Source organism: Mauremys reevesii, linkage group 6 (genome assembly GCF_016161935.1).
Source record: "Mauremys reevesii isolate NIE-2019 linkage group 6, ASM1616193v1, whole genome shotgun sequence".
In the NCBI taxonomy this organism is placed as follows: domain Eukaryota; kingdom Metazoa; phylum Chordata; order Testudines; family Geoemydidae; genus Mauremys; species Mauremys reevesii.
The window spans coordinates 112,236,519-112,308,607 of record NC_052628.1 but is presented as its reverse complement, the minus strand read 5'-3'; positions in this window follow the sequence as shown (position 1 = coordinate 112,308,607).

Below are 72,089 nucleotides of genomic sequence, written 5' to 3'. Positions count from 1 at the left end.
AAAGCTATCAGATTGGTTTGACACGATTTGTTCTTTACAAATCCATGCTGGCTATTCCCTATCACCTTACCAAACACCTTACCAAACACCTTCTCAGTGTTTGCAGATGATTTCCTTAATTACTTGCTCCATTATCTTCCCTGGCACAGAAGTTAAACTAACTGGTCTGTAGTTTCCTGGGTTGTTTTTATTTCCCTTTTGTCTGAGTGTCTGTTCACTAGCCTTTTCACTGATACATCCTGACCAGCGTCTGACTGTTCTCGACCCCCTCCTCTCACCGCTGTCTGCCATGGGCACCTTTTTAATTAGTCCAGGTCTTTTGATCTTTTAGGGTCTCCTTTGATCCTAGGCTTAACTTTAAGAAGAGTAAAACATCCTAGCTTGGATGGAGCCAGCTAGGTAAGTTCTCCCCACAATTAATGGTCCAGTCCTTGCTGTTTTAATTCCCTTGAAGCTCGGTTACCTGAGAAATACTGGGTTATTGTTTTACCTTTCCTGCTTGGCCCGGCAACAACCCTGTTACAGCCCCGTCTGATTTAACTGTATGCATTCAGCGAGGCAGCAATACACAAATTGAACAGGGAAACAGCCACACATCATATTCATAAGAAATAATACAGATAGTTTCCCAGGTTGTCACAATTGGACCGAATTTTTGTTTCTCTCCCCCTGTAAAGCTGGTTGTCTTAATGACGTAAGTCCAAGGTGAAGGGAGCAATAAATAGCGTAGCACTAATACGTTTTTAGAACTTTCCAAAACTGACATGTAGATTTTCTATGAATCCAAATGTAGCAATTCATTTGACTCCTGCTAGTTAGACAAAGACCTAAGTCTGTGACCGTGTGCTCCTATCTGTATTGTTTCATCCCTCCTCTTTATCTACCAGCTGTTTCTACTGTTTTTTTTTTCCTCTACTGGCCATATCTTGCCCTAAGGTACACTGTCAACTCTTTGGGCCCAGGAACTGTCTTTTTATGTGTTTGCACTAGGCCAAGCACAATGGGCTCCCGATTTTGGTTAGTGCTATTGGAATATAAATGTCCACCAGGTTTAGAAATGAAGGCTTTACAATAAATCACTGCAACAAGATTCTTGTGGGAGACCTTTTTGACTAAATGTTTTATGCTGGGACCGAAACTTTTCATGAAAATATACCTGTTTCAATGACACTTTTATTTACGGTTTCCCAGGCCCAGAAAGGCATCTTGGCAGGAGGGGAGAAAAAGCAAGAGCCATCCCAGAATACCCCATAGCGTGGTAGTTAGGGCATTCACCTTGGAAATAAGAGAGCTGAGTTCAAGTTATGCTTGGTTCAGAGCAAGAACATCAATCCCAAATGAGTGCTACCAGGCTCCAGAGTCTTTCTCTCTGGTCCAATAAATATTTGTGTATTTATACAATGTGGAATAGCTCTAGCAGAAGAGGTTGAGAGAGACTGGCTCTAGGTCTACCACGTCCCAGATGAGTGCCCAAATCACTGGGCTATTGGCTATTCCGGGGTGGTCTTCCTCTCCCCCTTCCCTCCAGAATGCTTGTGTTCTGGCCAGCCCTAGAGTCCTGGTTCTCTAATATATAAAGTGCCCATTTAATTTTAACTCTGTCCCTGGTCCAAGACTGAATATAATAAATCCATAACCACAGTCCAGTAATCCTCATTATTACTTAATTCAGGCTCCTGTAGAATTCGGAGGGATGGAAGAAATTTAATAGTTTTGGTTTATATAAACATATTTGCACTCTGAAATCCCCTCAGCAGGGAGCCTCAGATGATGTGAATTGCGGGCAGGGTGCAGGTGAAGTGCTCAGTGGTTTAAAATAAATTCAGTTAACTTCATTTCTGCATTCTACATAACCTGCATGGTGTCCGGTATCCTGCATCTGAAGAAGTGAGGTTTTTTACCCATGAAAGCGTATGCCCAAATAAATATATTAGTCTTTAAGGTGCCACCAGACTCCTTGTTGTTTTTACATAACCTGTGCTCTGAACCTGGCTAATGCTTTTGTTCCAGGTATGAAACATTAGAGCTCTACAAAAGCCCTACCTGCTCTGGAATCCAGTTATTTAAGAGCCACCCCCCTCCGTCTCTTTGTGATGGTGGAATTCCACCTGGGTGTCTGACCTATGGGAACCTGGGGCTTGATTCTGCAAAGCCACAGCAGATCATCCTGTGGTGCACACCCTAGAATTTGCTCTCCTGACTGGCTGTCAGAGCCAGAGTTTCATGAGGTTCAGCTCATGCTGCATGGCTTTTTGTTCCATCGGGCTTTTTGACTTACGTTGTTTTGTTTTGATGCCTTGGGTTAGGTGAACTTTCATGAAAGGATGAAAATGGCGTTACTTTAACTATTCAGTGTTTAATAATACTGCACAGTGCCTCTGTACTTTTTATAGGCTTTAAATGGTCATAAATACATATTTTGTAATTAGCACTTTTGTTGAAATAGTTGATGGATGCAAATTACCCTTCATGAAACTTGAATGCAGCTAGAGCAATGTGTAACGTTAGGGACAGGAAAAATACCAGTGCACTCTATTTCAAAGGAGAGAACTAAATTAAGTGACTTTTATATTCATGCAAGATAGGGCATAGGTGAAAACCAAATAAGTGTTTTATTTGGTTTTATATATATATATATTTGGTATATATCAGTTTCTATTCCCATGATTGTCATTCATTTTAGAACTGTAAAAATATACTGTAGCTATAGCACTTACTTAGTATTCTTAGTCTATTGTAACCTATTCTTTATTTTTGTGCTAGAAAGTTATTGATTCTTTATTTGCTATGCAGACAGTACAGTACTCTGCTGGTCTGTGGCATGAAATAAATCAATTTGTCACCCACAAAAAGGAAACCAATGTAAATCTCTGGCGGTTTTACTAGTTGGTTTACTTTCATCCCCACTAATTATGCATTAACTATGATCTGTAAAACCAGACTTAATGGTAAGAAAGCATAATAATTTACCAAAGCACTAACTGGATAGTGCAGGTTAAATTTTGGCTCAAGATGTAGTAATTATTTAAAAAAAAAAACAAAACTCTGAGTACAGGGACTAGATTAGATGATCTCTTTAGGTCCCTTCCAGTCCTACATTTCTCTGATTCTATGATTATGATTGGGGAAAAAAATCCAGTGAAGCACTTTGTAAAAAAAAACACTTAAATGCTCCCTGCTAATGTTTGTATCCTAAACACTGCAGCATTGTGCTGGAACATGACAACCGTCAAGTGAAATTGACTAGGGTATTTTCTGCCCCCAAACTGAGAGAAATGCAAAAAAGGAAGCAAACCGTGTGGAAAGTGAAAAGTCAGTTGGGTCCAATCCTGCAAGCACTCCTTGAGTGGAAGTCAATGGAAACACTGCACCAACAGTTCCCAGTCCCATTGCTAATGATGACCCATGGCGGGATGTCTGACACTGACAGGGGCAGGGCTTATATTTTAAAAATTGTACTAATGTTGGGGCTAAGTGGAAAGGAATTTCTGAGCTAATTAGAGCAGAAATCGGATTCCTGTTATGTGACCCTGATGCACTAAGTACCACCTAAAATGCCTGGTTTAGAGAGACTGCATAACTGACACAGGGTCACCCAGAGGATTCAGGGGGCCTGGGGTCTTTGGCAGCAGGGGTCCCCCCGCCGTCGAATTGCCGCTGAAGACCTGGCACTTTGGCGGTGGGTCCCGGGACGAAAGGACCCCCCCGCTGTGGGTCTTTGGGGCACTTCAGCGGCGGGTCCAGGAGCGGAAGGACCCCCCCCATCGCCAAATTGCCGCCGAAGACCCAGAGCAGAAGAAGCTCCGGGGACCCGGGACCCGCAAGAATTTTTGGGGCCCCAGGCCCTGCAAGAATTTTCCGGGGCTCCCGGAGCAAGTGAAGGACCCCGCTCCAGTGGCCCCAAAAAACTCTCATGGGGGCCCCTGCGGCAAATTGCCCCACATGCCCCCCCGGGGTGGCCCTGAACTGACAAGTGATGAAGCTGAAAACATGTGGTGCCAGGTCGTCCCTAAGGACTACGAAAGGGTCCTAGCCAGCAGAGAAATGATGCTGTGGAGAGCAGCAGCTGGGAACATATTTCAAACTGAAGAAGTGTCACACCAGAAAAACAACTGACTTGTTTCAGTAGCTCAATCTCCCACTATGGCGATTGCCAGATGCTTCAAAGGAAAATATAAAACCCACATATTGTACCTATGGGTGTAATACCAGATTTGGGGTGAAGCAGCGAGATGGATAACCTAGCCCAGTGAAAATGAGCGAGTGAGTGAGGGTAGGGAGAGTGAGTGACCGAGGGAGGGGGGATGGAGTTAGAGGGGGTGGGGCATCAGAGAAGGGGCAGGACAGGGTGGGGCCTTGGAGGAGAGGCAGGGCAGTGGGCGGGGCTAGGCAGTTTGGTTTTGTGCGAGTAGAAATTTGGCAACCCTAGTCTGCTCAGTTTAGCAATTCTCAATGGCAGCATCTCCCTGCAGTGGGGGCCATATAAGTTTGCTAGACAGTGCTCCCCATCCAGCTTTCCTCCTCCCCACCACCTGAAAAGCAGGTTTTGACCCAAGTGTGCAAGTAATGGGAGCATGACTTCACTGTGCCAATGTCTCAGGCTTATGCAAACATATTGATTCTCCATGGAAGGTCGGAGAGCTATTGGTTTGGGGAGACCGCGGGTTCTGCCTACTCTGCAAATGGGGTGTGTGGGTAGGAACCAGTTCACTGAGACACAACGGGCTGAATTGATTAGCCTAGTGTTATTTCTGCATGATTGTCCTGCACTGGGCACTGCTGTGGCTTCATGTGGACAATATGTCTGGCTTAAATGGAGGGCATTAAGGCCCTAATCCCACAAAGCACCTCAGCTCATGCCTAACTCCCAGCATATGAGTAGCCCCATTAATCAAGGGAGCTACTGACATGCCTTAAGTAAAGCACATGTTGAAGTGCTTTGCTGGATTGAAGCCAAATGCAAGTGAGAGGAGTCAGGATCAATAGCACAGCAAAATATCAGGGGGGGAAATGACATTTTCCACAGGCATTATCTGGTTGGTTTAGCTTGACTTAAAATTTTCTGGGATGCATCTCTCTCCCTGCCACAACAAACAAACACCTCCGTAAAACAATAGAATGGAATGGAGACATGGTACTTACTTGGTACTGTAGTTCACATACAGTGTACAACATTCTTGGCCCAGGGCTATGGGATCCCAAGATAATTAAAATCTTGATAGCAAGAAAGAAGAGGATCCTTTTTTTAAGCAATGTAAAGAGTTTGCTTCTGGATCTAGGTATTTGATGTTATTCATTTATCCATCAATTACACACACTGATTAGGACAAACATCAATCTGCAGCGTTACCCAATTTAATGCACAAGGAAAGGCTATATTAACTCTCGTCTCAATTGCTCCTATAAAGGCTAGGAGACTAGCCCTTTTTGTTGGCACTGCCATTGCTTCTCTTCCATTTGTCTGTTACTGTTTTAAAAATAGACGGATGAAGCCTATTTCCTTCTATTCTAGTTTCAACAATCTGATTTTATTCATATTATCCATTATAACATCTAGCTCCTAGTGCTTTTCATTAGTAGATCTCAAAGCACTTTAAACAGCAGGTCTGTATCATTATCCCCATTTTACAGATGGAGAAACTCAGGCACAGAGCAAGGCAGTCCCTTGCCTGAGGTCATCCAGCAGGCCAGTGATTGAGCTGGAAACTGAACCTTTGTATCCTGAATCCCAGTCACTGTCCTATCCACTAAGCCACATTCCTTCCTTGTCATCAGATCTCAGCAAGTCGCATTAAAGTTGACTTAGCCTAGTACTCGGCATATAACAGACTGTGTTAATTCCTCACAAATAATAGGGAATTGTTGAATTTTGTGAACTGGCAAGGTAGTTCATAAATACCTTATTTTTTTTAAAAAAGGGTGGATGATGCAACAGCACGTGTCATTGACTTATTTTTGATGACAGTTTTTAATAATGGCATCTATAATGTATTAGTAAATGTTCTATTGCAGGGGTGGGCAAACTTTTTGGGCCAAGGGCTACATCTGGGTGGGGAAATTGTATGCAGAACCGGGGCAGAGGGTTGGGGTGCGGGAGGGAGTGGGGGGGTATGCTGGACGGGGCTCAGGGCAAGGGATTGGGGCAGAGAAGGGATGCGGTGTGCAGGCAGGGGGCTCAGGGTAGGGGGTTGAGGTGAAGGACGGGTGTGGTGTGCAGGCGGGAGCTCAGGGCAGGAGGTTGGGGTGCAGGAGGGGTGTGGAGTACAGGAGGGAGCTCAGGGCAGGGGGCTGGGGTGCAGGAGGGAGCTCAGGGCAGGGGGCTGGGGTGCAGGAGGGAGCTCAGGGCAGGAGGTTGGGGTGCAGGAGGGATGTGGAGTGCAGGCAGGGGGCTCAGGGCAGGGGGTTGGGGTGCAGGAGGGGTGTGGAGTGCAGGAAGGAGCTCAGGGCAGGGGGCTGGGGTGCAGGAGGGGTGTGGAGTGCAGGAGGGAGTTCAGGGCAGGGGGTTGGGGTGCAGGAGGGGTGTGGAGTGCAGGAAGGAGCTCAGGGCAGGGGGTTGGGGTGCACAGGAGTGCGGCAGGGGGCTCAGGGCAGGGGGTTGGGGTGCACAGGGGTGTAAGAGGGGGCTCAAGGCAGAGGGTTAGGGTGCGGGAGGGGGCTTAGGGCAGGGAGTTGGGGGGTGAGGTGCAGGAGGGGTTCGGGCTCCGGGGTGGTAGCTCCCAGCATGCCTGCCCTGTTCCTGGCCCCGCGCTGCTCCAGGAAGCGCTGTGGTCCCTGGGGGAGGGGGGGGCGAAGGGCTCCGCGTGCTCTGCCCTTGCTGCGCCTCCTGGTACCTCCCCTGAAGCTCCCATTGGCTGCGGTTCCCCGTTCCCGGCCAATGGAGCTGTGGGGGGTGGTGCCTGGAGGCAAGGGCAACGAACGGAGCCCTCTGCCCCTCCCCCCACCTGAGAGCGGCAGCACCACAGGGGCAACCCCGCGGGCTGGATCCAAAGCCCTGAGGGGCCGGATCCGGCCCACAGGCTGTAGTTTTCCCACCCCGTTTTATTGTGTATATTGTAGAATTGAGGACGCCTGAGTAACATGGCAATTTGCTTTCAAAAAGCAAATGTCAGTGTTGGAATGACTACTGTGGTTGTGATAGCTAAATGACTGTTGTTTCAAGCGATCTCTGGTTATTCAGTTGCACATGCATCCATGTCTAATACGAGTTACATGCGTGCATAGACAACAAGAGAAAGATGGTTCTGGGGGTAAGTCACTGGGCCGGGCACTGGAGACCGGGCTCAATTCCCAGCTCTGCCACAAATTACCTGTGCGACCTTAGGTCAGTCACTTAATATCTCTGTGTCTCAATTTCCTATCTGTAAAGTGGAGGTGATACTTTTCTTCCACCCTTTGTCTTGTCTGTTAGAAGGTAAGCTCTCTTGGGGCCAAGATGAACCATGCATATGTACAGTAACTAGATGTAGGACGGAGGGGTCAGCTTCTTACTGTAATTAATGCAAATTAAATAATATTTTTTTTTTTTTAAAAAAAGAAGGGGACGGACAACTAGTGACCAAGAAGATGAGCTTTCTGAAATAGTGTGAGGGAATAAAAAACAGGCAGAATTTGCTAAAGCAATCTCTGAAGTTGAGTTGATTTCAATTTTCTCCGCAGACTGTTAGTTGGGCTGACATGACACCACTCCATGTCCAAACTCCTTCCCCTGTAGCAATGTGCAGGACTCCTAGTGAGAACACCATGAATCATCAAACAAACAAACAAAAAACCCCAACCCACCAATGACAAGTGTCTCCTGCAGTGCTGCCAATATCTGTTCAAAGAGAATCTTAATACACTGCCTCAAAGAAAAGCCATGAAACTTAAATGGATACTGAGTCACCGAATCACACAGACTTGGAACAAACACATCAGAAAGTGGATCTGAGGATTGATTTGCTGTGGCTCCCAGCACACATTCCATCAGATGTAGGAGTCAAGCTGAACCCATGATATTGATGGTTTTCAGATATTATTTCACCCCTTCCTAGAGGGCTTTTCCATTACTCCATGACAGTGCAGAGACAAGGGTTGTGCATGATTTAAAAAAAACAGAATGATCTGAGTACTATCATTAATATGGAAGTTAGCGGCCTGGAAATTACTGCATGTTTGTCGTAGGATGTTTATTTGACAAAGAACAGTGCATTAAAACAGTCATCACTGTCCGCTCCAAAGACGTTGAAGAAACTGTCTTTTGTAACTTACTCCAAGTAGTGAATGGTTGTTCGCGGTAGATTTACTGCATCAGTAAGTAGTGCTACTATAAATGATCATCATTTCTATACATCTGTGACATGTTATCTTTTATTCTTCAAACAACAAACATAACATGAAGAATTCACAGAGGCATATTGGGGTTCAAATAACCATCTTCATTAATTATATATAATATGCAGTGCCCTACCTACATATACACACTGCTGCTCCGACAGGGTTCTGGTGGCTTCTTAAACATAGAAGAGAGCGAAGGCCACTAGAAGGGTCACAAACTATTTAAAGGGATACACTACAATTCCTATACTCTCCACACGGGTTTTCCTCTTAGGCTATGTCTATACTGGTGGGTAGTGTAGGACATACCCTTACGTTGCTCAGGAGGGGTGAATATCCCACCCACCAAGCGACGTAAGTTACGCCAGTATACGAGCTCATGTGCCCAGTGCTATATTGATGGGAGAGCGTCTCCCATTGGCATAGCTTCTGCTGCTTGTGGCGGTGTTTTTTTAATGCTGCTGGGAGAGCTCGCTCCAGTCTTTACCACGTGCGCTGCAATGCTGAATGTATAGACATGGCCCCAGCTAGCATTTTATAAGATCTGGATGACTTTACAGGGCATGAAGTCTTGACCAGTGACGACAAAAGCCATTTTCCCCCTAGTAGAAATTATTTAATAAAAGTTTTTTTCATTTGTGCTACATTTGGTCTGAGCTTTGAAAGGTTGTGGCCAGCCCCAAACCATTTGGATTCTTCTCCAAGCTCTTCACTTACACTTCCTGGAATCTTACAGCTGGCTGAGCTACTACTCTCTGTCCAATTCAAATGATGACTCCGGAATTTGGTACCAATTAATTTAAGATTAAAATTCTATCAGGGATCTGCACTCTAATAATGATTATACTTTAATTTTAAACAAAAAAAGCTCCTCCAGATGCCCCTGGGAGCAGATGTGGCTTTTAATTAGTGCTCTGTGAAGGCTCGGACTCTACGCCACTCGAAATGAGTCCGTTTCTGAATGCAAACTGATCCTATGAATGTGTGAAACTTTAATCAGAGTTGGACATGACAGTTTTTGGTGTGTTAGTCCAATACCAGGAAAAAATGCTAACAAGCTTATTGAAATGGTTGAAACAGCCTTCTGAAGCTTTTTCTAATCCATAAGACTATATTGTGCCTATGATCCAAACCCACAACTCCTGCTAATATAAATATGGCACGCTAGATACATATCACCTCTCCATGTATACTAAACACTGCAATTGGATTTTTCAAAAGCTTTCTAAGATGGCCTAGCTCTGCTCCTGTTGAAATCAATGGGTGTTTAACCATTGAACACAATGAGCGCAGTTTAGGCCAGTGCTGAATATTTCTGAATATCCTTGTCCTACAAGTGATTTAAGGTAACATGAATTTAAGGCTATCCAGTACTTTTTTTCAAAATAACAATATAAAAACACCCCAAAATACTATTTTGTTTGTGCTTCATTTTATCTTTTCTGAACATAGTGAGTGCCCCTAATATATGCAGTTCAACTGGAAACCAATATTATGCTCAAATATGTGCGTTGTCAGGTCAGACTGTGGTGCCAAAACATTAATTCAGAATGTATATTGTGAGCAGCGGCTTTCAAACAGTGGGGTTGCTTTTATTTTTATTGCAGTTTGGGATCAGGCTCCCACTGTGGTAGGCATTGCAGGTAATTTTTTTTAATGTATTTAAAAGTTCGAGTTCCAAAAGTGACATAGGTGGTTAATCAATGAGATTTAGGGCCAGATTTTTAAAAGGTATTTAGCTCCGAATGCCATGTGAGTCTTAGGCTACAAAGTACCAAAGCCAGATGGACTTAAGTGTTTATGTCATTTAGGCACTTCTGAAAGTTGTATCTTGTATGTACACATGTTAAGAGAGATTTCCTTCCCCCAAAGAGCTCACAGTCTAAATAGATTAGATAGAGAAAGGTTGGGAAAAGGAAGCAGTGGTGATGTTATCCCCGTTTTACAGATGGACAGCTGAGGCACAGAGATATTAAGTGACTTGCCCAAGGACACACATGAGTCTGTGGCAGAGCCAGGAATTTAAATCAAATCTCCTGAATCTCAGCTATCTGCTTTAACCCCTGACCACTCTTCCTTTCTTTAGGGTCAGATGGCACTACACCACTGAAGCAACCACTGAGGACAAAGGTTATCCATGGTGCGTAACAAAGCGCGGAGGTTTGCATTTATTTTTTTACTCAACACTTAATTTGCAATCGCTATGACAGAATGTTCATTCACCTTCACTTTCAAAGCACCTGTTCTTTGGCACTTGAGGTTTGCCTGACGATTCTTGTCTGGTTTACACTGTTTTAAAGAATCCCCCGTTTTAAAGTAAGTTTCACATATGTAGCATTTGGCCCAGTGGCACGGTGCTCTGTTGTATAAGGGGCTTCTGGGTTCTTGCCTGTTATATGGTTAGTCTGGACAGGGTTATGGAATAAGTGGTGTAAAGAAGGCTGCTGTGATTGTAAGCTTTTTGGGGTAGGAATTGTCGTCTTGTTCATATCTTGGGCTGTTAGGCACTACTGCAATCGAGATGATCTATAATATGGGGAGAGTGTCTCTTCTCTCTCCCCATCTGGCTGGAGTGGAAAAGGCCTCCTGTAGCTCTTAACCAGTAGTCGCAGCTGATTTAGTCAGGTTTTGAGTTGGGACTTTTGGCAATAAAGTAAACCCTGAAAAAAACAATGTTCAGTCCCCTGTAGTTGGAACTTTATTTGCCCTTCCCCCGTTAGTCAGGCTGTTCACCTGCTTTCAACCTGGTGGGGTTTCCTGGGGTTCTTCCAGGTACTTGTGTATATTTGGCATATCAAATTAATCTATCTGCTCAGTATACCACTAGAGAGATGACTGTTGCTATCACTTAAATTCTGAAATAAATTAGCCTGTTTTAAATTCCCATCCAACTGGGGTGCTAGTTTGTGTATTCATAATACTCCATCTTGCATATTGTGATGCTTTACATGTGCTCCTCTGCCTGTTAGATTTTCCTGGCTGTCTTGTAATGAAAAATACATGTATATGCACACTTTTTTACTCCGGTTATTTTCTTGTTCATTTTAATAAAATATTTATTTGTCCCTTAATGAATAAAAATCTGTTACTGAACCATGCTGGAAGGTCTCAGGTGTATATTGTTAGCCAGTATTGTACATCTTTATATTCATAAAATCATTGTGACACAATTTCCAGGTAGAAGAGAGAAACTGAAAAAAATAATCAGGGTGTATAACTGTTAATAGCAGATAGTTTCTCCAATTCATTATGTGCCACATCCACAGCCAATATATGTTGGCATAGCTCCTCTGACTGATGTACATCAGCTGATTGCCTGGCCCTATTTTTTCTCAATCAGTATTTTTAATTAGTATTGAAGACGTGCCTGGCATTTATATCACAGACTCTCTTCCTCAAAACCCTAGACTGTATGATTTTTCCAGTCTTCATTGCTCTCTATTGGCTAGAGAGTCGAAGGACTTAGTAATACCATCATCTGTAATGAAGGCGTAAAGGGTTATGGAAGCAAATTGAAACAAAACTGCTAAATTTCTCTGCCTGCTATAATACATGAAATCAAGTCTGTCTTAAACTTGAGCTGTTTATTAAAACAAGTAGCTGCAAGTACAGACAAGCAGACTTGCACACAGCTTGAGCTCCAGATTTGTCTCTATTTACCAGGACTGCACCCACTCTGGAACTCAGTATGACACCTAGAGACATCTAGTGGCTGTATAGCACACAGTGAGTGAAAATATCTTTATGCTGCCCTCTTTCCTACTCATTGTAGTCCTTTGCATTCCAGCCTATGGACTACTGTTAGTTCCCCCTTCTATCTCCTCCTTATAAGGTCCCTCTGTCTGGCTCCCTACTTCAAATTGTGTCTGTAGTAATTTGCAAACTTTTAAGTGCAATTTTGAATGTCAGTTTCCTTTTTGTGATGCAAGTGTCAGTCCAGTGGTAACAGGAACTTCTGGAATTAGAGAATTGTCTCACCCTTCCACAAATTAACACCAGATGGCTGTGCTCTGGTGAGTAAAAATGGTTACATTTACCAGATACTATGCAAGGGACTTTTTAATCAGCTGCTGGCATCACGAGGGTGTTATGCTCTTATTGTTACATTACTGGAGATAATAATGGACTACTTTATAGGTCTGAGTTTTATGAATGATCAGTTTATTAGTAACTGAGCCCTTCTAAATCTCATTGATGGTATGGGAGTGGACATTGCCTTCCTCTGGTATCACATGGTTCTCTCTTGTTCTTCTGTGAAGAGCATTAACTTTCCCGTACACAGAAGCTTTTCTTCAGTGTGAAATCCACTGTAATCTTTTTCTCCTTTTTTTCCACCATGAGGTGGAATAGCTGGATGCACTCCATTACCAACTTGTTAAAGGATGAGTCTCCTCAAAATAGCAATTAATGGGGCTCCATATTTATTGTCTGTCTGGAATTTCCAGCTCAGTTTGCAAGAACTACAACAATTTTCTTTTTCAATAGCTAACACTGCAATCTCATGCTGGGATCTGAGAGTCAAGCTGAGCTCTTTCCTTCTTGTGCATAAGTGCTAGTACTAAAAGCACTGTTGTACAAATTGTGTCCTGAGTTTCCCTTTTGCAATTCCATCAAACTCTTTCGTACGTTCCTAGAAAGGTAGTAGGGGGACAGGGTACTTTGTGAAAGCACTGATGTCAAGTGGCAATTTTTTAAAAGGAAGTGTAACCTATGCCCACTCAGTGTGGTGATCTGTCCCCATCTAGTGGTGGCAAATTGGACAAGTGGTGGCGCATATGTCTTCCCACAGTGGCAGGCATGAACACGTTTAGCATAAGTTAGTATTGCTCTAAGCAGCTTTAAGATGACCCACTGGCCATCTGTTTTGTATTGTCTCAGAATATTCCATCATGCCATGATAAATACCTGCAACAGAAAGAGTGATTGTGGCTCACAGCCTCAGGCTGTGACAAGGATAATGAACTGGCAAATGGAGATGCCAGATGACCACTCTGTTAGCATTATCACCTCATGTGTTTCTGCTAGTAGCAAATCCTGTGCATTTTTGAAACTTTCTGGGTCGTTTGGATTTATCTTCTTTTCACCCATATGTGTCTTAGGCCTAGGGTGACCAGACAGCAAGTGTGAAAAATTGGGACAGGGGGTGGGGGATAATAGGAGCCTATATAAGAAAAAGACCCCAAAATCGGGACTGTCCCTATAAAATAGGGACATCTGCTCACCCTACTTAGGCCTTATCTACACACTAACCCTGGTGTAGACACAGCAAGGTTGATGGAAGAATTCTTCCATCAACCTAGCTATTGCCTCCCAGAGAGGTGGATTAACTATATAGATGGAAAACCCCTTCCATCGGTGTAGGAAGCGTTTACACTACAGTGCTATCACTGCAGCAACTGTAGCTGCGCCACTGTAGCAGCTGAAGTGTAGACATACTCTAAGAGAAATGACAGTCGGTTCAAACGGGCAGGTTTTCTGGGCCTTGGGCATCTTTATGCTTGTAGGGTTGGGTATCTGACCAATCAGAGTCCAGATGTTGCTCACTGCTAAGATGTACAGGAACTTCTGGGTGAGGGTTTGTGTAACAATCAAATAAATGATCATTTGGTCACTTTGACTATTTTGATGCAGTCTTTCGAATGCTTTTCCCACTAGTTAAATGTGTTCAACAGCAGCTGTTGTTTGTTATGACAGATGTTGCTTCATGTACCTGCCAATATGAAGTTGGGGCTTCAGGAATACTGGTACCTTGTGTACGGTTCTGTGCAGGTACTAACCTCTCTCATAAGAGTGCATAAGCTGCTATCATATAGTCCATATCCTGTTTTTTCACTCCTTACTTGTTCGTACCAAGATCAGTCTGTGGTCTCACATTTTGTTAGTGCAACGTTCTGATATCTGACCTATTAAAGAAGTAGCACTTGTCTCCATGTGTATAATAGCTGTGCTGTCTCTAGCCACCTTCGCTGAAAACATGGCATTCTCTTCAAGGACACAATCCAAAGCCCAATGAAGTCAATCAGGCCCCAAAGGAACACTTTAGGCTTTCCTCCAACTCCACAGTATGTTCAAAGCCTTCCCCCTTTTGGAGCTCTCTCTCACTTCTCCTGAACCTGAAAGACTTCCATTAACCACAATGGGTCTGAAATAGATCCCTTCTCTGAAACCTGCATAGGCCCTCTGCTGAGGCTGTGATCCCTTTAACTGAAGCTACAGTCAAATATTCAGGCACATCTAAAGGGCACAAGAGTCAAATAAAATACTTTGCAGTGTTTTTTTAAGTGTAAGGGAAACAATAAAAAAAATTCACACGATTATTTTATTAATGTAGTAAATTGCATTCACACGAGCCCTCTAGAGCTCTCCAAAGAAAATGGAAAACATTCTTTTCCCTTTTGCTGGCAGATAACTTTTAATTTTTTATGACCAGGCATTGAGATCGATATCAGTAGGCTTTATCTCTCTTACTTTGCATGTTGGAAAGATACAAAGCCAAGATATAAACTGCGCCTATGAAATTGCATCTGTGTCGGCAGTTTGTTTTATATGTTTCTGTAATTTTATTAGAATCACTTATATATTTCCAACATGATTCCATACACACAGTCTGTAATATGAGCTATTTAAATTGAAGCAGTTTGCTGTATAAACGTATTTATCAGGGATAAACTGCCAGTTGGCGTGTACTTTAGGGAAAAAATAGCTACAAACAAGATACATATTTCCTCCTTTCACTCTGGTTTTTTTACGAATGTTATTTTTTTTAATTGGCACCATTGTTCAGCAAAAAAGCCCTTATGATTTTATATAGTACTCTAACTGCTCTCAACACCGTCGTCAAGAATAGAAGTAAGAGTAAGATCTGTGTTTTGGTGCAACGGGCCGTACACCTGGAGATAAAAGCAGGTGTAGAAAGCACCCCGAGGAAGCTATTTGCCGTGCATGTTACATTCTTACTTACAAGACTCACCTTTTCAAGTGGTACTTTGGATATGTCTGCACTGCCCAGAAGTTCGGACTATCAGGGTGTGAATAGCAGTGAGTACTGAAGTGCTGCTCTGTAACTCCCCCATGTGGACACTGTGAGGATTCAAACTGAAAGGTTCCTACTTTGCATAAAGTAGTCCTGTTGGGAGTGGAGCTAGGCTGCATATTCTTGAGCAAATACTTTATCCATTAATTGTTTACATATATACAAATGTAGAGCACTCTTGTAACATGTGGAGCTTCTTGTGGAATTGGAGCCTAACACCTATAAAAGAAGAAATCAATTAGAATGGTCTGAAAATTCTATGTGGATCCAATGGCTTGGAGACATCATCTGGAGCATATGTTGGTGTATACAGCCACTATTCCAGCTGAAATGGCTGCTCTGGAGAGGAGTTACTGTAGCCACTGCACTCACTAAAAGTGAATGGGACTTAGGATCCTAAGTGCCTAAGTCATGTGGTGCTCTTTAATTTTGCCCATAGCTCAATGAATATTAAGAGTATCTAAGGTATTATAACTAGTGACTGGTGTTTTTCTTTAATTATCAGTTGACTCATTTCTCCAGTATAGTCCTCCTTTTCCAATTACATTTTTCTCAACACACATTGATACTACAATCCCATTTCTGCTGGATTAAAGTAAATTCTGTGAATATAGTTGTAATGGAACAGTAATGCATATTTAATGCATATTTGAGAATGTTAGGGAAAAACACTTTCTCTTACCTATTTGAGTCTGAATTTTGTAGACCTTGGGAATATTGCAGACTCAGAGCATTGTAATATAAAAAAGACATGCCAGTGCAGCAGAGAGCAATTCCAGTACACTATTTATTTTTTTCCACTTTCCTGGCGGAAATTAGTTTTGTCAATATAATTTCAATTAGGCGAAATAAAGGAAGAAATGATTTCTAAGCAGGTGGTTGTCACAAAATACAGTGTGCAACTGAGAATTACCTTATGGGTACATGCTAAGTATTATCCCTGTAATTTCTCTCATTTTTACACCCACACCCACCTACACATTCTCCTTCTAGAAAACATCTTTTTTTAAAAAATCTCAAGATAATATAACAAAATGAAAATAAGTAGAAGGGAAAAATTGGAAATAAAACCATTTTCCTGTAATACTGTTTCCTGATGAATAGATTGTTTATTTCTGATTCATGCTCTGGGTTTTAAAAAATGTGTTCTACCTATTTAAAGCTAAATATGCAAAGAAAGACGTCCCTTTTGATTTGTTGTTTCTTTGGATTTGCTCAAGTTTTCCACAAGGCCTCCAAGCGATCCATCTTACCTTCACATGGGCATATCATACCCCTGTGGAAGGAGCTCTCTGTTTTCCTGTGGCAGTTTCTACACACTTTGGTGCAGTTACTTGTAGAAGTAAGATTTATTAGTTAGGGCCTTATTTAGGGTCTGAGCCCAAGGGGTTCCATATATACAGTCTAGCAGACAGGACACTGGAGCTGGGACTTTGGTTCTTTTACTGGTTCTGCCACTGACCGGCCATGTAACCTTCAGCAAGTCACTTCACCCCTCTGATTCTCTGTCTCTCTTGTCTCATGAGATAGTTCCTGCTGCCCAAAGGCTAGAATCTCTTACTATGTGTTTGTACAACACCTATCACATTAGAAGCTTGATCTCAGCTGACATTTCTAGGTGCCACTGTTATAAATAATTATATTTGTGTCATACAAAATAGACAAATTAATTAAAAACATAAAATATTCTTTCAAGGCATTACAGTGTAACATGGTTTTATTTCTTAAAATCCAGAACCACAAAAACCAAAAACAGAGAGAGAGAAAGCAGGTTGCTCCCTAAGGCAGCAAGGCATAATTCACCCTACCTTCCTCTAGGCTGCCTCTTTGCAGACTGACTTCTGAAGACCCCAATCACATGCTTCCCTGCAGAGCCCTCTAACTTGCAAGTGAGACCAGGAAATACCCTTGAAACGTAAAGTGATAGCTTGTAATTTTAACACAGTTTTCACTATACCACCATAATAGTCTCTTAGGAGCAGGAACTTTGTAAGCTACTTGGTTAAGATTTTCAAAAATGACTTTGGCTGCCTCAGTTCCTAGATGCCTTTCCTGAGACGTCTGAAGGGGCCTGATTCTCAGCACTGTCTGAAAAATAAGGTCCCTTTAAGGCAGTGGTGTCCGCGGGCGCCATGGTGCCCGCCGGGGCATTAATGTGTGCCCACCTAATGCCCAGCAGGGGACCTGCCGGGGACAGAGAAATCTGGGGCTGCAGGCGCTGGTGTTCTTGGTCCCCGGCAGGTGCGGGACCCACCTAGTGCCCAGCAGAGAAGAGAATCTGGGGCCCCTGCGCCTGCTGGGGACAGAGCACTCCAGGGCTGCGGGCACCGGTGTTCTCTGTCCTCGCGGCTTTTCTCCGGCTTCTCTCTGGATTCATATATTATGTAATATTAAATATGTTTTTTTGTATTATTTAATGTACAAATACAAAATAAGCTTTGAAAAACTGTTGGCACCCGCCACGCTTTTCTGAAAACATGAATGTGCTACTGGTCACAAAAAGGTTGGGGACCACTGCTTTAAGGTGCCATAGGTAGGACATCCAAAATCACTACTTACTTTTTGAAAATCTTGGCCCTTGGTTGCTTTTTTGTTCAGTATATCCCTAAGCGTACTGCTGTTGCTCTAAGACATAATCTTTTATATTTTTAAACAACATTATTTCAGGAATATTTGAACAGGAAGGCGTCAACTTGCTCCCAGGTTATATTCACACTTTACTGCACTAATGCATTGAAACGCAGGTGCTAGAGCTTTCACCCACAAAGCTGTGTGTACAAGTGTTACAGTAGCAAAGTATGCACACATAAAACAGGGCATAAGCACAATCCCCCCCCCCCCCTCTCTCTCTCTCTCACACACACACACACACCCACACACACACACACACACACACACACACACACACACACACACACACACACACACACACACACACACTGCCAGCAACTGGACTAAGAGTTAAGTGGGACTAGGGTCTTGTGCTGTGGCTCTGCAGAGGAATACGTTTCAGCTACTTGTGAAGGCTGCGCTCTGAATGCTCATAAGAAGTGAGGCATCTTACATTCTTTATTCGTTCTCCCCATGGAAGTTGAAGAGCATGCTGGAACTGAATAGGAAAGGATGTAGCTCTCCCAATAAAAAGAACAAAAGAAACAATGAAGGACTCTTCATTCTAACATAGCTGCACAATGATCATGCCTAGCTCCTACATAGTGTTTTTTAATCTGTGTATCTCAAAGCACTTTACAAAGTTGGAACGTACCATTATCCCCATTTTAAGTGAGGCACAGAGAGATAAAGTGACTTGCCCAAGGCCATCCAGCAGACCAGTGGCTGAGCTAAGAATAGCACCTTCTTCCCTTGTCTTCCATTCCAGGGCATGATCCACTGGCCATGCTTGTCTTTCAGAATTCAGTGGACTTTTTTCACTAACCTCTGTACAAATGATTCTCTTGTTCTCAGGTGTGAATGAACTCATTAAGGAACTTGGTTCAAATCCTGAGTTCGTAATGGAACTGCACAGCAGGCCAGATTCCTGCTGGTGAGAGTTGTGTTGAATACAGTGGCACCTCAACGCTTAGGCACCAGCCGCGCGGCCAGAAGAGAGGCTGGATCTTGGTTCTTCTGTCTTCTAGTATAATTGCCCTTTCAGGTCAAAGCACCTTTTATGACATCTCCCAGAATAAGATTTATAGCCCAAATTTAATCAAATGGCCACTCGTCTCTTGCAAAGTAGTGGAAAGAAGACACATCAGCATTGGACCCAGGACTTTAGTTATTGTCTTGATAGCTTTTATAAAGAATAATACCTCTGATCACCTCACATTTCTGCAAGTAGATAAATGCCCACTGCATACATTAGCTTTGTCACAAACCTTCAAAATAAACAGGGTCTGATAGCCTAAGCGTACGAGAAACAGTGCATATGCATTTGCAGGCATTTAATTATTTTGATTTCTTAAATGGGTTTCATCTTGAGCAGTTTTAAAATAACATTTTTCTATTGAGCTTTAAACTTTCATACATAAACTATATTATTCGTGGCCCAGTTCCTAACTATAAAGATTACAAAATTGTCTTGTTTGCAAGATGAATGATGATTTGTTATAAGATGTCCTAATGAATTTTTATTTTTTATGTTGAATGCTGGTCATAGCTAAGGACTTTTAAACCAGTTATTTTTATAGGATTTTGTGCCAAAATTTCTGTAAACTGGTGACAGTTTTATCTCAAGACTGTTTCACCTGGGTAAGGCCATATCAGTTTCCTCAAAGTGGCCTTATTCTTGGTATTTTTTTGGGCGTGGAGGGAGTGTCGCAGATTTAGTCCCTGTGGTGTGGAAACACCAAATATTGTTACAACTGCCAGCTTAAGAAGGAATTTTCCACGTTGACACTAGCTAAGGATGACACAATTCACACTTGATAGGAGCAAGTTGCCTGGCTTCCAGGAAGGCCTGACACCCGATTTGTCTGAAGGCCTTGGAGGAAGGTGCTACAAAGTGGAGTAAATAAGGTTGTGAAGCACGGCCTTTCAGGCCAGCGAAGCCACTTGAGGGCAGACTGTTCTGGAACCCCAAGGCTGATCCCCTGTGGGTCAGGCAGTTCCAACCTCCACAAACAGGTCAATTCCATCCTCAGACCAGAGTCTCCCTGCACACAAAGGAAGCCCGCTAACAAGAAGTGCTGTGTCAGCCAGGGCCGGCTCCAGACCCCAGCGCGCCAAGCACGCGCTTGGGGCGGCGTCCTGCGGGAGGGCGGCAAGCGGCTCTGGTGGACCTCCCGCAGACGTGCCTGTGGAGGGTCCACTGGTCCCGCGGCTCCGGTGGAGCATCTGCAGGCGTGCCTGCGGATGCTCCACCGGAGCCACGGGACCAGCGGACCCTCCGCAGGCACGTCTGCAGGAGGCCCACCGGAGCCTCCGGACCGGTGACCGCCAGAGTGCTCCCCCGCGGCGTGCCGCCCTGCTTGGGGCGGCACAAATCCTAGAGCCGCCCCTGGTGTCAGCAACATCACAGTCTGGTTCCTTATCTGCGATTCCACCTCTTATTTCATAAGAGCCAAGACGCCTGAGGAGCTGCAGAGTTCCTAAACTCCCCTGTTATCTTTGCTGTTTCCTTTTTCCTTTTCTCCTAATTTTGTCTGGTTTTTATTAGGTGGGAGACATCTCAGCATTTTCATTTATTTTGTTCATTTTAGGGTGTAAAAATGTAGTCGTGTGTGTGTGTTTGTGTATTCATGCCCATAAAGTGCACATAGGGAAAGCTCCAGAAAGTTAGTTCCCCAATTTTAAACACCCCTAACCATAGTCTTATAAAGACTCTCATCATGGTATATTCCGTGTTTAAAAGTCCTAAGACATTTAAACTGTCATATGTAAATTTTGGCAGATGAGACTTGTCCAATTTCTGCTTATCAAAGTGTTTGGTTAAAATCTGTTTTATTTATCACCTCTCTGGTGGGAGACTGATGAGTGGAATGGTTCTTACTTTTTATGTTTTGTTTTGGTGGGATAGGCACCAATAAAGGCAAAGGGATAAAGTAATGATTTTTTTGGTGGGGAATTCTAATTCAGGTTGGCTCTAATTTATATTCCTCGGGCAAAATTCTGCACTTAGGCACTTTGAAAAATGTTTCCCTAGGTGATTTTGAGGGTATAAAGTCCCATTTTCAAAAATGTCGTGGGAACTTAAGTCTCATTGAAAGTCCATTGGTGCTTAGTCTCCTAAGTGCTTGTCACTTTTGAAATTGTGACTTAGGCTCCTATGTCACTTAGGCCCAGTTCCACAAAAGTAGTTAGACACCAAAGTCCCAGTTTCAGGCATTAATGTGATCCACAAAACCCCTGCTCAGCTGCCACCAAACTCTCTAGGTACCTAAACTGACTTAATGCCTAAATTCCTGCCACAAAATTTCCCTGGGCACCGATGTTCCTGCCTCTGGGTATGTGCACTGCTGCCTCATTCCAGGGGTCTGGATCCCTATCTCCTGCCTAAGTCCCAGGCATGTGGGGCCTGATCCAGTAGGTGCTGTTTCATTCACAAGGAGTTATGCTGAATGGTTAAGTGGAATATGTGAAACGTTATTAAACCGTGTGCTCTGCTCTGTCCAGGTGGCTGAGATGCTTTCAGCTGAACTCCTGTCAATAACTGTCCTTCTAAGGAACATGGGCTTTCTGACCACAGCTCCACTGGTCATGACACATCTTCCCTAGTTCACAAACATTTGAATATACACATTCAAACCACCTAATGGCTGCCTATTGGTTTGGGTCCCATTCAAAATATGGCTGGAGGAGGAGGTGGCGGTGCTGGTGTAAACTTTGTAACTTTTAGCCCAGAGCACTTGCCTGGGATGTGGGGGAGACAGGTTCAAATCTTCCCTCAGGTGGGGTGGGGGGAGGAAGGATTTGAAAAGGCTTTTCCTGCCTCTTAGAAGAGTGTTCTCACCATTCAGCCATGGGATATTCTGAGGTAGATCTCCCTCAGTCTCTTCTGTTGGGGCTCTTCCACTGTGGATAAATTTATTTACCTCATCTGCTAAAGAAGAATAACCGTACAGTAACTCCTCACTTAACATTATAGTTATGTTCCTCAAAAATGCTACTTTAAGCAAAATGATGTTAAGCAAATCCAATTTCCCCATAAGAATTAATGTAAATAGGGGTTGCGGGGCGGTAGATTCTAGGGATTTTTTTCCTCTGGACAAAAGACATTATATACATATACAATATAAGGTGTAAATAATTTTAAACAAACAATTTTATACTGTATTCACCAGTGATGATTGTGAAGCTTGGTTGAGAGGTCGGGGCACGGGGGCTTGCCTGCTCCCTGGTTGGAATGCCGGGGAGGCGGAGTTGGACAAGCCCTCCCGCTCCAACCTCGCTCCCCGGCAGGAGCGCCAGGCGGGTGGAGCGGGGCAAGCCAAACAGCCTTATAACGGAACATAGCTTGACTTTAAACGAATATGTTCTCTAATAGATCAGCGACCTAATAACAAAACAATGTTAACCCTGAGGACTTTAAGGGAGGAGTTACTGTATTAATGTCTTCTCAATTTGTAATGCTAGAGGACTGATTCTCTTCTGACTCGTGTCAGTATGAGTCAGGCACAACCACTGATGTCCTGAAAATACTGCTCAGATTGGCATCGACAAGGGGAGAATCAGTCCCAGTGTCTCCAAAAGGTCAGAGAGTTGAGTTGTTCACCTATGCGTACTCCAAACGTGCAGATCCACTTTCTGTCCTTACCTCATGCAACCTCACTGAAATCATGGAGTGTAAATGAAACCTCTGGGGTTAACAAGGTGACATCAATGGCAACATCTTCTAAAGTGCCTAAGACCTGGGACTTAGTGTTATAAACTTACTGGCTGGATTTAAAGAATAAAGGGTGATGTTAAATCTATAATTAAGATTTAAAAAATGAGTCTGAACTCACTTCAGTTAAGATGGCCAACCTCACACTGAGACACATCAGCTGCATTATTGAACTGCATATCATTTTAATCAACCCCTTTTAGTGCTGTAATGGTTTCTAAATGCCTTGGTAACATAAAACAAGCTTCTCTTTCATATCCGGACAAGGCAGATGAGATAATGCCAATCAAAGGAGGTGTTTCACAATGTGATTAAGGGAATAAACAGCCAATGAGTGGACGTTACACATGTCAGGTGGGATGATGAAAAGATACACAGGAGCAGGGGGAAATGTTAAGGAAGATTACAGTTAATGAAATAAAAATAGCTGAGGAAATGAAGATAACAAATATGAAATTGTCTCAATAAAAAAAAGCCAGTAGCTAGGGGAGAAGTCAGTGAAGCCATTAAGGGGCTTGATTGCAAAGTTACTGGCTGATGAGGCTAATGTAGACAGGAGTCCTGAGTGAATTGTTTAACTTTCAGCCTCTGAGAGGAGCACTAAGACACTGACCCTATCCATTTCCTAACAGGTAAGGTGGGGGGTGGGGGGCGCGATCTGCTGAAAGGCTCTGCACATAAATCAGAATAAAGGATGACAGCAACCTGTCCCAGATGAATAGTCTAAACACTGAAGGAAAGTAGCAAAGGATACGGGAATTGCTTCAACAAAGTTTTAGATTATCCAAGAAGTGGGGGAAGCACTGGCAGAGTGAAGGCTAGATACTATATTTTGCATGCTTTGGAAAAGGATGATTGAAGTCCCATCGGAAGCTAGACTAGTAATCCCCACTTTGGGTTTGGTGTCCTAAGGCCTGTTTCCTTGTGTTCCTCATTTGCAGTTGCTTCCATTAGTGTAAAAGTGGATGTAAAGAGCTCACAAACCAGTATGTTGATACTTCACCACCCACCTAGCATGAGTGCAAATAACTACGCAAGGTGCAGAACAGTGGAGAATCAGTCCGAAGGTGTTGAGAACTTTGATAATGGACAATACTCTATTCATGCTTTCTTATACACAGAGCATTAGTATTCAATTAGCTTTAATCCGCATTCTCTAAATAAATGATTTGTTTTATTTTCCTGTGCATTGGCAAATTGTGTTTCCATCTGCATCCAGGCACACACTTGATGCCAGAGTTCTTTAGAAAGTTATCAGACCTGATTCTCATTTACCCTTGGGGCATGTCTGCTCTTAAACCACTACAGCACTACAGCAGCACAGCTATGCCCATCACCATACATAATCCACCTCCTGGAGAGGTGGTACCTAAGTTGACAGAAGAATTCTTCCAACAACCTAGCGCTGTCTACATCGGGGTTAAGTTGAGGATAGGTATGTCTTTCAGGGGTGTGGATTTTTCACACCCCTGAGAGAGATAGCTGGGTCGTCGTAACTTTTGATTGTAGATCTGGCCACCAATAGAAGGGGTTTCTCTGTTGGTGTAGGACACCACCTCCCCAAATGAAGTTAGCTATTTTGACAGAAGTCCTCTTCCTTTGACACAGATGTGTGTACACTGAGGGTTGTGATTTTTTCACCCCTGTATGATGTAGTTATGCAGCTATAACTTTTCAGATATAACTTAAAGTATACATAGATGTATTCTCCCCTACTTTAAGACTTTTTGATACTGCCAGAAGGGTGTGAAGAGAGTGTTAAATAAATGAAAATCTGGTCCGTTGTGTCTAAGGTAACTTTACGGAGTAGGTGCAGGGGTTGTTTTGCTTTTAAGTTTTTTGTTGGGTAGAATTGGGGATACAGTAGGTTTGGAAACAAATTTGTCCACCTTAGTATAAGGAAGAGGAGCTAGCTCAAGAGAGGATAAAATTGTTTTGGGGATCAGAAATGGATGGATCACTTACTTAGGGTGGGTCTATACTAGAAAATTAGATGGACCTAGCAACATTGCTTGGGGGTGTGAAAAAGCCACACTCCTAGATGAGTAGGTTGGCTTACACAGAGCTCTTCTTCAGGTCTGAAAAACATACTCAGAGTGTTGCAGTTAAATACAAGGTGGAACATTGTTTAGCATACTTAGTTAACACTTTTCTTTCAAGAGACCGTTCAAGGTGACGTCGCCCATTAACCATGGCTCCAGTCATAAGGAGGAAAAGAAGGAGTTGGGAAGGCAGCTGTGGGGAGTTGTTAGTGAGTTATAGAATGTTCTAATAAGCCATAAATCCAGTGCCTCTATTCGATCCATGGTTTTTAGTATCTAGCCCAAAGTCATGAATTTAAGCTCCCAGGCTCATCCTTTGAAAGTGTTGTACAGGTTTCCTTTGAGGATGAGGACTGAGAAGTCAGATATATAGTGATCACTTTGTGAAGAGTGTTCACCCACAGGTGAATGGGGTGTTTTTGTCTTTCATCATTTTTCTTCCACTACTGAGATCTTCTATCACCACCAGTCACCAGCTACATAACTCATCCAGTCTCTGTTCACCAGGTCTCAGCCTCAGCATACTGTGAAAGAAGTGCGTTGCTGGCTTTTTTGGTTTTGTTTTATTCTAGGGGGTGGAGCTGAAATTGTAGGTCAGGCTTTTCAAATAAATCTTGAAAAATGCCATTAGCAAATCTGGGAAAGAGGTTAGTTCCTGACAAGGAGGAAGGTAATTACATGTCTAATCTTCCTATTTGCCATCCCAAGTGGTCATTTTGTATAAATAGATGTTCATTTGTGTGTTCCAAATACAGGCATTGTTCTCACAAAATAGATACATAGCTCTGGAAGTTTAAATATACCAGCATGCAATGGTGCTGGAAGGAACCTCCCCTGCCACCAACTTGTTATGAGTAGGGTCCTACCAAATTCATGCTGTCCAGCTCAGAGGGCAGTGCAGAAGTAAGGGTGGCAATATCATGACCGTCTTAGAATAACCTTGCAACCTGCCCCCCCTCCCCACACACACAACCACTTTTTGGGTCAGGACCCAAAATCTGTATAATATAGGGTAAAAGTACACAAAACACCAGATTTCATGGTGGAGACCATATTTCACGGTCCATGACGCGTTTTTCACAGCTGTGAATTTGGTAGGGCCATAGTTATGAGGTTGCAATATATATCTGTATACACCTCTACCCCGATATAACGCTGTCCTCGGGAGCCAAAAAATCTTACCGCGTTATAAGTGAAACCGCGTTATATCGAACTTGCTTTGATCTACTGGAGCGTGCAGCCCTGCCCCCCCAGAGCGCTGCTTTACCGCGTTATAGCCAAATTCGTGTTATATTGGGTTGCGTTATATTGAGGTAGAGGTGTATCTCTAGTTAATTAACAGACAAGGTGCTGGTAGATGGCCTTCAAGAATATGGAACATAGTTCCTGTATTTTGTAAGACCAGTAAAACTTGTGTACTGCAGATGGGTTCTTTGGTGCTCTTTCTATCAGCTCTTACACAGGGGTAGTCTTATCTATTTTAATATCACAGAATCTAAAATATATGATTCCAAAGATTCAGTAGTGTTAAGGTGATCCTGAAACTGTCCAACGTTAAACGGTTTCAAACAAAGTTTGGAATTTGGTATACAGAGACCTCAGCCAGCTTACTAGCATGGGAAACTCATTAGGAAATTCATGCCAAAGGTTAGAAAGTTATCAACTGAAACACACAAAAAGAAAATAATCATAAGGCAAAAATAGCATTGAAACTGAAATTGAGTGATTATGCAAACAATCAGAACATATCAATATCTCTCTTTAGAGAGAGGGAATATTGGTTAAAGTCTCTTATTCTGTCAAACAGTCCTTGGTGGGGAAGGAAAATGATTAATTTTGTTCAATTTTGAGTCGGGAATGACTGTCCCTCTCTTGCATTTGACAAAACAGACACAGAAGTGGGAGAAGAGCTAGTCAAGATGGGGGAAATATGATTTCCGTTGATGTTCTCTGGATGCCAGCGCTGGCCATTCATGGATGGATGCTTTGGGCTAGCAGCTCAGCCATGAGTGCTTTTGCTCTTTACTCCAGCTGGCCTCTCCAGTCAGGAACATCATCTGGTTGGTCTGGTTAGGTCCTTCTCAGGCTGAGCAGGGCTGGATGGTCTGTCTCACCTTGCCATGCAGGTGCTGTGCAATGCAGTTGATTTCAGGATCAGGTGAAAAGCTGAGAGAGAGACAGTGCAGGGTGGAAAGGGACTTGCATGAGGGAGGGGAAGACAGAGCACAATCCCACATATATCTGGCTGGGGTCCTCGCTGGTGCAGCAATGATGGCCAAGTACCTCCACTGGAGTATCAAGGTCTGGTATCATGGCAACAACCCTTCTGTCTCAGCTGTGGTGAAGGTAAAAGTTCCCTTTTCTCTCTTACGCCTCTTTTTATTGCCAAAAAGGGTCAGTGGGTAGAATAGTCCATCCTCTCATTTTTTTCCATTAATTTCATCTAACTTCTGAGTGCCAGTTTTAGTCCAGCGATTTCCATTCCCTTGCGCCACTTGTTTACCGGTCATAATCTTAACACAGCCTTTGATTGGCATCAGTACACCTTCTCTGTTTAAATTAATGTAGTCTTCCTGTCACCTCCTTAAATCTTTTCTTAAACAATTTTATGTAACAATTCCTGAACCTCTAACCTCAGTCCACCAGTTAGGCTCACAATTCCATTTGGCCTCCTAGGTTCCCACTATTACCACAGTTCTGTCTGTCTGAATCACACTTGATAGACTTTTTAACCAGGATTCCAGACCTGTTTAGCTGAAAGGAACTCCGCAGTTGCACTGCATGCAAGAGAGGGAGCAGGTGTGGCAAAGAATGAGAGTTGGAGTGTTATTAGGTCACTAGAGGGAAGGGAAAACAGATGGGAGGAGACGGAGGACATATTAGGAACCATGTGGAACTGGATTTGGATCAGGAAGAGGAAGGTGGTATGTGTGTCTGGGATTAATCCTATGTGCATTTTAATCTCAAGGGACTTTTCCCATTTGCAAAATGGATATAATACTTGCCTGCCCCTCAGTACTAGAGAGGGAATCAATTAATGTTTAAAACATGCATTTGAGTTCCTTGCTGCACAAGTTGCTATCCTCTCTGTTCTTTTACTGCTTCCCATCCCATTTCCTTATTCCTCATTCTCTAGCGCTAGGGTTAAAATTTAGCAAATTTAGTTCATTTCTCCTTGTACAAGAAGATGAAGGCTCAGAATGTTCCCCATTGGTGCCTAGTTTGGAGTGCAGCTGAACTGTTGTAAGAATGTGAAAATAACAGCCTTGCGTGGAGGGAAGAATGCTGTTGAATATGTTTTTTACTAATCACGTTGTGAGCACTCAACACTATGCAGACTGAGGGTATGTTTATAGTACCCGCCAGATCGGCGGGAAGTGATCGATCAAGCGGGGGTCGATTTATTGCATCTAGTCTAGCGCTCTCCTGTCGACTCCTTTACTCCACCGCCGCGAGAGGCACAGGCAGAGTCGACAGGGGAGTGGCAGCAGTCGACTCACTGCAGTGAGTAGATCTAAATCCGTCGACTTCAGCTACGTTATTCACATAGCTGAAGTTGCGTAACTTAGATCGATCTCCCCCTGCTCCCAGTGTAGATCAGGCCTAAGTGTTTTGTGAGATCCTCACTGAAAGAATCACCTGCACACTAAATAAGGGAAGCCAGTCATATCTGACCTAGCTGTACTGCCATCTCTCCTGTTAATTTCTACATATCTCTGGCCAGTGTGTAATTTTTGAAAGCCCTTCTACCCAGATGACAGTCAAATCCTTTCCAGAAGGACGATACTCTCTGCATTATGAAGAAAGGAGAAACCATGCAATATTTCAGGAAAGTGTTTCCTCTTTGGGGTTTTACATGGAACACTGGACATCAAGACCTAGTATTGTAACTGCAGGCACCATGGTCTATTGTAAAACCAAAGTTTAGTCAATCTGGAGAATAGTCTATAAAAAAAAATAAGGAATATGCTTAGCATTAGGAGGCATGAAAATTGACCTATTCAAAAAAGTAATAGAATTCTAAATGGTTCTTTATTTGCTTCAAATAAAGACTGTCCCAATAAATGTGTAAACCAAAGCTATGCCAACCTAATTGTATTTATTCACTGCAAAAATAAGTCAGTGTCGTCATCTATTTGTGATGATACAAGAAGCAACCAGCATACTATGCAGTAAGAAATAAATCCAGTCTCGCCTCACATAGGTACAGGTTTCATACTGTTTGATTAACAAAGCTGCAGCAAATAGCCTGTGGTCTCTCACAGTTCTTGCAAAATCTGTGATTGCATGTAGTGCTCGGGATCTTCAGTCACAATTTTTGGGGCTTGATCCTGAAAACTCTTTAAAGTTCAACACGAGTGAGTGTTAGCAAGATTGGGTGGTGTTAAAATGTTGTTTAAACTAGAATTCTTCTTATATTCAGTCACAGCATTACAACCAGAGCCTCATCTGAATCGCCATTCCTCCTCCTCCCTCCTGCATTCCTTTGTGCAGCAGTAAAGCAAAACCTGCTAGTATGTGTTCCTGTAGAAGCACTTGCAATTTTCTCTCTACTGCTTTGCAGATGACAGCTTTGTATTTCATGCTGCCCCAGTATTTTGCACGTGACTGCTTATTTCAGAACAGCAGCAACAAAAAAAGCTCTCTCTGGCATTGTTTAGTTCTACTTTGGAGGAGGAGTCTTTGAAAATTTCCCAAACCAGATGGCAGACCAGCAAGACTCTGAGGGAACAATTAAGGAATCACATAGGAAGTATGTCTAGGAGGGGAATGTGTGAATGACAACTTCAGTGGCATGATACAGCAGCATTGGTCCTGGTGACTCTTGGAGAACCTCCGATTCTTAATCCTAAAGAATATTAAATGTCCAAATGCCCCTTGTTTTTACAGTAATATTTTTCATTAATGCTTTTGCATATCATAGACGTTTGTTCTTTTGTATTGCAGACTTCTGCTTTGTTCTTTTGATTCCAAATACCATACTGCTGGTTTGTCGACAATGAATGTTGGATAAGGATTAATGTGCCTCAAAATAAATCTGAGGGGCTAGGAAGAAACTCTTTAGATGGTTGTGCAGTCAAAATTTGCACTCTTCAAATTATCACGCTGATGTTAGTGTTTCGTTTTTGTTCTTAATTTTTAATTGGCTTTTTTCAGAAAACAACAGAGTTAACAATAAAGTGGTATATACTGTTCTAGAGAACTGATGTTGATGTGATTAAATGGTTATGAGAACATCTGGAAATTTGGCAAGTTATGAGTTTCTGATGTCGGCAAGTAACATCTGCAACAAGAAGGGAAAAGATAGACTCTTAAATAGAAAAACACCAACAAAAATTAAATAGCAGGAAACTCCATGTGAATTCCCTAGGGTAGGACTGTATTGTTATGTTTCTGTCCAGCACTTAATGCAATTGGGCCCTGGTCCATGATTGGTGCTCCTGAGCACTATCACAATACAGGTAATTAATAATTATAATTAGTTAACAATTAACCTTTGGGTGCCAGCATTATGGGTGCTGTCCTGCAAGGCTTGTGCTGTCAGGAAAGAAGGGAGGCTGGTGAGAGAGAGGGGAGAAATAGGGATGAGTTATGAAAGGGATAAAGAAAGGAATAGGGAGATGGGGTAGAGGAAAGAAATAAGGTAGGAAAACTCCGGAGAGGAAAAATGTATGGAAAATACAACAGAAATATGAATTATAGGATTACACGGATGTGTAGGATCCCCAGTCATGGGGCAGGACCCACTGTGTCAGGCTCTGCACAAACACGAACAAAACATTGTGCCTGCTCCATAGAGCTTACGATTGAAGTGTAGTATACATTTAAATATATTAATTTATTATAGTTTAGGTAAAATGTCTCATTGTGTTGAACAAAGGGAGTTTGTTTTCTTGATTATTTTTCATCTTCTTAGATGAATTGGGTAATGAAAGGAATTGTAGACTGTGTTCCTTAAAAGTGGCATAACTAGTGTTTTTGCACTGTATTTCATAATGCCACATTGCTTGCTAAACACAAACCCAGAATGCACAAAAGGAGGGAATAAATCTAGCGCTGTCAAACCATTAAAAATATTAATCATGATTGTGAGATTTAAAAAAAATGAGATTTAAAAAATATAATCATATGTAATGGCTAAATCACATGACGATTTCAAGCGGAGTGCCCCAGGGGTTGGTTCCTGGGGCTAGTTTTGTTCAACATCTTTATTAATGATCTGGATGATGGGATGATTGCACCCTCAGCAAGTTCGCAGATGACACTAAACTGGGGGGACAGGTAGATATGCTGGAGGGTAGGGATAGAGTCCAGAGTGACCTAGACTAATTGGAGGATTGGGCCAAAAGAAGTCTGATGAGGTTCTGCACTTAGTTCGGAAGAATCCCATGCAGAGCTACAGGCTGGGGACCAACTGGCTAAGCAGCAGTTCTGCAGAAAAGGACCTGGGGATTACAGTGGATGAGAAGCTGGATATGAGTCAGCAGTGTGCCCTTGTTGCCAAGAAGGCTAACAGCATATTGGGCTGCATTAGTAGGAGCATTGCTAACAGAACAAGGGAAATGATTATTCTCTAGTCGGCACTGGTGAGGCCACATCTGGAGTATTGCGTCAGTTTTGGGCCCCCCACTACAGAAAGGATGTGGACAAATTGGAGAGATTCCAGCAGGGGGCAACAAAAATGATCAGGGGGCTGGGTCATATGATTTATGAGAAGCGGCTGAGGGAACTGGGCTTGTTTAGTGTGCAGACAAGAAGGTTTTTTTGCTAGTAGCCTTCAACTCCATTCCGAAGAGGATGGAGCTTGGCTGTTCTCAGTGGTGGCAGATGAGAGAACGAGGAGTAATGGTCTCAGTTGCAGTGGGGGAGGTCTAGGTTGGATATTAGGAAACACTATTTCACTAGGAGGGTGGTGAAGCACTGAAATGGGTTACCTAAGGAGGTGGTGGAATCTCCATTCTTAGAGGCTTTTAAGGCCTGTCTTGACAAAGCCCTGGCTGGGATGATTTAGTTGGTATTGGTCCTGCTTTGAGCAGGGGGTTGGACTAGATGACCTCCTGAGGTCTCTTCCAACCCTAATCTTTTATGATTCTATGATTGATCATGAGATTTGAAAAAAATAATTGCAATCAATCAATCGGACTGTTAAACAATAATAGAATACCATTTATTTAAATATTTTGGATGTTTTCTACATTTTCAATATATTATTTTAATTACAAAACAGAACATACAGTGCTCACTTTATATTATTATTGTTGGTTACATATCTCTGGAATGGTGGTCAAAGCGTGAAGCAACATATGACTGTATAGCACATCTGGTACATAAATACCTTGCAACACTGGCTACAAGTGCCATGCGAAGTGACATTGTAAATAAGAAGCGGGCAGCATTATCTTCTGTAAATGTAAACAAACATGTTTGTCTGATAGATTGGCTGAACAAGAAGTAGGACTGAGTGCACTTGTAGGCTCTAAAGTTTTACATCATTTATTTTTTTTTAGTGCAGTTATGTAAAAAAAAAATCTACATTTGTATGTTGCACTTTCACAATAAAGTGATTCCGCTACAGTATTTGTATGAGGTGAATTGAAAAATACTATTTATTTTGTTTTTTACAGTGCAAAAATTTGTAATAAAAATAAATATAAAGTGCGCAGTGTACACTTTGTATTCTGTGTTGTAATTGAATCAATATATATGAAAATGTAGAAAAAGTCCAAAAATATTTGATAAATTTAAATTGTTATTCTATTATTGTTTAACAGTGCTATTAAAACTGTGATTAAACATGACTAATTTTTTAATATATTTAATTTTGTTTTGGCTAATCATTTGAGTTAACTGCGATTAATTGACAGCTTTACGTAAAACCTCTCTGCCTAATGTATCTCTTCCGGCAAGTGCTATAGATGTGAGAGTGAATAAAGCACATTATGACTGATGCACACTGAACTGTATAAAATATTGATTTCCTGACTCAGACACAGGAAACTCTGTTAAGAGACATGAATAGGGAATTTGGGGATAAAGCGCAAAACCATTTATATTCAAAGTTTATGGAGTATACTCATGTGATTTACCTTCAAGAGGTTATGACAGATCCTATACATGATAGTCATTCTTTGATAATCTGTCCAGAACAGAAGATCTTTGGGGGGAAAGCTTGACCAAAATTGGTAATCCCCATGTAAATTTGCTGTTTCTTTACACTTGTATCTTCAAAAATTTGACAGATTTCTTATGCACTATATTTAATAGTAGTTTTACAGTAACTATTCTCCTCTGGTTTCTGGTATTTAAACAGGATTTTTATTGTTTGAAACACCACAATAAATCCTCCACACTATGAGAGTCTAGGATCTCCTTAATGCATAATATCCCTGCAGGCTCTCGAAATAGGCCTGGGCAAAAAGAATGAGCATTTTCCCAGCTCCTTAGAAGATGTCTCTGGGGGGAGCAGGGCTTTATTTGACTCTTTTTCTAAAGGAAAATCTGTTGCTGAAATGTCAGGTTTTTACAAACGGAAGGAATGTTTTGATCAAACATTTACGGTTTTCAAACAATTACAGAGCTAGCTGAAATGAGTCACAGTTTAAAAAATTGGAAAACAATTCTCATAATTGCTTCCCCTCTCTTTTTAATGACCAGTTCTAATTTGGAGGTGTTTTTCACCTATTTTTAAGTTTTAAAAAAATCTGTTACTGAAGATGCAAAAAGTGTTTCTTTTCCCCTGTTTTCCCATAACTCAGTAATACCTGGGCTCTGCTCAAACTTTCTAGACACATGCATTTCTGTGTTGAGATGCTGCAGGTTCAAAAGTGAATATTTAGGGAGACAGAAGTCTAAACACAACTTCATCGGTACCTGTTGCTAATAATGAGGGCTATAATAAAGAGAAATATAATTGTTATTAATATGATTTATTATTTATTTGCATTGCGTCAGCACCTTAGTGGGTCAAAGATTAGGATCCCATTGTGCTAGGAGCTGTACAACACAATGTAAAGAGAAGATTTCTATGTGAAATGTAGCATCTTCTATAGAGAAGGCCATGAGATGGTGTTTCAAGACTGTATCAGACTCAGTGTGTTGGATTAGTTCCGATTCTCATAAAAACATGCATCACCAGAAAAGTGCCATTTTTTGTCCCATAACACTTTTCATTCCTTGTTATTGACAATAGAGTTGTAGCCCCTTGCACGAGGCGTGGCTTAAGCCTCCTTTTCCTGGTGCTTGCTAATTTGAGTGGCTTTTCCCTTCTCCTCCCATGGGTTGGGTCCTGGGTTCTTTATTTATTTTGTGATGCCTGGTGCTTCAACCCAAGGTGACTCCTCACTGTGCTGAGATACAAGGGGTGGTGTGTGCCTTTGGAAGATAACTAATGCCACTACCAGGCTAGGTGTATAAAACCCAATATACAAGAAACAATAACGTACATCAACACAAACCCCAGCAAATAAATAACACACCCCAAAATAACAAAAATTGCAAAGGGAGACTTCACTGGGATCAAAAAAGTAGGATCTGGGGAAAGAAAAGATTAGGGTTAACTAATAAGTTCTATACATTAACAAATCAACCAGTTTCCCAGCCCTCAATGCTCACAGCTCTTCCCTACCCTCAAATTCCTCCTTGGCAACTTCCCAGGCAGATGGTATGTTGAAGCTGAGTCCTGAGGCGAATGCTGCAGCACTGTGAATTGGTCCAGTGAACTGCTTGTCCAGATCACCCCATAAAGAAGCCTCCCTATTGGTCTCAGCAGAAGTTTCTGGTTCATTCTGTCCCCTCATGTGATTCCAAGCGCATGTCAGAGCTCTCTGGTAACTGTTACAGTTGTAGTCCCAAGAGAGACAGTCTGGCATTTCAGGAGCTGGCAAACTCCAAGTGGTGGTTACAGAGTTTCAAAAGTGATTCTTACTGTATAGACCTCTCATTTGCACTTGTTAGAACTCCAGAATAACTGCATTGCATCATTCTGGCTAGATCTAAAAATGAAGCTGATCTGAATGAGACCAGAATTTGGGTCACATATCACCATGCTGTATTACTAGTGGCTTGTACTCTTCTTTCTGTGCTATTTCAGGCTGCAACATGAGATTTCCAGAGAATCAAACTACTCAAGTATATGGAATATCAAGTAGCTATCCTACTTCATTTGGATATTTTATGTGTTTTACTCTAGACCTATTCTCCTGATAATTGTTACCAGGTGAATGTATCTATGTATTCATAGAAATGCTTGTTAGTGATGGGCAAGCAGCTTCTTAGAAGATAGCTGATAAGATCCAGAGATTCTGTTGAGCATACAGGAGTTCAGATGCTTTTCACATTATTCTCTGAACAATCTGTTTCCTCTTGGCTCTGCAAAATTGGGTTGGAAATCTTCTAGGCTGGAAGCGGTATCCTATAGGATGGTTTAGGTTAAGAAAGCAGGTTTCAGGCCTATGTTAACCTAAGTGTAGAGGAGTACTGGTAATTGAGGTTGCTAGTGTGAGAAAATTAGAGGTAAGTTGGAGACAGTCAGATGGGAAAATTGAAGTTAATTAAGGACATGACCCAAAGTTATGTTGTGGTATGTGTTGGTTATAACTGGTTTGAGCAAGGTTTTCAGTCAGTGTTTTTCAGAATTAAGAAAGTTTTATTAACATTCTATCTACATATATTGATAGTATGGGAAGCACGTTGGTGCAGATGTTAATTTAAATAATGTGTAATATAAAGAGCCAAAAAGGAAGTGGCAGAAATATAATCATGGTAAGGGATAATTTAATGTAAATAAGTAGTATAATCAATTATAAAAGGAGTAGCCTTGCTACATTGCAAGAGACCTCTCAACATCAAAAGAATACCATTAGGATTTCAGTATTATAAGGCTGTATTTCACTCTGTTGCTTGTGGACAGATCACCCACTGATGTGCTATTTTATCTTTGAGAGTAAGTATAACTGCAGCATTGTGTAAGTGGTAATTGCATGCCTGCTTGCGTAATTAATCATTTTCCTTTTTAATAAAGTTTGGTTGTGTCATTCAAAGTGTCGCCTAGTGGTCCTCTACTAAATACATTTTCTGTAACTGATCTAGGTACTTGAACCTGAAAACTAAGTTTGGGTTTTATTGCACCCTTATCTTTAACAACTTAACGTTAATTCAATATAAGGTTGCAAAATGTTTCTGCTTCATGTCAGTTCTGAAATACCGTGATAACATACATCCTGGCAGTGTTTTCTCTTTTCCTCATGTGGGAGGTGTTGAGACTTTGAATAAGAATGAAAAGGGAAAAAAAAGATAATTGAGCTTCTATGAATCTCAAAACGGTGGAGTTTAAGTACTGGGCAAAGGGTCATTTGAGGTGGGTACTGATTTTACCTGAAGTGGTTGTTGCCCTGCAATAATGTGAATGCGGCTGTAGGACTTCCTCTCTTTTTAAATGTTTCTTAAACTTTTAACAAACTCAACTAAATTTCAAAACTCAAAATAGCTTAATTGAAATACTGTTTTGGAGCATGTAAAGATGGACAAGCTGTTGCACTATGCCCCCTGCAGCATGGAGGAACACGGGATTAACTTGGAGGAGGACAACAGCCAGGAATGCAGACAGTGGTTCTACAAACTATATAGACGCCCCACTTGGAGAGGACATAGGTGGCTTGATTTTTTTTTAATAGAAGTTATTTTCTATTTGGGATCTGATACCATCATGGTGAGATTGGAGTGCCTAAGAATTCTGAATGCTTCATATTCCACTGAAGTCAATGTGAGCTGCCAGGGCGCCTTTGAAAATCTACACCAATAGTGGGCTGTGATTGTTATTATAGTTCAGAGGCTCTCCATAGCAGTTATGCAGTAACTGCTTGGCTGCTTTGTGTCCTGGCTCCAGACTAGCCTACTCCTGTGTGTGTCCTCAACAAAAAGCTTGTCTCCTCTGGTTTGCTATGGAGGCTAAGGATTTGCCTTTCATCTCATTGCAGTTCGTCAGTAGATCTATCATTAGAAAGTCTTAATATCAGGTCCCTTTGCTGGGGAATGTTCTGCAAGGTTAACTCCCAGTGGGGAAATTTTTGACTTTTTCTGTGAAAATTCTCAAGGGGTAAGTCTAGAATATTTGCTGGTATGTAAATGAAACATATTTTCAGGTACAAATTCAGGGCCAGCAAAGCATAAAGTGTGACAACTGAGAGACACTGTCCTTTCTCCATGCCTCCAAGTGATTGTGTGTCAAGATAATGATGCATGCAGTGAAAAGAAGAGGCATTACTAGCAAGCAGTTACAAATGTGTATATAATGGTTCTCCTATAAAAGCTCTAATGTATTACCCTCGCCAAGCCATCCTGCTCTTCTGTGTGGGGATTGAAAAATCTCTCAGCACTGAGTGCATGGATATTATGTAAATGATGTGTCTGTCAAATGCATGAGTGAGTTTGTGTGTATGAGAAAAGAGTTTCTTGCATGTGCCAATGAGACAGGGCCGAATTCTGCCCTCTTTACTGCTGAGGTTTTTAATTCAGTCCTTATTCAATCTCCCTCTCATGTCCAAGCACTGCTAAGACATTATCTCATTATCCCTCTTATGAGATAGTTGGGTATGTGTTACTGTAGCCATTTTACAGATGCAAAACGGTGTAGTGACATTCAGAAGATCACCCAGCAAACGAGGTACAGATTTCAACTGAGGACTAGAGCTGGTTGAAATTTTTAGATGAATAGTTTATTCATCGGAAAGTGCAGTTTCAGACTGACTGACTGAAATTTTGCAGATTTGGGTTGAACTTGATGAATGATCCCCATCGGCAGGGGGAGAGGGAAGAAAAAAACATTTGTTTTGAGGAAGCAGGAAACATTTTGACATCTTCTAAATGAAATGGGTTGGCTTTAGGGGCCTACCCCACACAGGGGATGAAAGGGTAAATCTGGGCATGAGATGCCAATTAATAGATTGGTTGCACCTGGAGGGTGGGCCAGGGTTAATTAAAGATGAAGCCCAGCTGTAGAAGGAGCTGGGTGGTGACTGTAAAAAAGGAAGTATTGATTAGAAGAGGGCAGGCCCGCCGATAGGGGCAGGGGAAGAGGGCAATTTGTCACTTCCGCCCTGGGCCGCGCACTCTCCTAGGGATGGCCTGGGGCCTGGAATTGCTGTTGGCAGGCCTGCAAGGGGATATTGGGAGAGAGGGAAAAGGAGCTGTTCGGTCCCTCTCTAGGTAGTAGAGAGCAGAGGTCCAGGAAGAAGCAGCAGGAGCTGTCATAGACAACGTTGTGACAGAGCTGGGTTACCCTGATGCCCTAGTAGGCTTGTGCAAGGCCCCAATGTGAAGGGGAAGGACTGACTCAACCTGGGAGAGTCTGAACCCAAGAGCAAGGGGTTGGACTCTCAGGGAGGGCTTGGGAGTGAAACGCTGCAGGGAGCCCACTTGCAGGATCTCCAACATGGTGATTGTGGTGGATTGGGGACACAGCCACAGAAAATGATAGCTTTCCCATATGGTTTTTTTTAACAGTAGTATGCCCAGGGAAGCAATGTGGCCCAGTGGAGAAGGCCCTAAGTCCTAAGATCTTTTCACTTCTACTTATCTGCTAAGTGACCTTAGGCAAGTTACGTCACTTCTCCGTGCCTCCATTTACCCTCCCACCCTGTGTCCATTCTATTTCGATTGAAACCCGTGTCGTGTCAGGCCTGTCTCTTATTCTGCATTTATACAATAGGGGTCTAATCTCAGTGTTACTGTGATACAAATAATAAGAACAGAATATAAAAGTCGATTATACTCTTGGGATAGAAAACCTATAAAGAAAATGGATCAACCTTTCTGTTAAAGTGCAAAAATGTTGTAGAGTCACTTCTATTTGGTTTCATCCCTATTAAATTTTGTAAGACTGTTTCCATAAGCAAAAAGTGAAACTGACCTCTCTAGTTTCATTGCCCAAGCTGAACAAACTGCAAATAATAAACACATAATTTAGGCAGTGAAAATAGGTTACAATTTAAACATGCTTTCCATTTTAACAATCTCATGTTGATAACAATAAAATACAGGGTGCTTTTAAATATTAGATTTATTGCTTTGGAGTATCACATTTTTTTAAAATGTGTTGGATGTTTAAAATGCTCAGCTTGACAGAGAAGAGCTTGATTGGCATGAAAATGTTTATTTTTTCACCCCCTTAACAGCAAGACTCGTCTAAAGACATATTTTCTGATTGTATAGCAGCCGTGTTTGTAGAGGGCATGCTTGTGGGAAACACCTATTCTGAGTCTCCATTTAAGTGCACACAGACACACAGTCAGAGGCACTTGAAAGAGAGGAGAGATTGTAAAGTGGAAATACCTGAAGAATAGAATTCCCTGCTGTATGAAACTCACTGATTCATTGAAATCCTATGGGGACTGAAGGAAATCTGTATTGCACAAGGGAGTTGTTATGGTTTCCTGGCCAGTGTGCTTGTGGAATATGTCAGAAGTGACTGTGTTTGTGATCTCCTTCAGGATTTCTCCTTTCCCTTAAGCAACTTGTTTTCCCCCTGCTCTTACACCCATTCCAGTTTTCCACTGATTTGCATTTCTATCATCATCTGGTTCATCCTTTGTGACAATTTCTTGCCTTTTTGCAATGTACAGCTCTACCTCACCTGTGCTTTTGCTGACTCACTTCTCCACCTCTTTGCCCCTTATGTAGATATCTACACCAGTGAAAGAGGTGAAAATATTGTGTATTTTACACCTGCTTCATGCTGTTTGCACAGGGAATGCAAGATAGTAGGCAATCACACCTAAAAAGTCATAGAGCTGTGGACATTTAAATTGTCTCACGTGTATTTGGCAATAAAATGAAGCAGAAAGCTCGGTGCACTCCTATTGACTTTAAAGTCCACTCATAGCATTTAAAGGGCCTGATTCAAAGCCCATTAAAGTCATTGGAAAGGTGCCCATTCACTTTGGTGGGCTTTGGATCATGACCTAAATCTTCTGCGTTACTTAAAGTACCAAATAATTTTCATACACAGCTTTGTTAAGGTTTTGATACTCCTCCCACTACAGTCAAAGGCAAAAGTCCTGTTGACTTCAATGGAGCAGAATCAAGCTCTGTATTTATTTAGTGAGGTGAGCAGGTTCGTACGCAGTTGTGGACAATTTTAGATGCACAGGCAGAAATCCCACAGTTCAGAAGGTGGAATTACCTCCTTTAAAAGTTTTAGCCCAGTAGTTAAGACACTCGCCCAGGATATGGGAGACCCCGGTTCAATTCCTCCTTCTGCCTGATGTGGAGAAGGGATTTGAGTCTGGGTCTCCTACACTGCAGATGAGTTCCCTAACCACTGGGTTATGGGCTATTTTGGGGTATGCGTGTGGAGGGGGTCTCAACCTCGTTTGTTCAAGCTGTTCCACTATGCATATGTTTTACCCTCATTGAAGCAGCACCATGGACTCAGTGTCCCACTCCAAAGGTGAGTCTCCTAACAACCAGGATATAAAGTCATTCTCACACTCTGTCTGGTGCAATCTAACCCTTGAAAAACACCTGGAAACAAAAATTGTGAAACATTTCATTTGACCTCAGATGAACTTTTTCAATTTGCTGAACTTTTGGGGAGGGGGGCAGGATTTTCACATTAGGTTTGACCCAGAACAGTTTTGTTAATTGGTTTCTTTGTTTTTCAGACCTGCCAGCAAACTAAAAAAAATCAGTTATTTCCTCCGGTCTAACAATAACACTTACCTGCATCTCAGAGGTATTACAAGGATTAGTGCATTGGCTCTAAAGCTCTCTGACTTCCCTGGATGGGAGATGCTATAGAAGCACAAATTTAAAAAAAAAATCAGTCAGATGGTATTTCAAATTGTTAAAGGAGCCAAACAGCTTTGCATAGATACATATGCAAAAAGATATTGTATACAGTAGATAAACTCCATGTATACATAGATTAAATACATAGAATTCTAATTTCAGTTTAGAGGTTTTTCTCTTAAATCCTGGGGTTGAAAATAATGCATGGTAGTGGTTTAAAATCACTTATGGAGGATAAATATTCAGGACAGGATTTGGGAAAGACATCAGGGGGCAGGGGGAGATAGCTCAGTGGTTTGAGCATTGGTCTGCTAAACCCAGGGTTGTGAGTTCAATCCTTGAGGAGGCCATTTAGGGATTGGTCCTGTCTTGAGCAGGGGGTTAGACTAGATGATCTCCTGAGGTCCCTTCTAGCCCTAATAATCTATGATTCTATGATCTCTATACAGCAGTATCTAGTTAAGACTAGTGGTATGTGGCTGATTGGGATTATGAGTTGCCAGGACAATCTTCATTTAGCAATTCTGTTCATGAAAATGAGTTAAAAAAATGGGGAAAGATATATATATATATATATATATATATAAAGCCACACACCTGTCATGTTGGATAACATGGACTATAACACTGAGCACTGTTCATGTTATTTGGACATTATGGCATGACAAAAATATAAAAATGTACTATAGCTCTTCAAACACTGGTCAGTTTCATCTAATTTGAAATATGAGCCCCTATGTCTATATTGCAGTTATATAACTCCATAGCCTGTGTCCCATGAACCTGAGTCAGCTGACATAGGCCAGCCATGGGTGTTTAACTGCAGCATTGACATACCCTTAAAGGTTTGATTTTCAGAGGTGGTGTCCGCCTGAAGTTGTTGGGAGCTCAGTACCTCTGAAAATCAAGCCATTACACACTCTTGGCCTCTGTTCTCCCCTCTGCATAACAGGTACAATAATTTTTATCTACCTCCCAGGTGTTATGAGAATGAATGAACTGAAAGCATAGGAAATGTCAGACTGGATCAGACCCCAAGTCCATTGTGATGGACACTGGGCTCTAAGGGGTTAATACAGCCCTAGGGATCATGCGCAGGAGGCAGACAATCAGAGAATGGCTGAAGGGAACAGCCAATCAGGGACAGGCAGGCCCATATAAAAAGGGACCTGCAGGCCAGAGGAGTGCATTTCTCTGCTGGGAGCTCAGAGAGGAAGTACTGTTTCTGGAGGGCTGAGAGAACTGCCAGCACCCTGGACAGATCAGTGCTGCTAGCAGGGACCTGAGGAGCGAGAGACAGCTCCTGGCTGGCTGCTGGGGTTTGCAGGCTGAGGCCCTGAGGCACAGGCAAAGAGGATGCTGGGGCCATGAGGAAGTGGCCAGACAATTTGCTGCAGCAGCCACTAAGGGAAGTGGCTGAACAGTGGACTTCAGGTGCCCTGGAAGGGGGGAGCACAGTGTGTGGCACGGCTGGAGGGCTGTGTCGCTGAAGAGGACACCTGGTCCTTGGAGAAATGTGGGTCCTAGAGCAGGAGTGGCGGCGGCGAGGCACCACCTGAACAGGGCACACTAACATGCAGAGCTAATTCCCAAGACAGGCAGCAGGAGGTGCCAGAGTGGTGAGTGAACCCCGTTACATCCATCTAATCCACTGTCTTCTCTGACAGTGGCCAGCACCAGATGCTTCAGAGGCAGATCCAAGAAACCCTGAGGTAGGCAGATTTGGCGATACCTTGTCCCCCAGATAGGTCTTAAACATTTTGAGGCTTTGATTGCAAAGGGTTATGGAAAACACATCGTCTTTTTGTACGTATTTTGTAAAGGTTATATAATCATATTCCAGAATTTAGAATATGGCCTTGTTGTCAATCCAGTTTAATTAGGTGATTAGCTCATTCATTTGCTACCATTTAGTTTTACTGTTCTATCACTTCTTTACTCAGAATTTTAAAACACAGATTTTGATTGACTTAATAGTTATCCTTATCCTAAAAGACACCATTTAATCCCACAGAAATTTCACAGCTCATGCATATTCCTGCACAGACACCAACAGTATCTGCTACTGAACTCAACTTACTAATGTCTGATCAGACACAAACTCTAGCTTAGCTCTCCAACTCCTCTAAGCAGTTTAATCACTAATTCTGCCTCACTTGCTCTCTTTGAGTCGCACCTTCCTCCAAAATAACCCTATAGAGTTCACTCAGCCTTCTTGTACAGTATACTTAGCCTGGGTAAGTGTAGCAGAATCAGGATCTGTTTTATTTGTGTTCCTACTGTACCATGGCTGTACTTGAATCATTAACAGGAGCTCTGACAGCTCTTTAATATCCTATTAGTAGTGGTAGTAAAGTCATAATACACTAATACACTCATCATCTGAATTTACATAGCCCTGTGATAAGAGTGGTGAAAAATACTTGATCATTTTTAAACTGCAGAACTGTCTGGAAATTTGAAAGGTGCTGCACTAGTAAGCTAAATCCAGTGGAGAGAGAGATCTGTCATTGGTGCAGGCTTTTCAGCTTACCAAGAGTTCTCCTAATTTTTAAATTAAATGTTTAAAATGGGATATTTCAACATTTTCAAAACATTTTCTAATTTTTAAATGAAATTTCTTTGAACTGGATATGATTTGGGGGGAATAAAAATTGGTTTAGTCAAAACAGCATTTTCTGGCAGAAAACAGTTGCAATCAAAAATTTTGACCAACACTAATTAAGAGGCATATTTTATAAAATACTTCTCATCCTCCCCCCTTCCTCATAGGAACTTTTCCTTTCTGCTTTTTGTACTGTATTTTTTGCTGGGTGACTCCTATTTTCACTAGCTCAGGTTACTGTGCTAATTGCACCACAAGTTGCAATGTTAATTTAGATGATGATCCTACTGGAAATCATTATTTATTTTGCTCATTTAAGGTAAACTCTACTATGTTTATGAAATGTTTTCATTGTTTTAAATTAACAAACTGTTAAATGAAAATATTTAACTTTTCTTGTACGGTTTTCAATAATATAACAGAGAGAGGAGAAAAGTGCTTCCTACATTACAATAACGTTTAATATTATTACAAATAAGTCAGTAATACAATAAGAGGCACACAGCGATTGTTTAAATGACATCTGAACAATTATTAGTATAGTCAAATAGGAATATTTTATGCAGGCCATTAACCCTGATGATTTACCTTAAAATAACTTTGAAATAGTCTGATTTTTATTAGTTTTAATTGGGTATTCTCAAATTTAATCTGCGCAGTGTGGCTGCCAAAATGTTGGGTTTCTATTGGATTGATCATTATTCGTTTTTGTTATATTTTAGATGTTTTACAAACTCTGGGAGGTTATTATTTGCAATTGAATGTCATTGTTATGTACATTTTGTATTACAGAGCAGTTTATCTTTTGAAATATTTATAATACAATAGAACTGCATTTAAGGAAAAGAAGGAAAAAGTATAGAGTCTATTTGTTAAAAGTGGGACTAATGCCTGAGTCATACAACCTATTTTCAGGATGGTGGGATATTTGGATAAGATGCATCTGGATAAACAAGAGCATATTGTACCTATTTAAAGAAAATGAAGATTGTTATTTGTGATACAGAAGCTCCTAGAGAGATTCCAAGATTGTTCTAGGCTCGGTACAAGCATAAAGCAAGAGACAGTCCCTTTCCCCAAAGAACTTCAAATCTAAATAAGCAAGGCAGACAAAGGATAGCCACCAAGAGATGAAGTGACTTGTTCAAGGTCACACAAGGAGTCTGTAGTAGAGCTAGGAATTGAATGTAGATCTCCCGAGACTTCAACCAGTGCCTCAGCCATCCTTCCTCTCTTGCACACCCTGCTTAGCTGCTCAGAAAGGTTTTGGTCTTCACCATCCTTTCCTATCAGGTTAAGACTATGCCAACTCTTCTCAGATAGTTCACAGGAAACAAGCAAGACATGCACAACATTTTTCACATCTGCTGTTCTCCCAACTGTATGCTCATGAACACAGACTGCCATCCTTTTTCACATTACCCACCACTTTTCACTTTCTTCTACCATTTTGATTCCATGTTTAGTAGCAGACGCTGTACATAGCTGACACTAGATCAGGGGTGGGCAAATTCTGGCCCGAGGGCCACACCTGGGAATAAAAATTGTATGGCGGGCCATGATTGCTCACAAAATTGGAGTTCTGGTGCAGGAGGGAGTTTGGGTTCTGGTTAGGGTGCGGGATCTGGGGTGGGGCCAGAAATGTGGAGTTCAGGGTGTGGGAGAGGGCTCCGGAGTGGGCCGAAAGAGTGGAGTATGGTGGGAGAGGTGAGGGCTGGGGGTGCAGGCTCTGGGGTAGTGATGGGGATGAGGAGTTTGGGATGTAGAAGGATGCTCTGGGCTGGGACCGAGGGGTTCAGAGGGTAGGAGGGGGATCAGTGCTAGAGCAGGGGGTTCGGGAGAGGCTCAAGCATGCAGGCTCTGGGTAGTGGTTACCTCAAGTGGCTCCTGGAAGCAGCGGCATGTCCCTTCTCTGGCTCCTACATGGAGGCATGGCAAGGTGGTTCTGCACGGTGCCCTGTCCGCAGGCACCGTCCCTGCAGCTCCCATTAGAGAACCAGAGGGGGTCATTGGAGCAGGGCCGTTAGAGCGCGTTGGAGCCGCAGGGGGGCCATTCCACTCCCCAGCGGGAGCTTGAGGGCCGTCTTAAAATGGCTCGTGGGCTGGATGCAGTCCATGGGCTGTAGTTTGTCCACCCCTGCACTAGATGGTACTGTGGTTCTTTTATTCCCTTTAGTTCCTTGAGACGTATTGTCATAACCACATTTAATTCATGTACATACATTCTACAAATAGTCATGTAACCTAGGAAGTTACTTAAGGTCTTCATTTGTTGCAGATGGTGTACTCAAACTAAAGCAACTTGCAAAATATGTTGCCACTTTGCATCCTTGACCTCTTAGTGAACAAACTCCTAAGTTTTCTGCCACCTGCCCTTACGCTCAGTCCTCACTGTGACTGAATAATGACTTTAAGATCATGATAAAGATAGATCCTAATGAAGAAACTATGGCTGGCTAGGGGGAACATCTACAGTCTCTTCTTTCAGTCTTTACAGTGCATATTGAGTTTCCAAATAGCACATACAACTTTTTGTCATTATTTTTAAAAGTGTTCTGGAAAATGAAAAAGCGAGAGTGGTTTGTGCCTCTAAACTATCTCTGTAAGTGCTGGGAGAGCTTTTCTTTCTTCCTGCGATTATATTTTCATCCTCTAAACTTTCTTTTATTGATTTGAAGTCAAAGCCTGACATACGGTGCAGAGTACTCTGATAATAGTGGGTAAATAATGTAGAAGTGCCTAACATTCCATGTACATGTGATTAAAAAAAAGTGTTTTAAGTTGTTCACACGTTCATTGTTGGCTAAAATCTCTTACGAGTATTTATCTTAGTACTTTGTGAATGAACCCTGTCTAGGTATTGGTTGTGACATGAGTAATAAATCATTCTTGCATGCTCACCTAGCAAATCCATCTATCTATATTTTATTCTCATAATCCAGAGTGCCTGAACATTTCAAGCAAAACCTGCGTTTTCTAGTAATTACTCAAAATACTCTTTTTGCCGGTGTGACTGCACCACTAGAAGGGAAAGATTTCTGTCTGTCTCTGATAGTTTCCTTTGAAGAATTCCTCTGGTTCCTGGCCATAATAACAGCTTGCAGTGTGACCATGGATGAACTAAAAATATGTGAGCAAGTAAAGTAGAAAGAGAATTGGTCACCTCCTTCAAAGCTGTATATAAATCTGCTCATCTTGACTTACTAACCTTCATTGCTGAGCTTCACATCACTCCATGCATATCACTCCCTGTCCTCTCTGCCCTTTCAGTATTATGACTTTTGTCTGCCCATATTTCAGTCTCTTGAACAAATGCCCTCTGCCTTCTTTCATTCAGGCCCTGTTTTCATCTCCAGGGTCTTTGTGCTCTCAGCTTTAAGTCGTTCATGGATATCCTTCCTGCCTATAGTGAATCTGGTTGCTTTGCAGAGAAAAACCTTGATTTCCCCCTTTCTTAACTTATATGTCTCCTTAAGGTGAGGACTGTCCCTTCTTGTGTGTCTGGAAAGTGCCGACCATATAGTGGGGCACTATGTTACCCTTGATTTGAGGGTGGTGTGTACCACAGAATGTGATCAAGCCAATTGCAACCATATGATATGCATTCAGCCACCATGAATTAATGAAATAGAACACCACATAGTTAAGGGTTAATTTGAAGACAGGATTTCAGAAGCAAGCTCAAAATTAGCTACAGTTTCTGCTAATCATATTAGAAGTTTATTGAAAGTTAGGAAAAATGGTGATTTTGAAGAGGCCATTATAAGCAGTGTGTTTTGTAGAAGTCAGTTATAAAAGATTAGCTAGTACAGTGTATTTTGGAGCAGTCCTTGAGAGATTTTTTCCTGACACCCTTTCTTGCCAGTGGGTGAGCAATTAGCCACTGCGAACCTGCTTTTAATTACTCAATACCATTTCATATGTTAGGTAAATATCTGGGATGTTCTAAACCTATTGCTCATGTCTGTATGTGCTTAAATCTAATAAACTGCAGTATTAGACAAGAGCACACATACTTGCATGAATCTTATCAGACAGAATAGCTGTGGTTTCCACTGATTTATTCCTGACACCACCTGGAGTGAAATAGTTAAGTCGCCTCTGCTGTGGGTTCTGAAAACCCCAGGTAACAGCTAGTGTGAATAGATGATGATGATAATATGCAGAATTGTGTTGTACTGACAATCGAGAGCCACAATTGCCCAGGTCAGCTGCTTTCACATGGCTTGTAGAGCCCAGGCCAGCCCAAGGGTTGGGTTTGTAAATCCCCATATCCCACTGTACAAGGTTTTCTGTTTCTGAAAAGGAACTGATTCCACCTAAAAGGTGGATGTGATGGAATGCACCCTGTATTTACAACCTTCACTCTATTGTAATAATCACTGTACAAAATAAGTCTTGTTATGGTATAATTTCAAAACTAAACCTTGCTGGTCAATAGTATCACGGTAAAATGTGTGTAACAGTATTATACGTAAAGGTATGAACATAAACTAAAATCATGACTGAAGTCTGTTTACTAGACAAGGGTGGGAAGGTGGGTAATCCTTTTCCTCAAATACCAAGGACAAATTGATGCCCCAGCCAAGTGTCATCACAGTTGATGGGCCATCACCTAGCAGTGGCCATTCTTTGGCAAGGAAAGGGGGCAGGAACTAAACATCTGCATCTTAGAAAACAATAGCGAGAATCCTCCTCCCCATCCGACTCCATGTCTCCTTGCTCTCAGCTGAGTAGATCTTTAGGGGTCACTCTCGGGAAAATGCATTACAAAGAGTGACTGAAATATAAAAGTGAGAGGCAAAATCACCCCAAGTTCTCTCTCCTGGTCCATCTTTCTTTTTCCACATAAGAAGACAAAAGAAACAGACTTTGAGTGCAGATCTGGACCTGAAACTTAATCAGCATTGATACTGGGAACCTGTGGTGCGAACTTCATTTTCAACCAAGTCTGAGGTTAGTACTAGAAAGCGTTTTATCTTTATTTTTTCTTCTAACCATTTCGGACTTTAATGCCTTAATATTTGTATTTACTTAAAATCTCTCTCTTTGTAGTTAAAAAACCCTTTCTTTTATTCTTTAATCAGAATGAATCCAATGTTGTGAAAAATGTAACTCCATTTAAGGTGTAAAGTTGTTGCATATTGTTCCCTTACATGGACAATGGACCTAAAACATCTGAACTGTCCAGTAGAGGGCTGGATACTACAGAGCACATATCTGTGGTGGAGGAGGATGGGAATTTGGGACTGGAAGTGTGTTGGGGTCATCCTACAAGTACTAACTGAAGCTGATGGGAGCCAGAGTGTGGCTGGTGTTTGCTGATAGGCTGCTGGGACCAGAGTAGTTCAACCAGAACCATGACCATACACAGACACTGCTGTTTGACTGTGAGAAGCCCAGGCTGGAAGCCACAGCAGCAAAGCATTGCAAGACACCCCAAGTTGCAGGGCAGGTGGTGACATAATCCCTCACTGGTCTGGACCCTGAAAGGTCATAGTGGAATAAACCACTGGGCAGTATGTGGTTTGGTATATTTGTCTCTGGTCATGTCAGTTTTCTGAAGAAGAAAGGAGGTGTCCATCTAGTGTCTTTCCAGGCGTTAGTCATGTCTTCGGCTTTAAGGCAGACAACATGTCATCAAGAGAAGGACAGATTTTTCAGCCTCATGCTTTCTGTGATGGGCCATAGCAAAATTGGCAAGTAGTCAGGAGAACGATGGAGATTTCAGAGCCATCCTCCCAGACACAGTATTTACTGCTGTTCACTTTGTATGTGCTTGTAGATTCATTCATCTTTCATGTAAGTGTGGATAAAAACACCAAAGTGGGAGTAAATGGGGATAAAAACAGATTCTTAACACCGCTGACTTCACTGGAGATACATCAGGGATGATTTTGACTCTGTGCAAACTATAAATAAGAACCTGGCCCCTCCTTTGATTTTTTTTTTTAAAAGCCCTTCTGGAAAGATAAGCTAGATTAATGATTGGCCATCTATACTAATACAACATATACACATGTGAGGTTCGTCACTTCATTGGGCATTTCCATGACCTGGTTCTCTTTAGTATCATGGATGTTAGTGATAACAGGCATCTAGTCCACTCTCAAGTTAATGTGCATGGTGTTAAGCAGGATATATTAGTCCTATGTTTTCAGAGATTTTAAAGAAAACTGATTTTCAGTGAAAAACTGCTGAGTAATCAAAACAACCCCACCAATTCATATTTTATACTCTTCTTCACTATGCAGTCAAAAATAATAATAAAAAAGTGGGCTCAGCTCAAAAGATTAAAGTATGCTACTTAAGTATATATAAAGGGGAACATGCAGGAATATTCACTGTAACCATGGCAACTACTGGAGCTTATGATCCACATACAAATATTCTTACTATCTAAAATATATATACATGCAATATTCATTTCAGATTTAACAAACATTTTTTAATTTTGCTTTCAAATGAATAGCATGAAAACTTCTTAAATACAAATGCCATTCCTGTATGATTTATTTTTTTTTAAATACTTTTTATTCTATATGTATGGAGATATGCCTATATCTCATAGGACTGGAAGGGACCCCAAAAGATCATTGAGTCCAGCCCCCTGCCTTCACTAGCAGGACCAACTACTGATTTTTGCCCCAGATCCCTAAGTGGCCCCCTCAAGGATCGAATGAATTCACAACCCTGGGTTTAGCAGACCAATGATTATACAAAACTGAGACAGGAAAAAGAAAGTCTGGGGTTAGGAAAAGATAATTAGAGAAAAGAGAGAGAGGCTCGAACAGAGGTTGGGTTTGTTTAAAGTCTTGACCCTGCAATTGGATCCTTGAGCCCATACAGATGGTTTAGTGAAGCAACAGAGTTCTGTAGAGGGGCAAGGATCTGATCACATGGATCCCATTTTGGGATTATGTCCCTAAATTATTTCATGGCTTCTCATTTTCCACTTCTCTTCCGGCTTATGTGAAGTGTGGCATGGCACACGAAAAGCTATCGTGACTAAGGGCTGGTCTACACTACGGGGGGAAATCGATCTAAGATACGCAACTTCAGCTACGTGAATAACGTAGCTGAAGTCGAAGTATCTTATATCGAATTACCTACCATCCTCACGGCGTGGGATCGATGTTCGCGGCTCCCCATGTCGACTCCGCTACCGCCGTTCAGGTCGGTGGAGTTCCGGAGTCGACAGGAGCGCGTTCGGGGACACGATATATCGATCCCCGAGAAATCAATTGCTACCCGCCGATACGGCGGGTAGTGAAGACGTACCCTAAGGGTATTTCTACACTGCAGTTTAAACTGTAACTGTAGCATGAGTAGGTTATAGCAATGACTTACACGCCCTATATATTTGTTGGCTCTGTCATCCACTGAGTGGAGGTGAAAACACTCATCCTGAACAGAAAGTTACCATCTCCAGGTGCCAGGATACAACTTGTGTTGATGATATTGGCTAGCCGTAATTTGCTTAAAACTTGTTTAGTTTTTTAAATTTATAGCCCACCTCCTGTTTGTTTTTTCACAGCTGTTCACCACATATTATGGTGTATTTCCAACTAATATTCCCTTACCACGTTCACCTATGAAATACGTATGTGTTATGTACTACTGTATATTTGGGATCCCATTATAGTTCAGTAGCATTAAATGAAAGATGTTAAATCAAAGTTGCTGCCTCTGCAAAAGATTCCTCCTGTTACCACTGGGATATAAAAAGTAACAGTTCACCCTGCAGATTCCTTCCACTTGAAGACAAGGTAAAAGTCAGTTTTAGGAAAGGAAGAGATTTGGAACTAGCAGACCCCTAAAAGGTTTGGAGGTTTAAATAAACTACAGAGAAGCAGACACATTTTGCTGCTTATCTGATCTAAGTCAGCATGAAAGTCTCAATTTTTATTTCATGAAAACATTTTGATGTTTCAGTCCACCCTACTTTCACTGCTAGTGCCCAAATTTTGTTTTATTCTCAATGCTGACCAAAAAAAAGAGCAACTTTTGCATCAAGCATTTGCAGGAATGCAACATGCGGGTATCGTGGAATTAGTTTTGTATGTGGAATACTGAAATAGAAAGGCTGCATCCTGTGCTCCCCCTTGTGGCCTCGGGTCATGCTTCAGGCAGCCTGCTTCACTTTCCCATCTTGAACTGTACAGATAAAACATCACTAAGGCTTTTTGCAGTCAAAATTCCCCTCCTTGGGGACTGGGCTTATTAATATAAAATAAACTCCAAACAAAACTCAAAATCCTAGAGTGAAGTCTATCCAAAAGTCCTCACATGTCAAAGGTTCTCTTCCTCCTCCCAGGCCTTCCTGCAATGGGGCCTTTTTTGCTTTTGCAGGCCACTCCCAGGCTCTGGCTGGCTGGAGTTTCAGTTCTACCTCCCAAGACTCTCTGCTAGAACCTGCTAACTCCCAACAAGTTTCTGATCCCTGAGCATTCCTCTCCTTCCCCTCTCCCCCAGCTTCCTGCTGATCTTCATAGAGAAATCACCTGACCCTCCTAAGTATGACTCTTGAGTAATCAGGGTTGGCGTGCTCCAGGCTGTTTAACTATGGTTGCCAATTTTGGTGGGACATAAAGATTAATCTTTAATTCCTAGAGACTCCAGGGCAAATCTGGAGGGTTGGCAACCCTACGCCCAGCCCTTGTGCACAAGCCAATCTATTGCAAATGCATTTTAGTATTATCTTAAAAGGACACATTTACAAACATATGTAGGTGTGCAGGCCAGAAAGTGGGGATTTTCTAGCCCTTAACAGATTCAGTACCTTTCCCTGTTAATAATTTCAAGTTTGAGTGGATGTTAAGAACCCATTGTGCTACATTTCAATGGCTATTCTTTACTCCGAGGAAATATTGCTACTAGATTCACAAGAGATTTGTTTGCAAGAGCTCCACATAAGATACTTTCCCACATCCCCAATACTTTAACTGTTACAGGTTCTCAAAAGACTTTAATTGTTCAGCTCTTTTCTTATCTATATTCTCAACCTGGTTAAAAGACCCATTACTAATGCTAGTGTGGAAAGAAAACCTTTCATTTTGGTGGCAGATGGCACCTCATGCAGCATTGCTGATTCATGAGTGAGGTCCAAACTCTAATAACCTTACTAATGTTGAGTAGCACCTTTTTCACAAATAATGCTGTAGATTTCATTGCACCCATGCAAGGAGGAAAGCACTATGTAGGCCGAGTGTATTCAGAGACACATGAGGGTTAGATTGTAATTTAGGCACAGCTCTGAGCAAGGGGTAATGCATAAGATTCAAGAGTATAGTCTGAAACATAATCTAGGTATGAATCCTTAAATTGGAGCATAGGAAATATAGAAACTGACTAGCCAACTAAATTCCTTTTTGTTTAATTTTTTCTCCTTTCTCAAGGCTAGTAGAGTGTGAAGGTCATGAAAGTCAACTAGTACTAGTACAATACAGTAAGTAGTTTACCAAAGGATAGTCAATAGTTGAATTCCAAGTCAAGACAAAAATAATTAGTACAAGATGAACATGACCACATTTGTGCATGCTCACACGCACAATCACACACACACTTTACTGTTCCCCATGAGTGAGCAAAAGGGGATGTGTAAATATCTGCCTAACACTTGTCAGCAGTCAATGGAGTAAACCAAATGTTAGGGATAGAAATAGGATGAAGAGATGGGGAAAAATGCTTCAGGTATGGAAAAGACTTTGTATGCAGAAATTTTAAAAGATCAGGTCTGTTTATAACAGAGAAAAATGAACAAGAGGGGGTGTTATATAAATATGTAAAATAATGACTGGTGTAGAGAAAGTAAATTGTATAGACATTTTCACTCTTTACTATAATACAAGAGCAAGGGAACATTAAATAAATTGAAAGACAATGCATTTAAAACTGAAAAAGAATTTTGTTCAACCCGTGTGATTCGCTACCCCAAGGTATCACTGAAGGCAAAATCTTTATAAAAAGGATTGGGCATTTATATGGCTAATGAGAACCTCCACATTTACATTAATAAGATGTTATGGATATTTTATAAAAGGTTTCCCTATGAACCTTTCATGCTTTGTGACACATGCCAAACACTCACTGACAGAGATAGGAAGAAATTTCCTCTGTGAGCAAAGTGATTATTAGTGATTATTCACGACAGGGTTTCTTGCATCGTCTTTGGAAATGTGTGGTATCAGTCACTATGACAAGATACCTAACTAGGTGGACCAATTGCTATGTTCTTATAAGTACAGCAATTCCTATGTTCTTATAAGATGGTCTTTCATCACCATTCACTGCTAATCACCACCACAGAAGTGGTGAATAAAATTCACAAATGGATTATTTCACATTTTTCTCTTCCATCTCCTGTAAAATTCATAAATATCGTTGCTACTGTTTCTTGGGATTCATAGATGCCAAGGCCAGAAGGGACTATTGTGATCATGTAGTCCAGGGGTTGGCAACCTTTCAGAAGTGGTGTGCTGAATCTTCATTTATTCACTCTAATTTAAGGTTTTGCATGCCGGTAATACATTTAAACGTTTTTAGAAGGTCTCTCTCTATAAGCCTATAAACTATGTTATATGTAAAGTAAACAAGTTTTTAAAAATGTTTTAAGAAGCTTCACTTAAAATGAAGGGCCCCGCGCCCCAGTGACTCACACTCTTGGGAGCTGCAGAACCCAAACGCGGTGAGGGGGGAGCCGGAGGGCGCGCCTGCCACTGGTCTGGGGTCCCGGCTGCTGGCCCCGCTCAGCCTCCTGCCGGCCTGGGGTTCCGTTCACTCAGCCGGCAGCGGGCTAAGCGGAACCGTCAGCTGCCAACCCCTGATGTAGTCTGACCTCCTGTATTACACAGGTCACAGATAACCCAAATAACTCCTACAGCATATATTTGAGGTGGGGAGCGGGGGGAACCCATTCAATCTAGCCTTTAAAATTGTCAGTGATGGAGAATCTACCCTGGCTCTTGGTAAATTGTTCCAATGGTTAATTACTTTTGTGGTTAAAAATTTACTCCTTATTTTCAGACAACCTAGAATTGAAGTCTACAGCAGCATTCACTCTAGCCATTATTGGGTCTTTTATGAATTCAGTCAGTTCCAAACTTCGATATTTCTCTGTGATGTAATGCATGTGCTATGTTTGCCATGATATTCCTATCTATCATAGAATCATAGAAATGCCAGGCTGGAAGGGACATCAAGAGGTGATTTAGTCCATCCCTCAGCTCTGAGGCAGGTTCAAGGCTGCCTGGGGAGGGGGAACTGGGGAAATTTGCCCCAGGCCCCACAGGGGCCCTGCGAGCCCTGGCCCAGCGGCAGTCCAGGTCTTTGGCAGCAGGGGGCCCTTCAGTCACTCTGGGTCTTTGGCGGCAGAGGGCCCTTCAGTGCTGCGGGGAGCCCTTCAGTGCTGCCAGCAACTGAAGGGCCCCCCGCAGCCGAAATGCTGCCAAAGACCTGGACCACCACCAGATGAGTACAAGCGCTGCAGCTCCCCTGCTTTTCCCCAGACCCCTGAATCCTCTGGGTGGCCCTGGGCAGGTTTAAATGTACCTAGACCATACCTGACAGGTTTTTGTATAACCTGTTCTTTAAAACCTCTAGTAAAGGGGATTCCACAGTCTTCCTAGATAACCTGCATGACAGCTATTGCAGCCACATGCAGTACTTTTGGGGACAGTGTTGTATTTTATGTCAAAAGCATAAAACCCTCAAAGCCATTACATTGAGATGGGCTAGACAGTATGAACCATAGACTAGTCATTGTCCTTTGTACCAATATTGGTGATGTATATTTGTATGTTCTTGGAATCACTAGTGGATGATTAATGTAAATTCTTAAGGGTGGCTTGGAAGCTTTATGTCCTGGTTCACCTGTTTTCAGGGGCTGGGAGACAGAGCACATCTTTGGATATAAGGGCTGAGTTTAAATAGACTCAGAGTCTTCCTTTTGATCCAGCAATCAGAAGTACCTTTGGTCCTAGGGCAGCCCTAGCCCTTGCTAAAGGGTTGGAAAGACTTTGGCCTATTAGACCCCCATAGAACTGATGGGTGATTTCTGGTACATTTAGTAACCTTGTCGGACCTTTCATTATTTTTTTTCTCTATACGCTTTTGCCCTTTAAAACAAACATGCTTGCTTTGGAAAAGATGTGTGGTGACTGGTAAAAACACTGTCCTTGGAGAGGAAGCAGAGGGACAGTTAACTGTGAAACTAGGGCAACCTGTTTCAGTTCTTAACTATGTTTATAGTTAGAAAGTGTTTCCTAAGTGGTTTGAGCATTGGCCTGCTAAACCCAGGGTTGTGAGTTCAATCCTTGAGGGGGCCACCTAGTGATCTGGGGCAAAAAATCAGTACTTGGTCCTGCTAGTGAAGGCAGGGGGCTGGACTCGATGACCTTTCAAGGTCCCTTTCAGTTCTAAGATAGATAGATAGATATAGATATATAGATATAGATATATATATATATAAAAAAAACCCTAAAATCTCCATTACTGCAAACTAAGCTGATTGCTTCTTTTGTTACTCTTGGTGAACATGGAGAACAATTGATTACTGTCTTCTTTAAAACAATGTTTACATATTTGAAGACTTATCATGTCTGTCTCTTCTCTTCTCTCTCATGTCATCATATGTATTTTTTAAGCTCTGAAAGACTTCATAGAAAACTTTATTTGATCTACTTTGAATGACAGGATAGATATAAAGTGTTCACTGAAAGATATGTAATCTACTTGGTACTGTGACGATCTGAGGATAAATGTACATCAATGTTTCTTGCAATTAATTTTTCACACTAACATTTATTAGTAAAAATGTCATGCTGTCTTCAAAAAGTGTATTTGATAGCCACTGGAAACAAGTCTCTGAAAATCCTTATGGGTAAGGTATAATTTACATTCTGCAGGTAGTGTGAATCATTCAGAGGTGAAAATTTTCAAACAAGGTTATATAATTGTATGCTCCATAATCCATATTTGTGTACCTAATTAAGTGCCCTTTTTGAGACAATATTTCTTCTCTGAAAATTAGGTCACTTTTCTTTCGGTGTCTAAATTTAGTCATATGAGTTTGGAAACTCTGGTCATAGCGTCTCATAATTTATTGAGTTCAAAAAGCAGAACTTCCATCGCACAGAAAATTTTCATATTTTGACGTTTGATTTCTTTTCCAGTGGGGTAAGAAGTTGAAATATCTTTTTTTTCTTTCATTGAATGAAAAGTTCTGAAAAATTTCAACACTCAAATATAAATTGTTTGGATAAGTTAGACATTAAATTGCCTTTGTGTATGGTGCCTCATGGGAGTTATAGCTTGAGTGCTTCATGCCATTATTCTTCCTTAAAGACTAGCTCTTATGATGGACCATATGGCACTATTAAAGTCTCCAATAGTGTATCATGGAAAATGTAGTCCAGCCAAGGAGCCCAGCCCAAAGGACAGAATGGGGGCATAAAGCACCAAACTCCAGCTCCCATGAGGCACTCCAGCATCTTAGGCAGATGCAGTTTAAAATGTCAAACTGATACCAACTGATGTATTTCAGTTCAACAAATCACTTAGAACATTCCTGACCAGCTCTAATAAATTATGAAAAGCACTGTTAGTGATGGTAATATAGTATTTAGGCCTGTTGCCAGTGATAGAATTTTGGGTTTTGTTTGCCCATTAGAATTTTGGGTTTTTAAAATAAAATTGTTTGTGTCTATATCCTTATTGACATATGTGAACAAGGAACAAAGACACCATGTGTTGCTTCTGCCTACAGCCAGTGGCGTTTTTAGTACAATGAGAAAAGATAATAAATAGAGTTAAAGTGTTGCTGGATATGGTGAGAGTTTAATAATATACAAATGTACAACTGACGGACAGTTCTTCCCAAACTCCTCTCCGAAGACAAGGTGAAGCAACCAATTGGGAGCAGCAAGGGGGATTGGGGAGGGAGAGTATAAGAAACACTAAAGGACAAAGAAAAGGTGTCCCTGGTTGGAACACAATCTCACTTCCTACCCCTCCCATGGGGGTACAAAAGAGGTGGTACTGAATCCCCCAGACTCAAGACCCTCCAAAACAGAATATGACCATAAACTGTAAGGGGATGAGCACTACAGATATAATGAAGCTTACTCAGGAGGAGGAGGAAGGTATAAAATGCTGCAGTTATGCTTGCTTGTTAACTCAAATAAGTATCGCATTGCCTGCACTTTGGCTTCTCACCTTCTGCTTCCTATATGCGGGACACCAACCAAGCGACGGTGGGGGAACCTTAAACAGTGACACTTGTGTTAGTTAACTCCAGAACAGATCAGGATGTAAGAATAGTTGTTACTATTTAGAAATCTCCTGTTTGTCATCCTTTTAACGAACAATAATATTTTACAAACTGTAGCATATACATTTGTTGCCAAAAGCGTCTTTTCCGTGAAACATTTGTATAGACAACACTGCACTTTCTGCAACATAATTCAGTTTTCTGCAGCGTGCCTGTGGCGACTTGAGTTTCCCAGACTTCTCCAGTGTCAGACCAGGAGCTGAAGCTTCATGTAAAGAAACCTGACTCTAGAGGTAGGTGAAGGTAGACTGTAGAGGTAAAAAGAAGTCATGATACATATCCCTGTTCATGGCAACTGCACTGTATTCCCCCCTCTGTTTTCCACCAAGAGCATCCACCCTCACAAATCCAGATCCTAGCCATCAACTCTCTTCGGCAGACTGCTGTGTCTGTCTCTCACTTGACTGAGGTATTTCCAGGCTGCACAGTTCCTTGTCTACACTGTGAAATCCTCAGCAAAGTCAGACTGTTAAAGCAGGTCTGTTTTACTTTTCTCCTCAGAAAAGGTAAACAATGTAATTGCCACAGTGAAGTTACCACTCAGCTCTTTCTAGGCAAGCACATTTATTCTTGTGGTAAAATCATTACAGAGAAAACATATTAAAGCAGTAAGAGAACCTATACACATGTCAATAGACTCTAAACTCATACAACTTAAGGTCAGAAGGGACCATCATGATGACCCAGTCTGACCTCCTGCACATTGCAGGACACAGATCTTCACCCACTCACTCCCATAATAGGCCCCTAACTTCTGGCTGAGTTACTCACTTCCTGAAATCATGATTTAAAGACTTCAAGTTGCAGATAATCCACCATTTACACTAGTTAAACCTGCATGTGACCCGTGCCTCATGCTACAGAAGTTGTAAAACCCCCAGGGTTTCTGCCATTCTGACCAGGGGGGAAATTCCTTCCTGATCCCAAATATGGCCTAACTCTGTGGCTAAGACCCACCAGCCAGACAGCTGGGAAATAATTCTATATAGTAACTCAGAGCCCTTCCCATCTAGTGTCCCATCACCAGCCATTGGAGGTATTTGCTGCTAGCAGTCGCAGATTGTCTACATGCCATTGTAGGCAGTCTTGTCATACCATCCCCTCCGTAAACTTATCAAGCTCAGTCTTGAAGCCAGTTTATTTATTCATTTATTTTGCCCCCCCCCCCCCGCCCACTGCTCCTTTTGGAAGGCTGTTTTGGAACATCCCTCCCCTGAGGGTTGGAAACTTTTGTCTAATTTCATGCTTAAATTATCAGAGGGGTAGCCGTGTTAGTCTGGATCTGTAAAAGCAGCAAGAATCCTGTGGCACCTTATAGACTAACAGACGTTTTGCAGCATGAGCTTTCATGGGTGAATACCCACTTCTTCTTGCACCCACGAAAGCTCATGCTGCAAAACGTCTGTTAGTCTATAAGGTGCCACAGGATTCTTGATGCTTAAATTAGTTGATGGCCAGTTTATATCCATTTGTTCTTGTGACCACATTGGTGATTAACTTAAATAACTCCTCTCCCTTCCTGGTATTTATTCCTCTGATAGATTTATAGAGAGCACTCCTCAGCCTTCTTTTGGTTAGGCTAAACAAGCCAAGTTCTTTAAGTCTCCTCCAATAACATAGGTTTTCCATTCCTCAGATCATCCTAGTAGCCCTTCTCTGATCACGCTACCTCCAACAAGGACTCTAGCCAGTGACCAGTTCTTCAACCCCTACCAAGGCGTTTTTCTATGTTTATCAGTTCATAACCACTTTGGCTCAGAACCAGCACACACATGAATCTGAGAGTCACTCCTTTATCTATTCTGGGTCTTTGGGTACGTCTACACTACGGGATTATTCCGAATTTACATAAACCGGTTTAGCAAAACAGATTGTATAAAATCGAGTGCGCGCGGCCACACTAAACACATTAAATCGGTGGTCTGCGTCCACGGTCCGAGGCTAGCGTTGATTTCTGGAGTGTTGCACTGTGGGTAGCTATTCCGTAGCTATCCCATAGTTCCCGCAGCCTCCCCCGCCCCTTGGAATTTCCGGGTTGAGATCCCAGTGCCTGATGGGGCAAAAATCATTGTCGCGGGTGGTTCTGGGTAAATGTCGTCAGTCACTCCTTCCTCTGGGAAAGCAACGGCAGACAAGCATTTTGCGCCTTTTTTCCCTGGATTGCCCTGGCAGATGCCATAGCATGGCAACCATGGAGCCTGTTTTGCCTTTTGTGACTGTCACCGTATGTGTACTAGATGCTGCTGACAGAGGCGATTCAGCAGCGCTACACAGCAGCATGCTTTTGCTTTTGCATGACAGTAGAGATGGTTACCAGCCATACTGTACCATCTACCATACCATAAATTGGTAATAAGATGATCATGGTTACCAGTCCTTTTGCACTGCACCATTTGCTGCTGTCATAAGTGCCCCTGGCTGAGATCAGCCAGGGGCACAAAAGCCAAAATTGGGAATGACTCCCTGAGTCAATCCCTCCTTTTTGGTATCTAAAAATAGAATCAGTCCTGCCTAGAATATGGGCAAGTGTACTAGAGAACCACTGTATCATAGAACCAGAGAGAACAGCTGCTCTGTGTCAGATCCTGCAGAAATTATGAGCTGTATGCTATTCACAGGGGGTGCTCCTGCAACAACCTCACCTGTTGATTCTGTTCTTCCCCCAGCCTTCCTGGGCTACTGTAGCATTGTCCCCCCACTTGTGTGATGAAGTAATAAAGAATGCAGGAATAAGACACAGTGACTTGTTAGTGAGAAATGAGTGGAAGGCAGCCTCCAGCTGCTATGATAGTCCAGACAGGACATTAAGCAGTGTGTAGGAGAGGAGCCCAGCATCCCGCTGCTAGTCCAGGGGCAATTGAATCTTTTCTTTACACATGAAGGGTGGGGGCTGATGGAGCTCAGCCCCCTGTTGCTATGATGAAGACGGTTACCAGCCATACTGCACCATCTACCAGGAAAAATTAGGAGCAGGCGCCCTTGATCGACCTAACTGATGCTAGTCGGCATGGTTACCAGTCCTTTTGCACTGCCCCATGTGCCAATAGGCTGCTGATGACGATGGATATCAGCCTTATTGTACCATCAGCCACCCATGGTGGGTGGGGGAGCAAGGATGTTGGTGTTGAGTGCTGCAGCATCGTGTCTATCTGCAGCATTCAGTAAAGATAGGGTGACATGTAAAAGAGTCAAGAGAGGATTGTTTTTTTTTTTCTTGGGGGTGGGTGGGGGGAGTGCGTAAATTGCCGAGCTATGCCCTGAACCACCGCGGACACTGTGTTTGACCCTAGAAGATAATGGAGCTCAGCCAAGAATGCAAATGCTTTTCGGAGACTACAGGAACTGTGGGATAGCTTGAGTCCTCCAGTCCATGAGCGTCCATTTGATTATTTGGCTTTCTGTTACGCTTGTCACGCAGCAGTGCGCTGAGTCCCTGCTATGGCGTCTGTCTGGAGATTTTTTAAAAATGATTTTGAATTTCGTCTTCTGTAACGGAGCGCTGATAGAACAGATTTGCCTGCCCTTACAGCAATCACATCCGGATGGTCCATGCTGTAGCTCTTTCTTTATTTTGATTTTTAACTGCATCGCCACACGTGCTGATCGGAGCTCCACACTGGGCAAACAGGAAATATTCAAAAGTTCGCGGGGCTTTTCCTGTCTACCTGGCCACTGCATCCGAGTTCAGATTGCTGTCCAGAGCGGTCAGTGGTGCACTGTGGGATACCACCCGGAGGCCAATACCGTCGATCTGCGGCCACACTAACCCTAATCCGATATGGTAATTCCGATACTAGCGCTACTCCTCTTGTTAGGGAGGAGTACAGAAATCGATTTAAAGAGCCCTTTATATAGATATAAAGGGCCTCTCAGTGTGGACGGGTGTGGCGTTAAATCGGTTTTACGCTCCTAAAACCGGTTTAAACGCTTAGTGTAGACCAGGCCTTTGAAAAGACTGTGAATAGGTAATCAGCCAGACAATGGTTCCCACTTCAAAGGTGCAGCTTCAGAAGGATGGATCTGGAGGCAGATAATGTTCATTCCCCTCCCCCTCCAAGTATTTCCTCAGAATCCCATTAACTTTGTTTACCTAGCACATTGTTTGAGAGTCTCTTGAAGCTCATAATACTTCCCAGAGTTTACACCAGCCAGTCTGTTAAATAAATTACATATCATTCCACAATAATACATACACATTTGCATTTTTAATAGAATGAACTCCTAAGATACTTAAACTTAATTCAGTAAGGTTTGTCCAGGATATTGCAATAAATCACCATATCTGTCACAGTTGGAAGGACTGCTAGTGGGCATGCTAGCTGAATGAGGGCAATGCTACTAAGTCTGTACTTAATGTCCTTATAAAGGTAACAAACTATATTTTTTTGAAGGTCACAACTAGAGCTTTGCAAAACTACCAGGTTTTGATTTGTGAAATGTTCACTGCAAAAACAGATTTATAATCATTTAGGGACATTGATTTTTTTGGTCTCATGTCCTTGGGAAGATTTCCACAGAGAAGGAACTGGATGCAGTTTTTATTTAATCCACTGATGAAAAACATTTGCACATGCGGCCACGGAACTGAATAGTCTGATATCATGTTTAGTGGGTTTTTTTTTAATCATCATGTAGTATATCGTTCATTTTTAGGTGATAAATTAGTACAAAAAAGTTACTAATACGTTAGTCTCTGAGATGTTAGTTCTCCAAAAACAAAGGCTGCATCATCATTACAAACTGTGGAAGTAACTCTAACTTTGATAATGAATGTGTTCTTTGGTTGTTTTTTTTTCAACTAGCCAAGATGTGTGTCAGAAGCTTGACAAGTGCAGTATATTTTAGAAGCAGTGTGTCTGAGTTTATCCTGATCTGCTCATCCTATCTACTTTGTATTCACTTCCATTTTCTGTGCTTTTCCAAGCTATGATAAAGGTAGCTGAAAAGGGGATGTAAGGTCTCAGAGCTGTCACATACCAATCCTAGAAAAAACTACTGTGGTCCCATAGCATGCATCTGTTGATCACATGTGCATTCCTTTGTCTCCTGCTTTCTCAGAAACAACAGTATAGGAGGGCATGGGGAAAGGAGGGAGAAAACAAAAACCTACTTGAGAAACCTTTGAAACATCAGCAAATCATTAACAATACATTACAAGCAGTAGACTTTCAATTAGATCAATTCTTGGTGTTGCAAATGTGGGTAAGATTAGGGCCTCAGTTCCCTTATCTCTCTCCTTACAGAGATTGCCTGAGATCAGAACCAAAACTTCCTTGTACAAATTTCTAGTGGTGTTCTATTCAGCAGAACTTAAGAAAAATAACATTTGCAAATAGTTAACAAAGACTTAAACAGTTTTTCCCTAGGTTTAGAGCAGAGATCCGCAGCCTTTTCTGCATGGCGGGCACCAGACAACGAGCCACTGAGGACCTTGGCTGGTGGACAAGCATTTGCCGAAATGCTGCCGAGAAGAGGCAATGTCAAGAGGTGTCGCTGCCGAAAATCAGCGGCATTTCAGTGGTCACGCCTCTTGATGCTGCTGCTTTTCGGCAGCATTTCAGCAGATGCTTGTGTTGGTGTCATTAGGCATAAATCTAGGTAACTAGGCCTGAATGAACCAAAGTTACCCCATGCGCTTCCATGTTTAAACTTTAATCAACCTAACAGGCCAGCAACAGAGAATGAAATGTGTAGCATCCTGCTTAGTTATCAGTTGCAACACTGCTTAAACCGGTACCAAAAGGTGATAATGAGGCCTGCATGGGGCAAGATAACAAATCGAAGAAAATAAGACAAGATAACGGTTCAAAGAAGAGTTACTAACGAGCTAGACTGGTAGTCACCGAAAATGACTTAACTGCTTAATGTAATTACCGGCTTAGTGTAGCTGCTACAGGGAGATGGGCGGGGCGGGGAAGGGGGAGTAGGGGGGGAATAAAAACAGCTTAGCTAAAGTTATGTATAAAAAGAGAAAAGCTGCTTGTAGCTGTGTGCTTGATTTGAGACATGTCTGTCTCCTGGCATCGCTTTGAGATCTCAAATAAACTTTGTCTGCTTCTCCACCTTGGTGTGTTCATTGGCGCGAAGCACACCGGGCAACGAACCCTGCTGTTGCTGTCCTCGGGCACTCTGAGCCGGCAACACTTGTCCACCGGCCAGTACACGGGTCCACATAGATACCCTGGCGGGCACCATGGCAGGGACCACTGGTTTAGAGTATATCTCAGATACCATTATGTGCTGATTTTTTTGGCTCACTGTACTTCTATTTATAATATCGGAGAAAGTTGAAATGAATTAATGATAATAGGAGACAAGTTGTATTAAATATGACAGGTTGGTTATTTCCCAGCTAAGACAGCCCGTCTATAGCACAACTGTCAGAGCCAGGTTGTAGGTAGCCTATGAGCATGGAGTGAGATGCTTAGTACTGGGCTTAAGGTCAGAGATCAATCAAGGGTCAGGCCTGGTCAAAACTGCAAAGTCAGATCCATAACCACATTGAAAGAGTGAAGGGAGAATTGGGTTTGGGCTAGGCCAGAGTCTTTCCCTGGGATCAGCAATGGTCTTAAACTGAAGACAGTAAACCAGGGATCTGGTTCTGGAGCCAAGCCTAGGACAAAACCCGGGAGTCTGGGATCGAGGCAAGTCACAGCGAGGCAGGAGTGCTTGAACCTCAGTAGAAGTGGGAGATGCACGAGGCCCCACTCCTTGCTGTGGCCCTGCCCCCTGGCCAGGCCAGAAGCTGGAGCTGGGCAGTGGTAAGAGTTGCCCAGGGAGCCTGGGCTGCTGTGTGGGGAGCTCCAGCCCCTACACTTGCCCTGGGGGGCAGCGACATGGGCTGGGGCATGTCTCGGACCAAGGGCGGGGCCTCAGGGAGAAGAGGAGGAGCAGGGGCATTGCCACTGAGAGGGGCTAGGCTTCATGGTGAGGGGGGCTGAGGTGCTGCAGACAGACTGATCAGTTGCCCCCATCGTGAAGCACAGCCCCTGCCTGTGTCACGCCATGTCTGCCCAAGGTTTGCAGTTTGGGGAAGCAGCAGGGCCCCCTTCCCCCCCCAAACTATGCCCACGTTGAAAAGTGGGCAGGCCATGGCCTGTCCTGACCCCCTCTACCCCCATTTCCTGTGCCCCTGCAGTGAGGTGGGGTCTAAGGCAGAAACAAACTGGAGGTTTGTGTTGCCCAGACAACTCCTAGAACTGGCTTTTGGTTTATATGGGGAGTGGCACCCAATCAAGGAATCATGGAGGGTGTTGCTCATGTCCTTTAGAACAGGAATTCTTGCATGGCTTAGCCTCTCACTACTTCTTGATGGTAACCAAGCTTGGGCCCCTGCTGGAGACAAGAAAGCAGTACCTGTCTTGAACCCCCGCAGACCCCAGATCTAGGCATGTGGGTTCTTATCTCAGCAAAGTCCAATACAAAACTGCCTTTCAAATACAGCTGTTCTGGAAGTTTTCAACTAAGTGTTTTGCGAGAGAAGGACCCACCTGAGAATAGCCAAATGGCCAGGGCACTGACTTGCAGGGAGGGAGACCCAGCTTCATGGTGCTGCTCTGAATAAGGATGAGCTGAGCTTTGAACATGGCTCTCCCGCATCACCAACCACTGAGATGTTGGTTATTCCGTCTCTCTCTGGATTTTTCACAATGTTTTTTAAAGGTCTCCAGTTTGTTACAATTGCCAGAACAAAATATGTCACAAAACAGACTTCTTGTGTTCCTCCAAACCCTAGTTTCAAACTCCACCCTTTCTTACTCCAACTCCCATTTTTCAGAATATTCTATCTCTGTTCTACCTCAGTTGACTAACAATTTCCTTACTCACCTATTTTTTTTCCAATTTCCTTACAACATCACACCACTAACACATGTAAATATAAATTATGAAAATGGAATTCTTAGCCAGTCAGGAAGGCTTTGAAGGCTAGAAATCAGAGCAGCTGACTAGGAGTCTGGACTGTTGTGTTCTATTCTTGAAACTGTCAAGTATCAGAGGGGTAGCCGTGTTAGTCTGGTTCTGTAAAAGCAGCAAAGAATCCTGTGGCACCTTATAGACTAACAGACGTTTTGCAGCATGAGCTTTCGTGGGTGAATGCCCACTTCGTCGGATGCAAGAGTGGAAATTTCCAGGGGCAGGTAAATATAAGCAAGCTAGAGATAACGAGGTTAGATCAATCAGGGAGGATGGGGCCCTGTTCTAGCAGTTGAGGTGCGAAAACCAAGGGAGGAGAAACTGGTTCTGTAGTTGGCAAGCCATTCACAGTCTTTGTTTAATCCTAAACTGATGCTGTCAAATTTGCAAATGAACTGAAGCTCAGCAGTTTCTCTTAGAAGTCTGGTCCTAAAGTTTTTTTGCTGGAGGATGGCCACCTTAAGATCTGCTATTGTGTGGCCAGGGAGGTTGAAGTGTTCTCCTACAGGTTTTTGTATATTGCCATTCCTAATGTCTGATTTGTGTCCATTTATCCTTTTCCTTAGAGACTGTCCAGTTTGGCCGATGTACATAGCAGAAGGGCATTGCTGGCATATGATGGCATATATTACATTGGTGGATGTGCAGGTGAATGAATCGGTTATGGTGTGGCTGATCTGGTTAGGTCCTGTGATGGTGTTGCTGGTGTAGATATGTGGGCAGAGTTGGCATCGAGGTTTGTTGCATGGATTGGTTCCTGAGCTAGAGTTACTATGGTGCGGTGTGCAGTTACTGGTGAGAATATGCTTCAGGTTGGCAGGTTGTCTGTGGGCGAGGACTGGCCTGCCACCCAAGGCCTGTGAAAGTGTGGGATCATTGTCCAGGATGGGTTGTAGATCCCTGATGATGCGTTGGAGGGGCTTTAGCTGGGGACTGTATGTGATGGCCAGTGGAGTCCTGTTGGTTTCTTTCTTGGGTTTGTCTTGCAGTAGGAGGCTTCTGGGTACACATCTGGCTCTGTTGATCTGTTTCCTTATTTCCTCGTGCGGGTACTGTAGTTTTGAGAATGCTTGGTGGAGATTTTCTAGGTGTTGGTCTCTGTCCTCGCCCACAGACAACCTGCCAACCTGAAGCATATTCTCACCAGTAACTGCACACCACACCATAGTAACTCTAGCTCAGGAACCAATCCATGCAACAAACCTCGATGCCAACTCTGCCCACATATCTACACCAGCAACACCATCACAGGACCTAACCAGATCAGCCACACCATCACCAGTTCATTCACCTGCACATCCACCAATGTAATATATGCCATCATATGCCAGCAATGCCCTTCTGCTATGTACATCGACCAAACTGGACAGTCTCTAAGGAAAAGGATAAATGGACACAAATCAGATATTAGGAATGGCAATACACAAAAACCTGTAGGAGAACACTTCAACCTCCCTAGCCACACAATAGCAGATCTTAAGGTGGCCATCCTCCAGCAAAAAAACTTTAGGACCAGACTTCTAAGAGAAACTGCTGAGCTTCAGTTCATTTGCAAATTTGACAGCATCAGTTTAGGATTAAACAAAGACTGTGAATGGCTTGCCAACTACAGAACCAGTTTCTCCTCCCTTGGTTTTCCCACCTCAACTGCTAGAACAGGGCCCCATCCTCCCTGATTGATCTAACCTCGTTATCTCTAGCTTGCTTCTTGCTTGCTTATATTTACCTGCCCCTGGAAATTTCCACTCTTGCATCCGACGAAGTGGGCATTCACCCACGAAAGCTCATGCTGCAAAACGTCTGTTAGTCTATAAGGTGCCACAGGATTCTTTGCTGCTATTCTTGAGACTGATTCTCAATGTGACTTGGAACAACTCACTAAACCTCATTGTCTTTTTCCTTATCTGCAAAATGGGGATGATGTTTACCCATTTTTGTAAATCATATCAAGATCTGTAAGGCTCTGTGGATTAGAACCTGGATCTACAGAGCCTGAGACAACAGATGTTCCCCGAGTGCAGAGCCATGTGCATAGCCAGGGAGCACCATGGACAATAAGCACCGCAGGAAGTACCACCCAAGGAAACCAGAGTGACAGTACCCTGTGACCCTCTGATTGGCTGAGCACCCAATTTAGCCCCAGGGGTTGCCCCTGGAAGTTGTCTGGGCAAGCACACAGACTTCAGCCTGCTGCAACTCCTGACTTCACATTAACTCCCAATCTCCAGTCTCTGACCTCAGCCTAACTCTGACCCTGACTCCTGCTTCCTGACTCTGCCCTGGGACTACGTCTGATCTCTGTTCTCTGACATCGGCCTGCCTCTGACCCCACCTCTTGCTTACCAAACCTGGGTCTTGCAATTCCTCTGACTCCTGCTCAGTAACTATCATCCCCAACGTGCAGAAACTAGGCCAGATTGCCTATGCCCTGGTCCCTTACAAGATCCTTATAATTTATTGTTTTTGTAGATGTTAGATACAAGGTATTCTTGATTCATGCATTTTTTAAGAAATAAAACTCCCAACAACATGTTCAAAAGCTATGGTGATGATGGATGCCACCATAAGGATTTAGATATAATATAAGTGCAAAGCATTATTATTGTTATTACTAAGTTCTAATACAAAGAAAATATACTAAATCATGTGCAGAAAGTGAGTGGGAGGAACCAAGATAGGATAATAAAGGAGATGGGAGAGCTAGTTGCAAATTAAGGAAAAACAAATTGATACAATCTGTACTTGCCGAACAGTTGTAAATACAATTACTGATTTGAAAATTTGTGGCTATGAGTATTGACCCCTACTACATGACTCCATATAAATGGCTATATTTTGTTCATGGAAAGAAGTATCATTTTTCATACCTCAAAATGGTAAATGTGGTAGGAAAAGAGCCTAAGACATAAGCACTTGTATCAAAGGCCTGGTAGAAGGCAAAACCTGCTCACAAAATCTAGCAAGAAGAGGGCTAATATTGCAGACATACACATTCCTAAGAAGTGCTAGTCACAAAATACTCACACAAACACATCCTGATATCAAGTGGTACCAAAACATTCACCAAGGATAACAGGAATACACTAACCCCTCCTAAAAGATAAGGTCAGAATAACAGTATGTAAAAAATGTTTTAGTTAAATTAACATGTACAAGGTAATAACCAGCCAAATTAATGAGCAGTAACTATGTCAAAGGTAGTACTATCTTGTTTGTATGAGGGTATAAAGATGCATCTTGGAGCTTCTTTGTCCAGCTGGAGGGGGAATGGAAAGTCCTGCCATTCACTGAGCAGCATCCATTGTCACGAGCATACATGTCTTAGTGTCCTTGTAGAGTCTACCAGGTGCTATTATCGTGCTTTGTCGACAATAAACCTGGCCTGGCACCTTCATACCTTAACAGATCTTGTGGTCATTGGGCAGTTCGCTTGAGGTCTGCTGTGCCGGCTGTGTGCGCAAAATGGGGCAGCACACAGGGAGAACATACACACACAGCCAAACATCTAACCACAGTAAATTTCATAAATACAGACAAGTGTTTTATAAAGTGATGTAAAATATTTCCGTAAATATATGAAGTAAGAAATAGACATTCCAATCTTTACTTTTTAGCTTGTTCTGATATCTTTCTTGGTTGTTATACTGTACCCATCTCCATGGAGCTCAGTCCTAAACATCAGTCTGGTCTCTTTTGGGTATGTCTACACTGCAATGTAAGCCCAGAGTTAGTGGGACTCAAGTCAGCTGACCTGTTTAGGAAACCTTGGGCTTGAGCATCTACATTGTATTTTAACTCTCGGTGCTCGAACATAGGGTCCTGCCATCCCCAGTGCAATGCGCAGACCTGAGTCAAAGTAACCATATCCCAGAGTCCCTAGTGCCTCCCCTCTCGCAATGTGGCCACTCAAGCCCTCGGAACATAGTGCGCTGTGGGAAAACTACTGCCCACCCTGCACGTTATAGGAAGATTGAACTGCTCACCAACCCAGCCTACCGAGCAGTCATTTTGTTCTGTACGTTCTCAGCTTCCAGAGCCACCAACATGGAGGAGGTGCCTTTTGAAGAACTTCGCTTGCGCTTTCACTTCTGTGTCAGGAAACTGGCAGCATATCCGTGTGGCACGGTTGGACATTTTAGCAGCATTTTCTGTCCCACCTAACACACCTGATGGATCTGCGGAAGGCAGAGGAGGGGGAATACCCGGGCATTCCAGACTCTCACTGACAGATGCTGCTCAGTATAACTGATACAGCTGCTGATGCCCCCTACGTAGACCACAGCTTCTGGCGCAGAGCCACAAGCACAGACTGGTGGGACGACATCATCAGGCAGACCTGGAATGACCCAAAGTAAGTTCAGAACTTTTTCATGAAGAAAGCCACATTTCTGGAACTTTGTGAGGAGCTTGCCAAGAGGGCCATGTGAGGTCTCCCTTGCCTGCCCAGAAAAGGGTTGCTATTACCATTTGGCAGCTGGCTACCCCAGGCCCATTGCTATCAGTTTGGGGTTGGAAAGTCGACTGTGAGGAGAGTGGTGGCAGAGGTTTCTGAGGCAATCAGGTATGTGGTTTACCCCCAGTGGTAGGCGTTAAAGGTATCCCAGAGGTAACTGCTGTCTTTGAGACGATGGGGTTTCTTAATTGTGTGTGTGTGGGGGTCGGGGGCAATGAGGGGACTTGTGCCCATAGTTTGCTTTCAAGGAGAACATGACTACATAAACCACAAAGGGTACTACTCCATTGTTATGCAGGCACTAGTGGACCACAGAGGCAGATTTATGAATTTCAGTGTGGGCTGCGTAGGAAAAGTTCATGAGGCCGGAGTTTTTTGCCACTCAAATTCCTAAATCTGCCTCTGTGGTCCACTAGTGCCTGCATAACAATGGAGTAGTTCATGGCAGGCTGGGACACTCTTTCCACCAAATGGGCAGCAGAAGTAAGGGATGCTTTGTGTTCTCACTTTTTGGACTTGCATGGCCAAATGGAAAAGAGGGAATTGTACCTGTAAGTGTGCTTGCAATGTAAGTCAGAATGGCATGGTGAAAAATGAATTTCGTTGTGGTGGGGGAGAGGGTGTGTAACCCACACATCTCCTGGGTGTGGTGCTCTGTCCCAGCTAGTGGCACCGATACCACTTAGAGAGAGAGTAATGAGTCTGCTCTCCAGCCTTAGCTAACAGCCATATGGTGTTTAGCTCATGCAGTCGAGGCTCATGCACTGATGTCCTAGGTTCTCTGCCGACAACCGGGGTCTGTTGGCGATACAAGTGGAATCAAACCTGGGGCCTCTGGAGCTCAGTGCATGAACCTCTACTGCAAGAACTGAAAGCCATAAGGCTGGAGAGCAGATCTCTCTCTCTCTCTTCCCCTCCCCCCCACTAGATGGGGCAGAACACCACACCCAGGTGTTTGGGTTACAGGTGCACAATGGCTGTACAGCTGGAACTAATTGAAATTTGAACTGCTGAACCTAGGTAAATAGAGGAATACCATTTGCTTTGTAATGCATAATTATGCCTTAACATGTTTTTAGCTTTATTATCTCAAATCATGATTGTATGATGTGAGGCACTAATAGCAATGGACTTTTTGATAACATAACCTGCTGTATTTGTAAATAGGTCTTAAAACAGTAAGCCACTCACACAGTCTTTGTCAAGCCAGCTGCCATTACAAAACCACATGCCCATAAAGAAAGGGCAGGAAATAATTAATACCCAACACAGTCCTCCTATCTCTGCATGTCCCATGGCTCCAAGTTCTCCTTTCCCTTCTTTTCAGGTTTACCTCTCACTTGGCAGCAGGGGAGGGGGATGGAGGCTTCCACCAGAGAGGGGTGGAAGAACGAAGGCTGCATGATGTATAGTTGCCCAGCCCAGCCACTTATAAGTCGTGAATGCCTGGGCCTCCCTGACAAGGAATTGTCCAAGCTACTGCTGGGCTGAGGATACGTTCCTGGGGCATCAAGCCCTAGTGTGGGAGAGGCAGCCAGGACCAGTGCTCTTGCAGCCATTATGGACAGGAGTTGCTGGAACAGTTCTCTGAGGAGTTCTGCCCTCCTCCCTTATGTGCGGTGTCTGTTCCGGGAGCTGCTTTGCAAGTGCCTGCTCCCTCACTGAAATGCTGTCCTCCACCTGGACGGTGAGCCTCAGCTTCTCCGCCTGCCTGTCAGCATGCCTTTGTTCCAGTCTTGTTCCTGCTGTTCTGGGACTGGACCTGCTGTTCTGGGACTGTTTTCATTAAAAGCGTCACTTCATGCTCCCGACCGGGAGCTTGCTGCTGGCTCCCATCAGTCCACATGCTGGATTCAGGGGCCAGCAGGGCACCATCCTGGCTCACCAGGCCATCATGAAACACAGTTGCTTCTGTGCTGGGTGCAGGGCACAGGAGCCAGTTAAAGTCCTCATGGGTATGTCATCGGGTATGTCATTGACAAGTTGCCCACGGTGCGGTTCTTGTCCCTGGTCTTCCTGTATTCGCTCTTTAGCGTCTTAATTTGCTCCTGGCACTGATCACCTATCTGGAAAATCTGCAGAGCTGTCAGTTTTTTAGCTATATGCTGGTACACATGGTCATTCCTAGTGCTTTTGCTGAAGTCCACAGTTTTTCTGGCCTCATACTAGAGATTCCCCAAAATCTGGCTATGCTTGTGTGACCAGGAAGCAGCTCACTTTGCAAAAAGACTTGATTGACTCAGGCTCCATTGCAACCACGGAGGCCGTCTGGTAATGTGCTTGCAGATGG